Raw genomic sequence first — 59,571 nt, 5'->3', positions numbered from 1 at the left:
CCTATAGCTGCTGGAAGGACAACACAGCAGGGTATAAGTGTTCCAGGAGGTTTCTGGAATGCATCAGTGACAATTCAGTGACAATTACCTAATACAGGTGATTGAGGAGACAACAATGAGGAGAGGCACTCTTCCAAACCTCATACTTAAAAAAGAGGAAGCAATGATCAGCAGTGTGAAAATTAGGGGCAGCCTTGGCTGCATCCCGATAGAAAGGAGCAGAGCAAAAAAGGTTTAAAACACTGTCCATCAAGAGAGCAGACTTTGGCTCCTTCAGGGATCCAACTGGAAGAATTCAATGGGATGTGAGCCTGGAGAGAAGAGGGGTCCAAGTGATCCAGTTTATATTCAAGAATCACCTACTCAAGGCAGCAGAAAGCCTGTACAGATGAATGAGGAGTTCCTGACAAAACTACAAAGAAAAAATTTATAAAGTGGAAGCAGGGATATGTGACCCCAGACAATATAAATATAGTGTCCAAACACATAACGATCCAGGGGTCCTAGTGATAAAAGACATGGAAAAGGCCGAGGTATTCAACACCTTCTTTACCTCAGTCTTTACTGGTAAGACTGACTTTTAAGAATCCCAGGCCCCTAAAATGAGAGGGAAAGTCTTGAGCAAGGAAGACTTCAACCCTTAGTGGACAAGGATCAAGTTAGAGAATATTTAAACAAACGGGACATACAAGACCATGGGACACAATGGGATACACCCACAAATGTTGAGAGATGAGTGAACACATTTAAATGTGAGGCCACTCTCAATTATATTTGAGAGGTCATAGCATTTAGAAGAGGTTTCTGAGGACTGGAATAAAGCAAATGTCATACATTTTCAAGGAGGATCTAGGAAACTACGGGTCAGTCAGTCTTACCTCAATCCCTGGAAAGGTCATAGAATCATAGAATCATAGAATCATTTAGGTTAGAAAGACCTCTGAGATCATCTAGTCCAACCTTTAACATAGCAGTGCCAAGTCCACCATTAAACCATGTCACTAAGCTCTACATCTACACCATTTTTGAAGATGTCAAAGAATGGTGACTCAACTACTTACCTGGGCAGCCTGTTCCAATACTTAACAACCCTTTCAGTGAAGATTTTTTTCCTAATATCCTACCTAAACTGCCCCTGGTACAACTTGAGGCCATTTCCTCTTGGTTTATCAGTTGGTGCTTGGGAGAAGAGACCAATCCCCACCTTGCTATAGAATCATAGAGTATCCCAAGTTGGAAGGGACCCACAAGGATTACTGAGTCCAACTCATGGGTCCCCAAAGGACCACCCAAAAAATCAGACCGTGCATCTGAGAGCATTGTTCAAATGCTTTTTGAACTCCAGCAGGCTCAGTGCTGTGACCACTTCCTTGGGGAGACTGTTCCAGTACCCAGCCACCTTCCTGGTGAAGAACCTTTTCCTGATATTGAGACTGAACCACCCCTGTCATAGCCTCCTTTAAACTAATTGTAAAGTACAATAAGGTCTTCCCTGTGCCTTCTCTTCTCCAGCTAAACAACCCAACTCCCTTAGCTGCTCATCATAAGACTTCTTCTCTAGATTCTTCACCAACTTCATTGACCTTCTTTGGAAACAGGCCAGAACCTCGATGTCTTTCTTGTAGTGAGGAGCCCAAAACTGGACACAGTATTCAAAGTGCAGCCTCACCAGAGTCAAGTACAGAGGGACAATCACTTCCCTAGTCCTGCTGGCAATGCAGTTTCTGATACAAGCCAGGATGTCGTTGGTCTTCTTGGCCACCTGAGCACACTGCTGGCTCATATTCAGCCAGCTATTGACCAATACCCCCAGGTCCCTTTCTGCCAGACAGCTTTCCAGCCACTCTTACCCCAGTCTGAAGTGCTGCTTGGGGTTGTTGTGCCCCAAGTGCAGGACCCAGCACTTGGCCTTGTTGAACATCATATAGTTGGCCTTGGCCACCCTACCCAGGTCCCTCTACAGAGCCTCCCTACCCTCAGGCAGGTCAACATTCGTGCCCAACTTGGTGTCGTCCATCATTTTAGGAAGGTGTACTAAATCTCCTCATCCAGATCATTGATAAAGATATTGAAGAGAACTGACCCCAGTACTGAGCCCTAGGGGACACCACTAGTGACCTGCCTCCAACTGGATTTAATTCCATTTACCATGACTTTTAGTTATGTGGAATTAGTTGTGGAATTAGTTATTACATGCCATGGTGATGGAATAACTAATCCTGGGATCATTTCCAGGCACATGAAGAACAAGAAGATGAACAGGACTAGTCAGCATGGATTTAAGAAGAGGAAATCATGCTTAAGCAACCTAATAGCCTTCCACAATGAGGATGAGTTGCTTTACAGATGGAGGCAATATAGTAGGTGTTATTTATCTTGACTTCAGGAAGGTGTTCTTCATAGCTAATGAATCCCAAGGTGTGTAATTAGGCAATGAGTTGGATTGAAAACTGGCTGAATGGACAGGCTCAGAGAGTTGTCATCAACAGCACAAGTCCAGCTAAAGAGCAGTCACTAGTGGTATACTGCAGGGTTTAACACTGTTTAAGACCTTTGTTAATGACCTGGATGATGAGAAAGAGAACACCTTCAACAAGTTTGCAGAACTGGGAGGAGATGATGATACATCATACGTACAGCAATTGCCCTTGCTACCAAGAAGGTTAACAGCATTCTTGGCTGCACTATGTGAAGTATTGCCAGCAGGTCAAGAGAGGTGATCCTCCACTCTACTCAGCATTGGTGAGGCCACACCTGGAGCACTGTACCCAGTTCTAGGTCCCTCAGTACAAGAGAGACCTCGACGTACAGGGAAGAGTCTAACAGATGCCTACCAAGATGATAAAAGGGGTGGAGCACCTCTCCTATGAAGAGAGGCTGAGAGACCTGGGACTGTTCAGCCTGGAGAAGAAGAGGCTCGGGGTTGATCTTATCATTGCCTATAAACACCTGAAGGAATAATGCAAAGAGGATGGAGCCAGGCTTTTTTCAGTGGTGCCCAGTGCCAGGACAAGAGGCAATGGGCACAAAATGTAACACAAGAGGTTCTGTCAAAACATCAGGAAGCACTTCTGCATTGTGTGAGTGATGGAGCACTGGCACAAGTTGCCCAGAGTGGTTGTGGAGTCTCTCTCCTTGGAGATCTTCAATAACCACTTGGACATAGTCCTGGGCAATCTGCTTTAGGTGTCCTTGCTTTAGTAGGTGCATTGGACCAGACAATCTTGTGGAGTAATTGCCTAAAGTAACTAGGAAAATAAAACTAATATTCACATTTTAAAGAAAATATACAGCATTGAAGAGGTTTTCAGGCTAGGGCGTAGCTGCATTACCTGAGTGTTCCCTAGGCTTCCAACCTTAGATGCTATTGCACTAGGGGAACCTGGTGTGCTGACTCTAAGGAACAGTACGGAGCGTAGAGCAGAGCAGACACACTGTGACTAGGCTCTGTGACAAGAGGAGGACTCGACTGTTCTTGTGCACACCAAGACTGATAAATTGAACATTTGCTACCCTGAGACAACGACCTGTCATGTTTTTGACAAAATTTTGTACTCTAGTGAACTTTTGCTCATTATAATATCATTATAATACCAAAACACACCTCCATCCCAAAAGCTACTCGCCTCCAAGGTGCAACCACCCCTCACTGAGCACACACTCCAAATTTCTCAGAGCCTATACCTTTAAACGAAGGTGAGAAAACTTTTAACCAATCATAACCAAGATATGCTTGACTAGAGTCACTCAAGCTCCACCTAAAAGATAGAAAATAATATAAATTGGCTTAAAAGAAAGGGGATGTCAGGGAAGATACCATCATGAGGGAAGATACCATCACGAGGGAAGATACCATCACGAGGGAAGATACCATCCTGACTTCTGGGATCAGTTGACGGGCTGAACCTCTCTTCCCCCCTCATTGGGACACCTTTGGGTGAGATTTGAACACTTGGTTATACTGGGTGTCTCTGCGGAAGCCTAGAAATCTCTGTAGAGTCTTTGTGCCTTTTAACGTGTTAATAGCCAGGCTGTGTATATGTGTATCTCATGCATGCTAACTTGATTTTGCAGACAGTGAATTTATCGCCAGCAATCCAAAAAACCTGTGTACCTGTTGCTGTAATAAATTGCACTTAATTGCATTGTTCCTAGCCATGGTAGTTCTAATTGAATGTGACTAGAGTGAGGGCATGCTATGTTGTTGGTGAGTCTGCAACCGTGATAGTTCAGTACCCTGAATCCGACCAGACCCATAACAGTTAATCAGCTACGCCCCTTAACGCGACAAACCTCCAGAGGTCCCTGCCAACCTCAACCGTTCTGTGATTCTGTTCTGTTCTGAATCCCTGCTGGTGATGTGGCAGAGCAAACAGTCTAAGAAACAAAAGGATGTATTCCTGTCAGGACCACACAGTTTCTGGAGAGGTACAGAGCTGGTCTCAGACACACTGCCCCATGAAATGTTTGCCATCCAACTTCGGTGTTTCTGTGGATACAACCTGGAAAGAGATAGAAAAGCTCAATGTTTCAGTCTCAATGTTTCCTTTCTGGATAGGTCACACTTTAGATGTCCCTTAGTGCATCACAAAACAAGGATGGTTTGAACGGTCAGGGAACTGAAGCTTTTAGAAAGCTGTGGGAGATATTGTCACAGAACAATGCAGGAACAAGCCATGATCCATTGCATGAAAGGAGCATCAAAGCATTTGCAGAGATCAAGAGCACCACAAAGAAATGAGCTGTTTTATGTGCCACCAATCACCCTAAAGCAGCATAAAGGGTAATTTGGGACAGTCTGTCCAGGGAGAAGAGTCAGACTGAGAGATGAAAGAAGTAGTTGCTGAAGCAAAGTGATAAAACAAATACCTTCAAGCTGAAAGGATTTAAGGATTAAGTGTCTACACTGTTAATGAAAGCAAGTAAATCTCATTAAAACTATTGGCACTGCTATAAAACAGGGGATATCAAACAATGTATTAATATTTCCAGTAAGGCAAAACATGCCCTGAACTACGATGATTAAGAGTTACATTTTAAATAACTATTACAGTGTTAACTGTTAAAATTTTATCTTAATTCCCTGAAAGGATTTTAATGTCTCTGACTAAATAGCCCTCATTTCTTCAGCTGTCTGAACTGAATGGTTTAACTGCATCAGTAATAACTGTATGAGACACCAGAATACAGCCTAAATGTCCAACAAATGCCCAGCAAGTTCTACAAACCAAAGGTGTGTAAAGTGACAGAAACACTTCCCACTTCTTCATCTCCAGAGCTACACCCATATTCCATGCACAATGGAGAAGTATCACCACCTCTTTCCTGTGCCAGAAAACAAAACAAAACAAACAAAAAGAACAAACAAAATGAAACAAACAAACAAACAAAAACCAACAACAACAAACCAGCATTTTTTGTGACCTTCTAATTAGCCATGCTTGGCATACTGGTAGAGGAGAAGAATTGCCCATCTTCACAGGGAAGAGACAGAACCCTGCTTCAAACTCTCTTTTCCATCTGCAATGCAGCAATGCAACAAAGCAGTCCCTTTCCCCAGCACAGGTCTGAACTTGAATGTTGAGGTCTCAAGTGTCAAGACAGAAGTCAGCAGACCCACCATAAGCATACCATGGAAATGGAATTTTATGACAACACCCCAGTGCCTACAGTAACTGAGAATTAGTGAGGGGGGACAAAAAGTTGAGCAGATGAAGGGTTCAATGTCTTTCTTTTTTTTTGTCTTTTTTTCTTTTTTTTAAGCACACTGGTGATTCACATGCTTGGGATTCAGACAGAGTGATGACGACTTGACCTCTGAAAGCAGGTGGCAAAGAGAAAACTAGGTGGAAACTGCCAGCATTTCCATAAAGAAAAGAGGGAAAAATACTCTGTAGGAAACCCTTTGGAGATTTTCCCACAGATTAGAAAGGAGGGGCAAAAAGGAGTGACAGATATCTCTGAAAGTGCAATAAGGCATTCATATGACACCAGAACATCTTAGAATGGCAGGATACTGATAACTCAACCAGGCAGCTGAGATGAAGTGTAAAGCAATAAGAAATGAAACAGCTCCCATCAAACCTCTTCTGAAGAACATAATAATGCCTTCTGCATTCCCCTATAAAAGACAAAAATTAAGAGCAAAGGACATTTCACCATCATCACTAATGATAATTCTTTTCGTTCCATAGGTGACATGCCTGGGGCATGATGTTGTTCTGCAACACTGGCAGCCTGACCATTACACAATCTCACACACCATAGGAGTGCCACTTCCCCTATTCTAGATCTGCTGTCATGGCCTAATGCAACTGTGCAGTAGAAAATCATTGTTTTGTTTGCTTGTATGGGAGATTCAGATATGGAGTGCATGCATGTCTTTGCAAACAGGCCATGCTCTGCAGTAAGAAAGAAGCCCTCTGAGTTGAAGTACAAAATTTGGAGACAAATGCAGGAAGGAAGTGAATATAACCACTACAAAAAATGTTTGCAGACTTTTTATAGGATTTATTGTGTGGGAGACAGACCAGTTTTAAACATTACACTATGACTAAGGACAGGTACATTTCCTAACCTTATTTTATGTTCTTGAAGGACAGAGGATACAACTGAAATGCAGTAATAGTGTGCAGAAAAAATATGATATTTCATGTTTTTATATAATGTCTTCATGATGTTATACAATAGCTTTATGTTTTTTAACAAAGGACTTGCAAATCCCTTATGGTCTTCAGGCCTTCAGAGTCAAAGTCCACTCCTCTTGCTTCAACAGAAAAGAATTCAAAGCCTGTGATACTCCAATTTCAGTACTGACAAGCTTTTGCTATGTCACAAAAATATCACTGATTTAATGGTGCAGTGTACAGAAATATATATATACATATATACATGCTTCCTGTTCCTGAATATGCCCCTGAAGATCATATTTTGGTTTTCTTCCTCTCTTAGGCATACCTGCAAAAGATTAGATTTTTAAGTCAGCTTTCCTGCAATCTGCTTAATGCTTTATTTAATGTTTTGTTTGTTTGTTTGTTTTAATTTTTTCATTAATGATTTTTTTCATTTCCTTGTAACTCTACTTTGCTCAGAATAAACCCAGGCAAGAAAACAAATATGAAACGGTCCCTAAAGAATTATGGAGGGTTGCCTGAGGTGTTGGGATGACCCTAGAGTAAATTGCCTTTATCTGTCAAGATAATGTTAATGTGTGGGCAGGTCTGATGTTGAATTAAGGTCCCTCTTTCTTTTGTGCCATGCTTTGTTCCTTCCATTAAAGAAAAAAAAACATGCTTTGCTCTGAAGACCCCATTCCAAGCCATTGCTTTCTCACACAGATCACTGACTGTGGATGAAAGTCATGTATGGGAAAAACATGGCATCCTGATGAGTTACTGCAGTCAGGAAATAGCAACTGCCTTTCAGTCCTGATGTGCCAAGATTTTACAGGGCTTATGACCACCAAATGTTCCTTGTACAGCTCCTCCTTTTGTCCCACCTTCCACAGAGAGAAAGAGAGAAAGGGAGCAAGACAAAGTCAATACATAAAAGCAACAGTCAACTATCCTGAAAGGGAGTACAGGAGCAGGAAAAGGGTCACATGGAAAGTGTACAAACAAGTTAAAAAAAATAGAGAATGCCAGAGAAAAGAATAATAGCCCCTTCTTGCACATATTAACTCTCCTGATATCAATAAATAATAAATAATAAAAAATTGCAAATAGCAAAAGTATGGTTTGATCATAGAGGCAGGTGTGAACACGTATATTTGTGTATCAGGTCCATTACTGTTAACACTTTATTTTGGGTTACATCTAGCAAACCATAAGGGCAGGATTTCCAAAGACACCTAAGTTAAGACTTTCAAAAACAAGAAGCTGTCTCCATGGCAATAAGAAATATTTTCATAGGACCAAGGTATATGTTTCATTCTACAGACGTGTTTAACTACATGATACAAAATAAACCTGTTTGAATTAACCCTGTACAGAAAGCATGAGCAATAGCAAATGTCAAGTTTAATAATGCATTCATCATATATTGTAAAGCAAGACAATTGACTGACAAGTGCTCAGGAAGAATAACGTGGGGGAGTCTCTATGACAGTATCTTACACACTTAAATGAAGAATACGTAAATGGTTTATGTTCCACGTATACAACAAATATAACTCAATTCACAGCACTGTCGGAACAAGAACTGGGACTACACTTCAATCCTCAGAAACAAAAATCTCAGGCTAATGATAAATTATTATTCACCAAACCATTGAATTAATTTTGAGGGGAAAAAAATTAACATTTACATATGCTCATTTTTTCCTTAAATTCAAAACAAATCTTCCTAATTAAACAAGCCCTTTTAAACTTTGCCCAAAGCTCGAACCTCCAGCTCCCAAGTGTTTGGTGTTCTCACTGCCCTTGTGTTACCTTCTTTGGGAACATGAAGGTTTTGCAATTGTTATAGATGGTACAGAACCAGAGAGACTTCTTTGCCACATCACAGCTTTCTGTCTAGTTCTCCACATGCACTGAAGTGCATCATAGTTTATATTAGACAACATATCTTGGCAAGGGGAAAAAAAAAAAAAGGAAAATTAATGATTTCTAGATAGAACAAGCAACAACCTTCTCTACTAGTGGCTCTTTCATTCAGGCAAATTTGACTCTGCGAGCTGAATACACAAAACTTAAGACTATAAAACAATCAATATTTGGCACAATAGATAACTAGGCTCCTAGGTGAGCATCAGTATGTTCACTGTACCCAAGAAAACAACTTTTATTAGTAAAACTGAGCCAAGGTCAGTGCTGCAAGATCTGTGCTACACTGCACAAGACTTTGGATCACAGACAGATGAACTCTGGAGATGTGTGATTTCAGCACGCATGAAAGCAGAGCTGTGGCTCTGGAGGTGGTGAGGAAGGAACATGACTGAATTACTTCTGAGCTAGCAGAGAACAACTGAACACACCAGAGGATCTGACATTAGCTTTTGTACCCATCCAAACACTCTTGCATAGGAAGCAAAGGAGACTCTGGAAAGAGCAACAACAACAAAACAGACATAAAATTTAGATCTATTCTATTTGAGAATGAATACACTCAACTCTTCGCAACATAAACAGTGGTTTTGCCATCAGGTGAACTAAGACAGAAGAACATGATGACAGCAGGATTGAAACCTTTTTTTTGTTGTTGTTGTTGAAGAAAGCATCTTTTTCTCCAGAACAGGAGATTTTCCAATAGAGTATCCAGTCCTGTGACAGTGTCACATCTTCAAAACCAAAGCTATAAAGTGAACATTGGCAAACGGTATGCCTCAACATTAACACTTATCAATAGCTATGTAGTAGGATTAGTCTAAAATTTGCATGTGTGAAGCATTTAAAATATATTAGACATTTCTCAAATATAGAAACAAAGAGGCAATTGGTAACTTGAACCTTGAACATGTGTTTACTTCACATCATCTCATAGCTTTTTGATTGTTTTATTCTAGCCATGCTGGCCCCCAAAATTCTCTCATCTCTTTGCAAAAGCATAATACACAAAGTAAAAAGAATGAACTGGCAATTTTTCTATCTTCTGCTATAAAACTTGCACCCCACCCTCCAAAAATTACCTTGTCAGGAAGAAGTCCCGGTGTTCCTGCAAGGAACAAAATCCTTCTTTCATCTCTACTACAGAGAAGGTTGCAAAACTGAAAGATAATATTACAGAAAATCCACATGGACAATGAGGCAAATATGACACATACTAAAAAAGGGAAAGGGAGAGGTGTACTGAAAGTATCTAACTTGTTCTTTAGCCTTAAACAGATGCCCCTGCACTTCTCAGCAATCCTAGTAGGACTGCTGGAAGACCAAGGGAAATACAGAGCACTTGCACAATGTCAGGAGGCCACAACTTGGTCTGGTGCTTTATCACCTCATTTATTTTATAGAATCATAGAATGGTTTGGGTTGGAAGGGGCCTTAAAGATCATCTAGTTCCAACCCCCTGGCCATGGGCAGGGACACCTCCCACTAGACCAGGTTGCTCAAAGCCCCATCCAGCCTGGCCTTGAACACTTCCAGGGATGGGGCATCCACAGCTTCTCTGGGCGACCTGTTCCAGTGCTTCACCATGTTCATAGGAAAGAATTCCTTCCTAATATGCAATCTAAATCTACCATTTTTAGTTTAAAGCCATTACCTCTTGTCCTATCACTACACTTACTGACACAGAGTCAAGTCTCCTGACTCTGCCCTCCCCAGCTCTCCTGTAGGCCCCCTTTTGGTACTGGAAGGCCTCTATAAGGTCTTCCTGAAGCCTTCTCTTCTCCAGGCTGAACAACTCCAACTCCCTCTGCCTTTCTCCACAGGAGAGGTCCTCCAGCCCCTTGATAATCTTTGTAGCCCTTCCCTGGACTCCTTCTAATACTTCCATGTCCTTCTTCTGCTGTGCACCCCAGAGCTGAATGCAGTGCTCCAAGTGGTGTCTCACAAGAGCACAGCAGAGGGGGGAGAACCACCTCCCTCGCCCTGCTGGCCACGCTGCTTTTGATGCAGCCTGGGATACCGCCAGCTTTCTGGGCTGCAAGCGCACATTGCTGGCTCATACTGAGCTTCTCAACAACCAACACCCCCAAGTCCTTCTCAGGGTTGTTCTCAATCCATTCTCTTCCCAGCCTGTATTTGTGCTGGGGATTGCTCCAGATGCAGGACCTTGCACTTGGCCTTGTTGAACTTCATGAGGTTCACCCAGGCCCACCTCTCAAGCCCGGCCAGATCCCTCTGGATGGCTTCCTCTCTCTCCAGTGTGTTGACTACACCACACAGCTTGGTGTCATCGGCAAACTTGCTGAGAGTGCATTCAATCCCACTGTCCATGTCACTGACAAAGATATTAAACAGTGTCAGTCCCAATACTGACCCCTGTAGAACACCACTCATCACTGGTCTCCTCCTGGACATTGAGCCTTCAATTGAGGCACATCTCTCCCCTGTTCTCTACCTGACTGCTTTCACATGAATTGAAGGCTCTTCACTACAAGACCTCTGTTCCTCTATGTTATGTCTGTTGCAGGACCAATAAACAATGAGTAACAAAAGCACTTACAGACTGATTTTATTAGCCCTCTGCATGGGAAGCAAGGAAAATTGCATGGATTGACTGAAAATTTGTTTCTCTCCTACAGGTATATTTACTTTTTAGGTAAATAATTATTTTATTTCTTTGAAAATATTTTGTGCTTTCCTGAGGAGAAAAAAAAAAAAAAAAAAAAAAAAAAAAAGACATTCTGATTGGAGTGGGTACAGGAATTCCCTGCATTCACATGCACACATACAGATTTTGGGGAAAAAAAATCTCTGTAATTTTGTTCTGGGGACAGGGAATGAAGGAGAAGGAAGCATTTCAATTACAGTTTGGAGAAGAGGTGTATACATTTGTGATAGGTTGTCCCACATCATCACCCTCAAAACAGAAGTACCTGAATCTATAGCATGAAACAATGGCTACCATCTCTCGTCATCTTATATATTCTCTTCTCAGATGTCTCTGCTACAGTTGGACTGTCTGTTATGTTAACAGTGAACTCTGTTTTCATAGGATCAGTCAGCTCCTACACTGGGATGATATAGCAAAAGAGAAAGTTCATATCAAGAAGATTCCTTACACCTTTTTCCTCCCTGTGTTTGTCATCCAAGGAACACATTTCACTTGTCTGAAAGCAATGGATAGCACTTTCTTAGTAACCTGGCCCTGTTTTAAGCCAGAAAACACTCCTCCACAAGGCTGGCAGAACAGTCCTATTGCCAGGGCAAGACCACAACCTGCCTGAAATGTTCATAATTGCTGCCCATTAGAAAAATGATACCAGCAGCAACCAGGCCTGGATGTACACAGCCTCTCAAAATAAAGTTATCACACAATCAAGGGTCAGCATCGGTTAAACAGGCTTCTGCTAATAGATTATGCCTTTCCTTTAGCAACATTCATAAAGGCATTCTTTACAGCAAGAAACATTGGTTTATGTTTCAGATATGCTTAATACTCTGGAGAATTTGTCATGGTCCTTGAAAGATTGTTCATTACAGCACCATGCTTTGGGAAACACCTCATCTGTGGAGGCTTCAAGCAGACAGACACTTTTACAGTTTCTATATAGGAAGAAAGTAGAAGCACGATATGAGAGAGATAATTTCTATCCCCAGTTGTTCACCCTGTTTCAAAGAGGAAGCTACTAAAAGATTTCTCTATGAAGGACCAAATGACAAAAGAATAGCAGACACTATTCCACTGGATGTTGGCTTGTGCCCTGCATCTCAGAGCACTACCCACTGCCCTGGTTGGAGTAATAAGAACAGCAGTAGAACAGGTAGAGCATTATCTGCTATGGACATGAGGGTTGGATGCTAGAGACAGTGGATGGCAAAGGCAATCTCTACATGCGGACTGGCCTCTTTTCTTTCACAACATGCACATGCTACTGGGTAGCCAAAGAAGCCACCTCAAAAACCAGTGGTTAACCCCTGCACAATGCTAGCTCTCTGAGAAATTTTAAGCTTGACTCCCCTCTGTTCACCTTGTGCTACTTTTTGGTATTGTTCTCCCTTTTGGTAACTCAGCTCTTGGGACTTGCAGATGAGTTGGAAAAAGCATGAAATTCACCGTGGAGGGTCTCAGTATTACAGAGCTCAAAACCAAAGGGAAAATGCTAAGTAGCTTCTGCTTCTACTGTTCCACACATTCAAAACTGCACACTACAAGGCTGTGTCCACAAGGTGTAAAACGTGCCAAATTAAGTGAGGCCTTCTCTTCATGTCCCTCACTAGAGATCAAAGTGTCCACATAAAGACAACAAAAATGTTTTTACAAATATATTAATGGTAAGAGGAAGGCCAAGGAGAATCTCCAACTTTTACTGGATGTGGTGGGGAACATAACTGCTGAGGATAAGAAAAATGCTGAGATTCTCAATACTTTCTTTACATCTGTCTTTAATAGTCAGACCAGTTATCCTTGGGGTCCTCAGCCTCCTGACCTGGAAGTCTGCAATAGGGAGCAGAATAAACCCCCAACGATTCAGGTGGAAAGAGATAGAGACCTGCTGCTCCACCTGGACTGCCACAAGTCCATGGGGCCAGATGGGATCCACCCAAGGGTGCTGAGGGAGCTGACCAGGTAACCCACCTGGTGGATGAGGGAAAGGCTGTTGACGCAGTCTACCTAGACTTCAGCAAGGCTTTTGACACAGTCTCCCACAGTATTTTCCTGGAGAAGCTGGCAGCCCACAGCTTGGACAGGTACATTCTTTGCTGGGTTAAAAACTGGCTGGGCGGCCAGACCCAGAGAGTGGTGGTGAATGGAGTGAAATCCATCAGGAGACTGGTCAAGAGTGGTGTTCCGCAGGGGTCAGTGTTGGGGCCCTTCCTCTTTAATATCTTTATTGATGATTTGGATGAGGGAATTGAGTGCACCCTCAGTAAGTTTGCAGACAACACCAAGTTCGGGGGAAGTGTTGATCTGCCGGAGGGTAGGAATGCCCTGCAGAGGGACCTGGACAGGATGGGTCAACAGGCAGAAGCCAATGGGATGAGGTTCAATATGGCTAAGTGCTGGATCGTGCACTTTGGCCACAACAACCCCCTGCAGCACTAAAGGCTTGGGGTAGAGTGACTCAAAAGCTATGCAGAGGAAAAGGGTCTTGGGGGTGCTGATTGATGCTTGCCTGAACATGAGCCAGCAGTGTGCCCAGGTGCCAAGAAGGCATTCTGGCATTCAGAAACAGTGTGGCCAGCAGGGCTAGGGTAGGGATTGCCCTTCTGTGCTCAGCACTGGTGAGACTACACCTCAAGTACTGTGTTCAGTTTTGGGCCCCTCACTACAAAGAAGACATCGAGGCCCTGAAGCATGTCCAGAGAAGGGACATGGTTTAGTGGGTGACATTGGTAGTAGAGGGACGGTTGGACCAGATGATCTTGGAGGTCTTTTCCAACCTTAATGATTCTATGATATTTCAGAATTTCAGTTCACTATCTTCCCAACCATTGAGAAGGAAAATAGAAACACTTGCTGTTCAGTTACCTTCCATTTGCCTTGGATCTTTGCAGTACTTCACCAGAGCAAATAAGATTCATTTAGATGAATCTTGATAATCCCATTGCAGCCAACACACTCATCTGATGATAATAGCTGAAGATTGATACAGCGGGGCTGGGCCATGCCAGGCCTTTGTCAGCAAGCCTGCTAATTTTCAATCTCTGAATCACGGCTGCTAACAATTGTATCACTTATCCAAAATACTACTATGATTTTGTATGTGGAGAGATCTCTGTTTAAAGCAAATGGTTTGATTTGGTGTTTTGTTTTCTCTAGAAAATAATGTATTTTCAGATGTATCACAAAATCATCAGCTCCCTTACTGCCAAAGTATGTGAACACAAACTTACTTGAATTTCAAGCTGCAGGAAATTGCCAAATTATAAAATAATTGTTCATCTTTTGTCCAAAATTACCAGACAAATTATGGCAATGAACATTCACATTTACTTCCTTAAAATTCTACCTATAGCTGCCAGAATAAGGTAAATGAAGTAGACTAACTCTTGTTCTCTTGCTTTAGAAAGGTCTGCCATCCTTTGCACTCCCCTCAAAGGCTTGAAAGACCATCCAAGAAGCAGTGGTGAAAATCATTTTAAGGTTGCAGAAAATCAATCCTTTCATTCCAAAATAAACTGTTTTACAAGAACAGTGATAAATTAAGGCTATTACATGTTTGCCTACACATTACACACCCATTGTACACACAGTTTTAAGGCAGATTAAAAGGAAGGAAGATTACACAAGGAAGATACCTTGAAGTAAGATACACTTTAGATTAGTGAGTGACCACATATTTGCCCAAGGTGAAGTAGGAGGCAAATCATCCCTTGGATACAGAGATGTAGGTTCCTTCACAGTGTAGTTCAGGATCTCACAGACAGACGTCCCAGAACTGGCACACTGAAACTTCCTTCTTTGCTTATCTCACAGCAGAAAGTGTGCATGTCATTATCAGCTTGTTTAAAGGGCTTTTTCCTTGCAACCCCAAGGCATGCTATTGATTGGGCGTGGAGTGGGCAGGATGTTTAACCACAGATATTCAATAAACACTGATTACTGCAGTTTTAATCTGTTCTGTAGCTTCTTCTGAAGGGCAGCAGCAGTCTCAGTGTGCTGAGAAGCATGCAAGGCTTGTGAGGTCCCAGGAGGTGTCTGAGGGGGTTCCTGAGCCCCAACACTCTTGTACTGTGTGTGCCTCGATGGTCTCTCTGGCATGTTGCAGTCTGTGCAAACCTACCGAGAAGCTCAAGATCTTCAGGAAATAATCAGTGCTTATAGGCAGTGCTTTGAGATTCTTGGTAGAATGGTAGTTAACACCAGACGTGCTGTGCTCTGCAGCAGCCAGGAACCTAGCCAGGCCAGCCATGGACAACTGGAGGAGGCCATCCAGACAGAGCTTCCCCTCAGGGAGGCTGCTGTCCAGGTGGAGATTTTGCAGCCCACACTCTTGTGTGGAGGAGTGTGGGGTGCTCCACCCATGCAAGGTGTGATCTGGTGGAGTTATGTAGGCAGCAGGTGGAGTAGCTGCTGGAGGAAGTCAGCAGGTTATGTTGCTTTAGGAAAGGGAAACAAGAAATAGAGTAATACTTGTAGCAATGCATGGATAATTGCTAGGGCCCTGTCTCACTGATCTCCAAGGACTAGAAGACAAAGAACATCAATGAGACAGGCAGCACCTTGGAAGAGAAGGTGTGGTGTGGTCAGACACACAGAAATTCAAGTCCAAAGGAGATGCAGAGGCAAACTTGGATGGTTCCGGTGTGTGATAGCTATCAGATGAAATTTCCTTGCATCATAGGTTTGCACATATTTATCTCAGTCTTTTTCGATATGGCTGTCAGTGTAGCACTCTAATATTGCACCTCTTTTCCTTGAAATATGCTGAATTGACAATGTCTTCGCAAAGTTACCTGTATAAGACGAGTATTTTCCCTTTATCAAACTACTGTCTTCCCTCAAGATAATGTTTGCCATTAAACCATATGTTGCTAGTTTTAAATACTGATGACACTTGCTTAAATAACACTTAAGCAAAGCCCTAGTGCCATACTTACCAGGTGTGAGGGACAGGACATTATCCTCTTCTACCCTGTGTAGTTGACGAACTCCTTATCTTGTTGGCAATCTTCAGGCTTGTGCTTTGGTTACTGAGGGATTCTGGGTGGCTGTCTGTGAGCAGCTCTGCCTCTCTGTGCTGGCAATTATTCATATCCCCCGATACCTGTCAAACTGGTGGATGTCCTCAACTCATCTGCCTCTCTCAGCAGAAGGAAAAGCTCAGACTCACAGTCTGCTGAAGATTTCAAAGAACATGCATTCACAGGATACTTAGCAGAGGAAAAAAAAAGGGAGGGGGAACAGAAAACACAATGTGCTGGAAGATATGTGCAGGAAAACAAATAGATGTATGGCAGCTTAAATAGGATGAATAAAGCTCAGGAATATCAAATCAAACCAACAAAGTGAGCTATTTCTGTCTTGTGCAGGAATGGAAAAATTGTGTTCTGACTGGGACGTGCATAGTGGTGACCTAGTGAAATGTGTAGTAAATTACCTTTCTGAAAATACAAATTCTTTTGCTAAAGTTTCTTATACCTAATGAGGCTACTTTTTCTTTTGACAGATACATTTCTCACAGATAAAATTTAATCTGTCATCTAGTTAAAGATTTCCCACTGATTCTGACTGGATTGCTCTTGATGCAAGAAGAGTATTATACTGCAATGGTAACACATGTGCTTAACGTTTCAAAAGGACTAGTTCTGCAGTAAGAGTGGAAAAGGGAAGAAATAAATTTAGGTGGGAAAAATCAGGCAAAAAATATAAATGAAAACAAATATAAATGTTATTTTCACAGTTCCCCACAACATTGTTGGTCAGAACTAAACAAATCCCCTGGTGCAAGCTGAAAGGATGTTCTGTTCTCTGATTTATTTTCCCCTTAAAGAGATTGACGGTTAGTAGTCCCTTAAATAGCTCCTGCCTCTAGACTGACTCTTCTCCCCATTCCACCAAATATTACAGAAAAACTTCTTATCCCTTTCTAGTTCTTCCTCCTAAGCTGTATTTATTTTACAATATGCAGTTAGGCCAAGATTGCTTGAGCACAAAACCAAGGAGAAAAGCTTTACTCTGTACATGCTGCTATGGCTTACTTCACAGTGGTATGAATCTCAGTCATTTTGTTGATATTTGCTTTGAATTAAAGTTTCCCTTTCCTGTGCATATGAACACTCATTAAAAACTTCTATTATGTTATTATTTATTACTTGTTTTCCTCTGTTTAACACATGACTCACATGTCATTCTGCAGGAGCTGAGGTGATTTTCTGCGTTTCTGAACGTTCAGCTAATGACTGGTTACCAGATCAAGAAGAGATCCTATTCATTTACTCATTAGACTTGTGTGGCAAAGTTTTGGTAGCAGGGGGGACTGCAGGAGGGGTCTCTGTAAGAAGAGCCGAGAAGCTGCCCCATGTTAGAGAACAGCCAGTTCCAGCTGGCTCCAAAAGGGACCCACTATTGGCCAAAGCTGAGCCAATGTGACACTTATGCTTCTGTGAGACCATGTTTAAGTAAGGGAAAAACTGCTGTTCAACAGCAGCTTGGAGAGAGGAGTGAGAACATGTGAGAAAACCAGCCCCGCAGGCACCAAGGTCAGTGCAGCAGGAGGGCAGGAGGTGCTCCAGGCACTGAGCAGCAGTTCCCCTGTGGCCTGTGGAGAGGCCCCTGGCGGAGCAGGCTGTCCCCCTGCAGCCCATGGATCCCACATGGAGCAGATCTCCACACTGCAGCCCGTGAGGAGCCCCCGGTGGAGCAGGTGGATGTGGCCTGGAGGAGGCTGCAGCGCATGGAGAGCCCCTGCCAGAGCAGACTCTGGGCCAGCCTGTGCAGAGGAGTCCATGCAAGAGCAGGGGGTCTGGTGGGAGCTTAGCTAGCCATTGGTGTTAAACCACCACAGCTACAGTCATAGGTTCCTTCTCGTGACACACCATGACATACAGTTTCTACCCCTACTCTTGACTTGCTGAGAAATCATGCGCTAGTTCCCCCCTCATGCAGTGAATTTCCAATTTAAAAAGTGTTATTACTGAGAGCAATGTATTACTGCTGTAGCACCAAAAAAAAACAACAAAAAAAACCACTAAGTTGTTCTTTATGTCTCACCAAGCATCACCAGAAAGCACTACTCAGAAAATTGAGTTATTCTCTTATGGCTACTGTCTTTCCTGTCTACTAAATTAGCCAAACAGTTGCATTTGTGGATGGGCTTCAAAAAAATAAGACAATGCATACTTGAGAGAAACCAATATATTAGTACATTTGAAGTGTTTTGTTTTGTTGTTGATCCTTGTGTATAACTGTTGGCCATACATTAAGAAACAGAAAATCCAGACTTTCTGGAATATTTTGATGTTTTCCAAACTCTAATTTCAAAACAAAATTGTTCAAATGCCTATTACATTTTGGTTGTATTAAAGTGGCATATTAAGATGAAGAAATGGTTAAGTGAACACTTTTTATTTACCATCACCAGCAGCAGCAAACCAGATTATATTCTCAGTAGTGCTGGCAAAATTTCCACAATCTTCACTGTGCTTTCCAAATTGCTAAATCCTTTGGCTTTGGTCAGACGCACTGTTGAAGATGCAGAAAACCAGCAGAGTGCATATAAAACATTTTCTTTGGTGTCTGGCTTTGACACAAAACATGGGAATAAGAGTTAATTTTCGTAGGTTAAATCCAATCTGGATAAAATGTAGCACTTTTAAAAATCAATTTTCAGGGAAAAAAAAAAAAAAAAAAGCCCCCAAAGATTTTCTTTTGAGAAGAGTTTGTCCAATTCCAGACCTGAATATCAGGGATAGATGGTTCACACCAAGTTTACAGAGAAATCAGAAAACAAAACAGAAGTCATATCAGTTCATGAGATTATATTCAAACAAACTCTGAACACATTTTCTAATCAAATAAAATGCTTGGCACTTTTTTGATAATGAAATTACTTCAGGCTGAAACTCTGTGTAGTTTCAGTGAGTTTGTTTTGCAGGAGTTCCCTTTAACAAATAAGCGTAGGTCCTAGGAGTGGTTACTCTAAGAAGTAGGACAGCCAGTTCCTCCTACCCCTATTTCTATACTAGAGAAGAGGAATTCATATTGAGTCTACCTGGAGTTTGCCTCTTATTAGCAACTCTGACTGTATTTTACTTGGTTTCTTCAACAGACATACACTACTGTACTGGCCTTATATTAGTTTGCAGAAACTACTGAATTAAATCCCCCTTAATTCACGCTGTTAGCTGGCTCACACAAATCAGCTTCATGAAGGTATTCATAAAACAGCCTTAGTGTAGCACACTGCTGAATCTAATAAGCTTTACTGAGAAACTGATTCATGTCCAGGTAAATTATACAGAAAGAAAATGCACTTCATTTCACCCACTAGCATGAACACATCATGCCAAGAAGTATTGCATTATCTGCATCACCCAAGAAAAATTGTCCAATTTAGCCTAAGATAAACTCATAAACTGTGATTAAGCAAGAAGCCTTAGACCCATATTTGTTATTTCTGAACATTCATAAGTTACGAAGTGAGAGACCTTGCACCTGCTCTGTCATTAATGTGCAGAGGTAAGCACTTCCAAATGACATCATAAATAACTCAGGTGGGCTGAAACACTTTTAGGAGTAACTGCTTCTCTCCAGCAATGACGAAACAGAGCAAAGACAATTCCACTCCTAACCAAAGAAACTCAAGGTTAAGAGTGGGATTGGCAAGGGCACTTGGCAAGGGATGCCAAGAGCACAGAGAGATGAATGTGTACCTTTGCATTAGTAGATGACAGCTATTGTAGTAAGTAACACATTGTAAAAACCCTTGCAAAACCCGTGTAAAAACCCTATCAAACTTCAGTTCACTGCTTTCAGTGCTGTGTTATGAACATAGCAATTTTCAAAGAAAAAGATCCTCAATTAAACGCTTTCACTGCTGTATCCTGTGTTCCAGATCTTTGGTCTTTCCCCAGTCCTTTACTGTGTGTTGAATATTCCACCTTTGTCCCGTGCAGGTCTGCATTACAAGTCTGTATGTACCTGTATTGTCTGCTGTGATTTCAAGGCATCTTTTAGTGTTTCTGTTGATTACAGCTGATCCCTACAAAAGGAAAAAAAAAATATGAGAGAAGATGTGGGCATTTAAATTTAGTGCTTAGTCAGAAAGTAATTGTCTTGGCCTCTACAAATGAGTCTGACAAACACTACTAGGTGACAGATAGAAAAATTTTGCACTTGCCTCATGCTAATGAAGCATGACAGTTTTTGGTACCCTTCAATGCCTATTAAATATATTTAGAGATTTATTTTGTGTCTGCTTTTCAGAGTTTTTCATTCTTGTTTGTTTCCTTTTACACTTCAAATAAACATTTTATTACATCATAAAATAATAGAATCATAATCATAGAATCACTTAATCACAGAATGGCTTGGATTGGAAGGGGCCTTAAAAAACAACCAGTTCCAACCCCCCTGCCATGGGCAGGGACACCTCCCACTAGACCAGGTTGCCCAAAGCCCCATCCAGCCTGGCCTTGAACACTTCCAGGGATGGGGCATCCACAGCTTCTCTCTTCCCCTATCCACCAATGCTGTAACCCCACTGCAAAAGGCCACAAGATTTGTCAAGCACAATCTTCCCTTAATGAGGCCATGTCGGCTATTACCAATCACCTCCTTATTTTCCATGTGCCTTAGCATAGTTTCCAGGAGGATCTGCTCCATGATCTTGCCAGGCACAGAGGTGGGACTGACTGGCCTGTAGTTCTCTGGATCTTCCCTTTTTCTCTTTTTAAAAATGGGGGTTATGAAGTTCCCTCTTCCAGTCAGCAGGAACTTCAACAGACTGCCAATTCTTAACACTTTATCCTGTTTCTAAATAAATCTTAACATATCTTAACACTGCATCCTATTTCTCAATAAAACTAATAACAGATAAAAGAACAGTCATCCCTTATCTCTAAGTTAATATTTCAGTCTTAAATATTGCGAATGGAGTGGGGTGTGATTAAGTCATCTCATTACACTGGAAATGAGGATGTTGACAAGTAGCTGGGCTCCAGACCAACAGGATCTTAACTGGCTCCTGTTTGCCAGTTGTTTCATTATAATAATGCTCGACACATATGAGGAACTGAAAGTTTACTTTTAAGGTGGATCTAAATCTTCCAGAAACACACCTGCACTTTTTTCTAAGTTTTATGGTTACAGCCCAGACTAAAGATAAAAGAAATTCTGTATTAGAATTTCTGGAGACCATGTAGATCTATACTATTTGTTATACTTCACTGAAACCTTTGGCTTTCACCAGTTCAACTCTATTCTCTACCACTTACTGGATTTTTCTCCTGTTTAGTTTTTCACTGAGAGGGATATATAGTAGACATTGCCCATACATCATATGTAAAATTAATTAACTACTACTTACATAAGCTAATAAGGTTTGAACTGCCTGACAAGGGTGAAGATGCATGGCTTCCTTTCCCACCTCTCCCTCCATCATTGCTGTTGCTGCCGGTTTATCCTCCCCCAGCACCATGATACACCATGGCTGTATCTCTCCTAGACTAGTTGACTAAGCAGAAGAAAGAGGTACTGAATACAGAAGATGAAAGTATCACTGAGGCTCTTAAGCATGTCATCAGCATCAGCTAGCATAAATACTGCACAAATGGAGACAACTGAACTTTTCATAGCATGAAGACTGTAATGGCCAGCTGTAACCAGAGCACTGAAAGGATGAACCTAGCCTGATCTCTGGCTAGGACTTCCATGCTCAGACACTGTTACAGATGAAAGTACCAGAGAGGGAGTAGGATGTGGTGTTGGCCTGTTACTTTTTCCCTTAAGACCAACAGGTCCCATAAGAAGACTGGGAAGGCAGACGGTGGACAGTGGAGAGGGTTCACGATGCACAGTCAGACCAAAAGCAATAGAGACACTTGGGCTTACATATTTCCTACCTTTCAGCTGAGATGTGAGCAAGTGAATGTTTTTAGTCTTCACAGCTAAAAAATAAAAGACCTTTATTCTTTAACTTTTGTGTAACAGGCTTAAGCCAGCTGATTCCACCCAGACAGACAAGACAGATGGACAAATCTAAGTGGCTATGGTTCAGATAACAAGTGAGGACTGGTTAAATTCTGGTAACTCAGTCAGCTTCTGTTGTGTGACCATTCCCCATATCACACACCCCTGAGGACTCAATCAACTTCACTTTAGCTCTTGTAGTGACTCCTGCAAGTCTTGAAATTGAGGCAACACTATTCAGAGGCAAACTGCTTTGCAAGGAAAGTGTTTAAGGGTTCCTCATAATGGGAAAGCTTATCAAAATGTGGGGGCATAGAAATGCACCTACCTGCTTAAAATCCCAGTGCAAGTTCAGGCCTTTACTCACAGCTATGTCACATTGCTCTAAAATTGGCAGGTCCCTGCTCCCAGGGTCTGTTACACATCGATCAACTGCATTTAGTCGGGCACGTAAACCTCCTATGTACATTTCTCCTGTGCTGTGATAAAACACGTGCTGAAAGGCAAGGTGACACCACTGACAGTGAATTAAAGTACTAAGGAAATCTCATCAGCAGATTGATAGAATACAGTTCCCAAACTGATATTGAGCGGTATCAGCTGTACAGTACCAGTACTCACTGATCTCTCAGTAATTAAACTAGGACGAATGTGACACCATACAACATCTTTCTCCTGTGGTAATGAAAAAAAGCAGGATGCTTACTCCTGAACGGTAACCCTCAGCTTCCTACCTATGAAGAGAATAGGCAGTGAGGTGTGTGGAAGAGGTCCATCTCTCTCCCTTTTAATGCGCTGATCTTCTGTCAATCAACAGGATCAGTATCAACATATGGTTCCACATTTTTCAACAAGGCTAAATCAAAAACCTTAGTTTAATGCACTTAGATATCTACAGGAGCCTGCTCTGCTACCAGTTGGATTGGGGATCAGAATTTAATGAAATAAAGTTTAATATTTCCCTTTCAAAAGCATAGTGATAATAGTCTTGAAGTACCTTTTTCATGTCCCTTTGAGAGCTTAAAAGGAACAGTTAGCAATACCTCATATGTGAATATCTGTTCACTTGTTTGCGTTACCTGTGGTGAGTATGCATGACAGGGATACATAATTGGTGTGTTTCCAGGGACTGGACCTTGATCAATACAGATGTCTTCTTTCAATGCATTTTTCATCTACAGAATAAAATACAAAATTTACCATGAGGAACAGCAATTCTATTTTTGACCTCATCACTAATTTTAGAAACTGTCCTGAGAGTAATGTTACTTTATTCAGAGCTCAGTATTGAATCCTGAAGTGGGAAATGCAATATGGTTTTAGAAAAAAAATAAGAAAAAAACTTGAATTACTATTGTAGAAATTATTCATCACAGTAAAAATCAAAAGCAAATCTAAGGTACTTCAAAGGCTCATCAACATTGTGTAACGTTGCTCCATCTCAGAAGTCACCAGGCAGCTCCAAACAGGTGGGTATCACTGCCCAGCTCCAGCAAGGTATGTAAGCCTGGGTCTAGAAACTGTCTAGCTATATTAAGAAGCCACTGCAGCCTGGATGATTAGTTCTCCCTTTTGCAAACAGGGAGAATTATTGCAATTATATATATTGCTATTCTCTAGAACTATTGCTAAACTATTTGCTATCTCGATTCATACTTTCATGTTTTCCAAATTATCCTGCTAACTGCTGCAGAAAAAATCCATACAATCCAATCCTTACTGTTCTACTCCATGGAAAAATGCAGGTACTTACAAGAAGTTGTTGATCTATTCTTGTTGATCAGTTGGTACATTTTGCATATAGTAAAACAATGCATATTAAGCACTTTCCCAAATTACTTTTGTGCTCCCATCAGTACATATACAATAACCACAGTTCAGAAATTCAAGTTTGACAACTAATATGAAAAAAGATGTTTGAAAGCTTTAGTGTCTAGAAAGACATGTTAAAAGACTTTTTAAAGTCTCTAGGGAAATATATTACAATCAGAAAAACAGTGTTTGCAACATTTCTTCCTAACACTAGAGTTAATGAGTTGTTCCATATTTGAAATAGACTCAGTACTTACTGTTCCATAGCCAACAATGTTGGGAAGAAATCTTAAATTAGGGTAAACATTTTTTATGTACCAGTCAAAGCCTTTACAGTTCAGTTTTTTCCTTAGCTCTTTTCTGGAAGAAACATCTCCATAGTCTATTCCAGAATTCTGCAAGAACACCATACTTAATTTCAGAACAGAAAAGTCATCTGAGACATCTAAAAGTCATCTGAGACATCTGAGACATCTAATGACATACAAATTATATTCAAAAGGTCATTTAAAAAAATCATGCACGTTTTTAAGCTTCAGAAATTCAGAACTTGTTTTGACTAGAAGTACCAATACATTGATGAAAAACGAACATGTCATGATTTCATAAATATAAAGAATATCAAAGTAGGAAAGTTTGACAGAGATAAGTCCTACAAGAATTTACATTCCAGTCTTTAAGCAGTTTTCTAAAATGCAGTCTGAGGCCTGAATCAGTTAGCTTAGGAATTTCAACTGCATTTGTACATCCCAGAGAAAAGTGGTCATTAAAAATGAACAATTTTCACACAGGTTTCATTCATTGTGAAAACTGTTACGTATGTTACAACTAAAAGCTCAGTTTTTGATGACTACCATATTCAGATGAAAAAATCCATATATTTACTATAAAGGCTAATTAATGGGAAAGGGAAATGAATAATTCTGAAGCTTTAATTTATAGTATATGACTATATATTTTGATTTGTTTATTTAATACAAGGAAAATACAAGTAGATGGGAAGCTATTCTTCCTTTGTTAAAGATTCATAAACCCACTAAGGGCAGACTGGGAAAATTCATACAGTTTTTGTTATTAACCAAAGATATACCTACTCAAATGACTTGACAATTCCATATCTTCAACAGTTTGTACAGGTTAAAATCATATTCAGAAGTACTGAAGTTAATTAAATATATACGTATATATATATAAAATAAATAAATGAAACATAATTAAAGGACAGATTATTATTAAAGGAAAAATAGCAGTGTAAAAATGTTTTTCATGAACAGGAGTGAAAAAACTTGAACAGTAAATGACTTCACAAAGTGAGAGAGAACCAGAAAGTTCCAACAAAGAATCAAACAGGGACCTAATTTTATAAGACTTACTTCATAGATCTCAGTGAGTGTTAAGAACATCAAGCCAAATGAGAAGTCAATATACTGTGATTAACATGAAAGAACCACTTTATGAGTGGTGCCTGATGTAATTCACACTGCTTTCTTAGCCAAAGAGGAACAAGTCTATGAGCATGGCTCTTAGATGTCATCCATACCAATAATTAACACCATATCAATATTAATAACTTTTTTTTTTTTAATAACCACTCTTATAACCATGATAGCTTGCATCTTTTCCTGTGGCCATATGCTCGTATTTGACCACTTTTAAACCCTGGTTATCAGTTTGAAACATAGGAAAACATTGCCACCTCAATTGGAAGATTCCATGCAAAGTAGACCATGTACTTGTAGTCATCCATCCATACTTCTGCTACTCGCAAGGCATTGCGTTTCACTGCAATACTCAAGTCCGGCAAGTAAGGCTTGTGGGCTCTTTCCAAATGAGCAATTCTCGAACAGGGCAGTACTTCTATTTTACCTCCACACTGCCAGGCCTGGATCAAGAAGAGAGAACGTCAAGTGAAGTTGCCTATTTCTTCAAGCTCTATGCATTTTTGTTAAAATGTTCCTATTTTTGATCTCCCTAGTCTTTCACCAGATGAACTGCCATGCCCTCAACATTCCAAGTTATATTTCCCAGCTTGAGTGAATGAGAATTTTTCAATACCTCTCATTTCTACTGTGTGTAGCCCTATCACGAGTCCAGGAGAGCAAAGGAATATTCTTTCTTCGTTTTCTTTGCCATCATCATCAACAGAACTGCTCACCAGTTTCCTGCTGCAAGGCACTCAGAACCACTTCGATACTCTAAGGCAAACTGGTATATGCCTCCAAACAGTCTCACTAGAAGCTAGACTGCTAAATACTGTGGTGAATGTGGGTGTGAATTAGGAACTGTCAGGAGCAGTGACATTGCCTGGAACATCCTGAGAACAAAATTCATCCTGCAAAATCTTATATGTTAGGAAGAATTCAAGAGGAAGAAAAAAATCCAGTGGGTTCCTGGAAAATATGTACATGGCATTCAAAGAGATACCTAAACAGGCTACAGCCAACACTTCAAAAGTACCAAAGATCCAGCGCAAACATACCCAGCCTTACTATATATGAACCAGTGCAAGTGTGGAAGCTACTCAAGAGGCCAGAAGCTATGCTAATCTAAACTCAAGCTTACTAATTCAGAACTAAAAATAAAAAGAGCTGTAAGAACATGAGAAAATGTCCATACTGACCAAAGGTCCATCTAACCTGTATTCTGTATACAGAACAAACTACAAACTTATTCCTGGAAAAGGGTAAGAACAAGCCAAATACATATGTTACCTCTCACAGTCCTCACTTATTTTCAGGCCAGGGGACTTTCTGCTTATTCCTGTGATTCACTGGTGTTTAATAACTCTGACTAGGTTTTTCCTCAATAACTCTTCAGTCCTCCCATGAATGACTGCAAATTTTTAAGACCCACCATACTGTTTGCAAGGAGATCCACAAATCTGCAGCTGGAAGAGTGAAGTTACTCCTCCCTCTTGTTCATTTTGAACCTGGTTACTACTGTCTTTCAAAGCCCCCTAGCTTTCATATTTCTTTAGAAAGATAAGCATTACGTTCTTTTTTTTTTTTTCTTTTCTTTTTTTAATCTTCTCAGGTCTTCTAGAATATCTCCATCCACTATTACTTTTCAAAAATACTTGCTAATGGAATTTTTAGTTCCGTAACATGTTCCCTAATAGCTGAAGACACTCCAGATAACAATGTTGGGGAGCGGGGGGAAGTCATCCATTCTTGATTTGAAGACATCTGAAGTTGAAGAATACATTACTTTCTAGGGGACATGGACCTTTCTGTTGTTGTTTTAAGGATTAAAGTTGTGCTTTTGCAGTGGAAAATTCCACTAACCTTGCATATTCAAAAGTGATTGCACAGACATAGCAGTGGGGAGTATGTTAAGCAGAGAAGTGGACAGTGGAAGGTCCCACTGTCCCGAAATAAGGAGGATGACTAAGAAAAACAAGACAAGCAGTTGCAGAATCATCAAGAACAAGAAGCTACAAAATCATGGGCCCCTCCAGTTCAAAAAAAAAAAAAAAAAAAAAGAGAAAAAAAAAAGAAAAGAAAGTAGAAATAGGTGAAATTAAAGGTTGGTCAAATAAAATCGCACATACAGGGCATTGTAACAAGCAGTGCATAGTTCATGAACCTGTAGCACTCAGCCAATGAGGCAACAAGGAAGGAATCAAGCGTCGGGTAATAGGGAATACAGGCCTTTGATACACTTCCGCTGTGCGCTCCTGCTTGCAGAACACCCGCCATTGCAATCATGAATAAAAACGGTACTTCACTGTGATCTTCAGCTGCAGATTGTTTCTCACAAATTGGGGGCTCGCCCAGGATCCAGTTGCCTTCAGAGGAGCCCCATTACCACTGCAGCAGGAAGGCATGCCCCGCTGATTTCAGCGGTCCTGTGCCTTGGTGACGGTGGTTCTGCAGAGAGCTGACAAAGGAACCGAGACTGGTTAAGAAGGCAGGATCGGTGAAGAATTAGGGAAGAAAGGAAGGTAGGCACTCCAGTTTCGAGAATTGACCTGGTAACTCTGTGCACAGACCAAGGTAAGAAATATTAAGTATTGCCTTGGGGGTTGGGTAAGACTCGTGTGAAGTGTGACTGACATGTACTTTTGCATGAAGAAAGTGTGGAGTCCTGATCCGTGGTTCTGTAGCTCCACAAGGGGCATGGCCAGAGACAGACAAAGTGAGAGTTAGAAGAGAGAAAGGAAGAGTCTTGTGGAAATCTGTTATACAGTACCTCTCTGCACAGTAAAGTGCTCAGCAGTACACCCCCATTTTCTCAAACTGGAACTTTCGTGTGTGGTACCCTGCAGGAGGAAAAATTTCTGCAGCAGCACACTGACAAGGGCTAGGAAAAATAGGAAATAAGGGTTCCAGGGGACAGGGAGATGTCCCTAAGGCAGTGCCTACCAGTAGTCCTTCAGGAAGAATGATAAGAAATTGGAAAAGAATAATCCCCAAACTAGAGGAAATGATAAAAAGAAAATGATTAAAAACTGTGTATTAATCTAAACAAAGGAACCAATTGAGGGAACAGCAGTATTTTGGCCAAAATAGGGATCTAATGAAAATTGGGTTTGTCAGGCTTTGAATTTATACATAAACGATAAGACTCCATTTTTGGAGGAGGAGTTGTTATGCTGCTTGCTGCGTGCAGGGGGTAAGTCAGTTTTTATTGAAAAAAAGGCCATGACCAGGAGAAAGAGGAGTCAGAGGGAAATGCAGGTGGATGGAAACCCTTGGATAAATCCCCCCCTTTCCCCCCCTTCCCCCCCCCTCCCCAGTCCTAATATTGCAGCAGTAGCAGCAGCAGCCGCTCTAGTAAGGGAGCCAAGGACTGCAGTTAACCCTGTCCCTAGAGAAAAAGTGCACTCTGGACTCTGGCAAGAATTAGAGCAACATAGAAGAGATATTGAGAATTTCCCCTTCCCTGATACTAACAGTACTAACGCTCCTATGTATCCTCTTAGGGAGGGCCCAGTGGGACAAGGACAAATAGGTTATGTGAACTCTCCCCCCTCCCCCCCCCCAGCAGAGAGGAATGAGGTTAGGAAATTTAAGAAGGAAATGAAGTCTTTAACTGTGGACCCTACAGGACTAGCAGAACAGTTAGATCAGTTTCTAGGGCCTAATTTATATTCAAGGCAGGAGGGACAATATCAATCTTGAGTATGTTATTCACTGGAGAAGGGGGGGGGGAATGATTAGGCAGGCAGCTATGCAAGAATGGGAAAGAACCAACCCCCCAGGACAAAAAATAATTCCAGAAGAGCAGAAATATCCTTTTGCCGACCCCAACTGGGATAATAACCCACAACACAGAAATCATATGGGAGACTTAAGGGATATAATAATAATGGGAATTAAGGAAGCACGAATAAGAGAGTACTTGGGGATGAATCCTGAGGATCCAGTAGCCCAAGGGCTCTTGAAAGTTGATTTTGTGACTAAAGCCTGGCCGGATATACAGAAAAGCTCCAGAAGGTGGAAGGATGGAGCAAACAGTCACTGGAGACCCTCCTGTGGGAGGCCCAGAAGGTGTTTGTCGGGAGGGTAGATGAGAAGGAAAAGCAGAGAGCGAAACTAATGGTCTTCACAGTGGACCAGGTAGTGAGGCAGAGGGTCAGAGACAGAGGAAGAAAAGTTTCAGGGGAAGTCAGACCCAGGATGGAAGGGAGAGGAAGAGAGACAAAAGAATGGCAGGCAAGGAAAGCTACCTGTGTTACAACTTAAATCCTAGCAGGGACAGGCTTTGAGAAGATGTTTTAAATGTGGCCGGGCCAGTCACCTCAAACAGGAGTGTCTGGAATGGAAGACGGAGGAGAGATTGTTTGCTGTTATAAATTCAGAATAGGGGAGTCAGGGCTTCTCAGAAAGCTGGTCCCACTGAGCGCCCCTGATAAATATAGTGGTGGGACCTAATGAAGAAATTGTGTTTAAAATAGATACTGGGTGTTATGGTTTTACCCAGCTGAGCAGCTGAGCTCCACTACAACTGCATCACTGCCCCTTCTCAAAGGCAAAGGGGAAGAAAATACAATGAAAAGGTCTCAAGGACTGAGATAAGGACAGGGAGATCACTCAACAATTACTGTAACGGTTAAAACAGACTCAGAATAGGGAGATTCATAAAATTTGTTACCTATTGCTTATGGGCTGGAGCAGTGTGAAACAAAAAAAGAAACAAGCTGGGAGCGCATTCTCTACATCCACCCTCTTCCACGTCCTCCCCTACCCGGAACTGGCGTGGGAGGGCTGGGAGTGGGGGCTGTGGTTGGTCTGTAACACTTTTTCTCTGCAGCTCACTCACGATTGCTCTCTTCTCTGCTCCGCCGTGGGGTCCCTCCCATCGGGTGCTAGTCTTGTGTGGGCTTCTCCATGGGTGGCAGCTATTTGTGAGCTGCTCCTGGTATGGGTCCATGCTGCAGGGTCCATCCCCCAGAGCAAACTGCTCCAGCACGGGTCCCCCACGAGTGGCAGCTCCCCCCAGACCCCCTGCTCCTGTGTGGGCTCCTCTCCACGGGCTGCAGCTCCAGCCCGGGGCCTGCTCCTGCGGGGGCTCTCCATGGGCCACAGCCTCCTTCAGGCCACATCCACCTGCTCCACCGGGGGCTCCTCCATGGAGGATGTAGCATGGAGATCTGCTCCATGTGGGACCCATGGGCTGCAGGGGGACAGCCTGCTCCAGTAGGGGCCTCTCCACAGGCCGCAAGGGAACTGCTGCTGCGTGCCTGGAGCACCTCCTGCCCTCCTTCTTCACTGACCTTGGGGGCTACAGGGCTGTTTCTCACTCCTATCTCCCAGCTGCTGTTGTGCAGCAGTTTTGTTTGTTTGTTTTTTGTTCCCTCCCCCCCCCCTTCTTAAATCTGCTCTCACAGAAGCACAAACAACATCGCTTGTCAGCTCGGCTCTGGGCAGTGGTTGGTCCCTTTGGAGCCTGCTGAAACTGGCTCTAATCTGACATGGGGCAGCTTTTGGATTCTTCTCACACAGGCCACCCCTGCAGCCCCCCGCTACTAAAACCTTGCTACATAAACCCAGTACGCTGGGGTAGCTAGGTCATCATTGGCCCATAAAGTATCAGGGCTTAATGAAACCCTAAAGGTGACAGGGGCAGAAGGGACTGAGATAACAGTGCCACTTTTTGGGGACACCAAACTGAGACTAAGGTATAAAACGATCACTGCGCAATTATTGTATGTACCCAAGGCAGGGACTAACTTGTTGGGAAAGGATTTGATGATGAAATTGGGCATTCAAATTGTAAGTTGTTAGACTGGAATAACAGTGTCAATGAGGTTATTGACAGAGGTTGATGAAAAAGAGAGAGACCCTGTGGTATGGGTCATGGAAGGAAATAGAGGAGGGCTTAATATCACTCTCCTGAAGACAGGTATGCAGGAAGGATATGAGGCAATAAATCAGAAGCAATACCATATCTCAATTGAAGCACAATTTGGTCTTAAACCAGTAATAAAAGGGCTGATTACAGATGGGTTATTGGAGCCATGCTTGTCTCCCTTTAACACTCCTATCCTGACGGTAAGGAAGGCTGGCGGTACAGATCTAAGAAAGATCAACGAGATAGTGCAGAAGTGGCACCCTGGGATTCCAAATCCATACACTCTGATGAGCAAGATCCCACATGAGTGTAAGTGGTTTAGTGTGATTGATTTAAAAGATGCCTTCTGAGCCTGTCCATTGGACCCCAAGAGTAGAGATATATTTGCCTTCAAGTGGAAAGACCCTGAAATGGGGCAGAAACAAAAATACAGATGGATAGTTTTACTTCAGGGGTTTACAGAGTCACCAAGTTTATTTGGGAAAGTTCTAGAGCAGACTTTGGAGCAATTCCAACCACTGGAAGGGGTGCTAATGTTACAATATGTGGATGATCTTCTATTGTCAGGACAGGAGAAATATTAACTGTTTTACATCGAGGGAGTCATTGCGGAGTTCAAGCAACGTGTGACACTGTGCTATGGAAATATGTATGTGAAGGAATATATACTCTGGCTAACCAAGTATGCAGGGTAAATAAACATGATAATTATCGGCAGCCAGCCTAAAGGGGGGCGAGAAGCAGAAATTCGACCTTCCAAAGTGTACAGGTAGATATTAAAGAACTCCATAGAGCAGGTAGATTTAAATACTTATTAATCTTGGTCGATCATTTGTCAGGGTGGGTGGAAGCTTTCCCTTCAGTATCTGCTACACTGCGAATGCGGTAGCTAAGGTAATTTTAGAACAGATAATTCCCAGGTATGGAATCATTTAAAATATTGACTCTGATCAAGGAAGTCACTTTACATCACAAATATTGCAAGAGCTAATATGGACTCTAGGAATTACAAGGGAATTTCACACTCCTTGGCATCCTTCCTCTTCTGGAAGGGTGGAGCAGATGAATCAGACAGTAAAGAAGCAATTAACTAAGTTAGTACTGGAAACTTGACTCCCCTGGATGAAGTGCTTACCTTTGGCACTTCTCCAAATTCAAATGGCACCAAGAAAAGATGTGGCAGTTTCACCATATGAAATGTTATTTGGATTGCCGTACCTGGGCAAAGGGAATGAGTTATCTCAATTTGAGACAAAAGATGTTTTTCTCAAAAATTATATACTTGGGCTGTCGTCCTCTTTGTCATCTCTTAGGGCCTGTGGATTATTAGCTCAGACTCCATCTCTGGAAGTCCCAATCCAACCATTTCAAGCAAGAGATTGGGTTTTGATACAAACATGAAGGGAATCAAAGCTACAACCTGAGTGGGAGTGACCATTCCAAGTACTCCTGACTACTGAGAATAAGAACAGCTGAGAAAGGGTGGACTCACTACATCCGGGTGGAGGCATCAATAGACCCTGAGACCTGGGAGACCGTTCCTATAGGAGAACCTTTAAAATTAAAATTAGGAGGAAGTGTGGATCATAGTTGTAAACTAACCTCTAACTTCTTTGGAAAAATTAATGAATACCATGTGTAATTGTGGAAAAGGGTTGGATTACGTAGAATTAGAGTGTCCCCATGGTATTCTGGTTTTTATATTAGTATGCATATCATTCTTCAAACTGATGGAAATTCAGGGAGCAATAATACTAACCCTGAGTGTGGGAATGTTACCCGTAAGGTAGGGAATTATCCATATTGTACCAAATATGGTAATTACAGGAGTGCTAATATACATAATGCACACCAAACATGGCGCGGGAATCATTCAGTAACTGGATGGCCAGTCCCAAATGGCAAAGGGTGGTATTGGCAATGTGGTAATAGGGCCAGGAAAGCGTTTCCCCTAGGATGGAAGGGAGCTTGTACCCTGGGTGCAAGCAATAATTCTGAACATAATCATTACTGAGAATATGCAAAACCAAAGCACAGGTCTCCTTGGGACCCACCTATGCAGAATCAAGAGAACTTCGATTAATCCTGTAGTGGAAAGAGGAACAGTGTTTCATAGTTTTGCAGGGTGGTTTATCCCTTGGTTAAGGGTGAGTGAGTTAGGAAAAGCTATTGTGAGTATCTCAGCCATAGTCGAAGAATTAGAAAATAACACTCTAGATGTGAGCTGAGCACTGCAAGAGGAGGTGACAAGTTTGTCAAAGATGGTATTCCAGAATCTAATGGGCATGGGTTTATTACTGGCCTTGCAAGGAGGTGTTTGCACTATAATTAATGCCAGTTGCTGGATTTATGTAGACTGATCTCAAAAATATTTGGAAGAAAACCAAAATCTTACATGAGGTGGCCCAAGACAACACTTCCTGGGGTTTTAGAGACATTTGGGAAAAATTGACTTTGTTGGTGCCTGGTTGGGGTTGGCTCATGCAACTATTTGTTGGTACTATAGTAATAATGGCATTGTGTATTTTGATCTGTTTGCTTATTCCTTGTATTAATCCTTCTATGACACGTATCAAAAATGTATCTTCTTGGCGGAGACTGTCATCCCCCCATGACATTTGAAGGAAAATATTGTGCCCAAATGTTGGAAAAACTCGAGAGTGGAGGATGTGAAGTGGTGCAAAATCAACAATAGGAGTAAGAAATATTTTTTTTTCCCCAAAAAAAATGAATACTAATTTTCACTGCTACTTTCAGGAAAAGGTTAAAAAATGTCTTACCCTCAGGCCAAGTTCAACATTTTCTCCTCCATATATATGCATTCCACCATCCAGTACACCAATCTCACCCAGAAATTTTCTATCTGCAGCAAGAATTCCCATTATAGATGGGCTCCTGTAGTATAAAACAAGCACAATTGGAAATAAGCAACAATGATGAAAACAAAATAGAGTCTACTGGCCATCAATCAAAGCTTGAACTTCCAAAATATCCAAAGGAGAGTAACAGGTTAACTGTAAAACAACATATGGATCAGCAGAGAGGAATCCAGAAGACAACAAATAAATTTGATCAATGGTCTAAAAAGCATGATCTAGTATTGTTCAAAGAATTAGTTCTATTTTGAGAAGAGATGTGGAGGCAGTTTTCAGATATTTAAAACAAGAAGAAATCAAGTTAAACTGGAGCGCGGAAGAGTAAGGTTAGACATCATGCTAAAAAAACTTGCACAGTAAGACACATTGCTAAGGGGGATCATGAAATTGCTATCAACTGAGGTTTTGAAAGAGATGAGACAATTGTGTGACAGGAACAATTTCACTGCAGATGAATCCAGCATAGAGGCTAGGGAAAAGGGGACAGAAGGTGGATTTGGTCCTCTTTTGATATTCCCATCCACTGTGACCAAACCCATTTCCGTTTTCTCCCATATAAAAATTGTGGACCTCCTCCCCAAGCTCCCCAACACCAAACCATTCTTTAAGCTACCAAAGGGGAAATTGTAATTGCTCTGTAGTTGTGACCAGGGAATGATCTGACATGGAGTGCAAGAGGGCCTGACAGTAGAATGAGTTAAGGTGAATGGAAGTAGGAATGACAGGGTCAGAACAACTCTACATAAAGGAGGGAAGATTCCCTTGTCGTTAAGAAAATAAATGATGCTCAGGAACCATTTTTGGCAAACAGAACTGGTACAGGGAGATGAATCAAACACCAGGTTAAGGTGCATGGTGACAGCATTCCTATGGCTGGTGCTGGTGAAGGTATATGTAAGGAATCGTCTTGTGTTGCATCTTTGGAGACTCTTTGTAGATCCATTTAGGGCAGTAGGACTTTTTCCAATGCATTGTTCATGGAATACTTTCATATTTAAATAGAAGCATTCCATTTCCATTCTCCTGTCAAACAATTACTGTTTACTATATAATGTTTTTAACACATTACAGAAACCAGTTTCATATATAGCTTTTTGTCTAGGTATCTGTGAAACTTTATCTCCAACATTTAGTTACAAGGTGTGGCAGCATACAAACATCTGCCATGATTATATCTTATCTGTTACCAGTTTTTTTCTTTTAATATTGTGTGACAGAGGGTTGTTAAGAGCTAAGGGACTGTCAAGATCACCCGAAATCCTTGTGGAACAAGGAGACAGATGTATTCAAGTATATAAGGAATTGGCTGGATGATCACACTCAAAGAGTCGCGGTCAACAGCTCGATGTCCAGGTGGAGATTGGTAATGAATGGTGTTCCACAGGGGTCAGTATTAGGACCGACACTGTTTAACATCTTTGTCAATGACATGGACAGTGGGATTGAGTGCACCCTCAGCAAGTTTGCCGATGACACCAAAGCTGTGTGGTGTGATCAACACACTAGAGGGAAGAGGACCTATCTAGAGGGACCTAACAGACTTGAGAGGTGGGCCTGTGTGAACCTCATGAGGTTCTGCAATGCCAAGTACATGGTCTTGCATCTTGGTCAGGGCGGTGCAGAGCACAAATACAGGCTGGGTGGAGAATGGATTGATGGGATCCACCCAAAGGGTGCTGAGGGAGTTGGAGAATGTAATTGCTGGGCTGCTTTACATCATCTGTCAGTGGTCATGGTCATCCGGAGAGGTCCCACACGACTGGACACTTGCTAATGTGACGCCCATCTATAAGAACAGTCGCAAGGAGGACCTGGGGAACCACAGGCCTGTCAGCCTGACCTCGATGCCAGGAAAGGTGATGGAACAGGTCATCCTGAATGCAATCACACAGCATGTGAAAGACAACTAGGGGATCAGGCCCAGTCAGCATGGGTTCATGAAAGGCAAGTCCTGCCTCACCAACCTCACCTCCTTCTATGACTGGGTGACCTGCCTGGTGGGTGAGGGAAAGGCTGTTGATGTAGTCTACCTAGACTTCAGCAAGGCCTTTGACACAGTCTCCCACAGTATTCTCCTGGAGAAGCTGGCAGCCCATGGCTTGGACAGGTACACTCTTTGATGGGTTAAAAACTGGCTGGACGGCCAGGCCCAGAGAGTTGTGGTGAATGGAGTTAAATCCAGTGTGAGGCTGGTCAAGAGTGGTGTTCCGCAGGGGTCAGTGTTGGGGCCCTTCCTCTTTAATATCTTTATTGATGACTTGGATGGGGGAATTGACTGCACCCTCAGTAAGTCTGCAGATGACACCAAGTTGGGGTGAAGTGTTGATCTGCCGGAAGGTAGGAAGGCCCAGTAGAGGGACCTGAACAGCATGGGTCAATGGGCAGAGGCCAATGGGATGAGGTTCAATATGGCTAAGTGCCGGGTCCTGCACTTTGGTCACAACAACCCCAAGCAATGCTACAGGCTTGGGGGAGAGTGGGTTGAAAGTTGTGCAGAGGAAAAAGATCTTGGTGGTGCTGCTTGATGCTCGCCTGAACATGACCCAGCAGTGTGCCCAGGTGGCCAAGAAGGCCAACAGCATCCTGGCTTCTATCAGGAATAGCGTAGCCAGCAGGACCAGGGAGGTGATTGTCCCCCTGTACTCTGCTCTGGTGAGGCCACACCTCAAGTACCGTGTTCAGTTTTGTGCCCCTCAGTACAAAAAGGACATTGAGGCCCTGGAGCGTGTCCAGGGAAGGGCTATGAAGCTGGTGAAGGGTCTGGAACACAAGTCCTGTGAGGAGCGGCTAAGGGAACTGGGGTTGTTTAGTCTGGAGAAGAGGAGGCTCAGGGGAGACCTCATTGCTCTCTACACCTACCTGAAAGGAAGGTGTGGGGAGCTGGGGGTCAGCCTCTTCTCACAGATAACTAGTGATAGGACTAGAGGGAATTGCCTCAAGTTGTGCCCGGTTTAGGTTGGAAATTAGGAGACATTTGTTCTCAGAAGGAGCAGTCAGGCATTTGAACGGGTTGCCCAGGGAAGTGGTGGCATCACTGTCCCTGGGAGTGTTCAAGGAAAGGTTGGATTTGGTGCTTAGGGACATGGTTTAGTGGGTGACATTGGTGGTAGGGGGATGGATGGACCAGATGATCTTGGAGGTCTTTTCCAACCCTAGTGATTCTATGATTCTATGAAAGTAGCCCTGAGATGGACCTGTGGGTGCTGGCTGCTCAGAAGCTCAACATGAGCCAGAAATGTGTGCTTGCAGCCCAGAAATCCAATCAAAAACTCTGTCCTGCATCAAAAGAAGCGTGGCCAGCTGGTCGAGGGAGGTGATGCTCCCCCTCTACTCTGCTCTTGTGAGACCCCACCCAGTGTACTGCGTTCTGCTCCAGGACCCCCAATGTAAGAAGTACATGGAAGTATTAGAGGAAGTCCAAAGGAGGGCCACAAGTAAGATCACAGGGATGGAGCACCTCTCCTATGACGATAGGCTGAAGGAGTTAGGGTTGTCCATCCCAGAGAAGAGAAGGCTCCAGGGAGACCTTATAGCAGCCTTCCAGTACCTAAAGGGGGCCTAAAGGGAAGATGGGGAGGGACTCTTTGTCAAGGAGTGTGGTGATAGTACAAGGAGTAATGGCTTTAAACTAAAAGAAGGGAGATTTAGATTACATATTAGGATTACATTCTTTTCTCACTGAGTGGTGAGGGACTGGAACAGGTTGCCCAGGGAAGCTGTGGATGCCCCATCCCTGGAAGTGTTCAAGGCCAGGCTGGATGGGGCTTTGAGCAACCTGGTCTAGGGGAAGGTGTTCCTGCCCATGGTAGGAGGGTTGGAATTAGATGATGTTTAAGGTCCCTTCCAGCCCAAACCATTCTACAATTCTGTTATTCATCACAAGCTGGTTGCTGATACCACAGTACTAGTGACCATCTTCTGTTGAATAAACTAATCTGAGTGTTTAAGGAAGTTGTGAGAAACACAAGGAAATAGACTGGAGCCTAGCAGTAAGAGTAGTTATAACAGCTATATGCATTGTGTTCATGTTTTTTTCTTGGTTTTGTGTGATGCATGAACAATAAGGGTTGAAAAATGTTGCTGAAGATTATTGTTATAGTGCATCACTCCAACATCTCCAAAGAAAGAAACAAATTGAATCTATATGAGTCTTCACAGCTCAGATATGTGCTTGTCCAGCAACCTTTTAAGATCCACTGCAGATTCTTGGATAGGCATAGGCAGGGGCCACAGTTCATCTTGCACAGTTAAATACTGCTACCACGCTCTTTGTTCATGAATATTGGACAGAAAAAACAACAACTTCTCTGCGAATGCCTGGAAGTCCAATGGCAGGATCAGCACAGGAAGATTTTGGAATACAACTCTGCAACTGGTATACCGAGATTTTTAGGTCTGTTGAAGAATCCTCAGTTCCAAACCAACTATCTAGTTACAATGTGCTTTGTAAGTTTCTATCCCACCACCTCTGAAACAACCCTCTCAAATGCTGTTTATACTTACCGGACTGGAGCTGTTTCATCTTTAAGAGCATACCATTCATCCGGTAAAGGTTCATAAAGGCACCAGAGTGCCCAGTCAAATCCATCTGCAGCCACTGAATACTGAAGAAGCTCAAAGTCATCAAAACGAATATTGTCAAATACCGGTGATATTATAACAGTGCGATCTTCTTTTATTCGAGACAAAATAGGTTCAGCCCTACCAAAATGAATGAACAGTCTATTCAGCTTGAAAAAGATGAAATCTGTTGAACAAAACCACATTTTACAACTTGTTTCAATAAAACTGGGTTAAATAATTTGTTTAAGCCACTGACTTTGGCCTCCAAGAAAAGTTATGTACCAGTCTTGGAGCACTAGTAACATGATTTTCTAATGCCATGGTTCAATTCTTCCTTATATTAGGCAACTTCTGAATTTGGCTGTCACTAACTATAATAAACATAAGTTCCACACAACTTGCTGGGTTTACTGCTATCCTGGACTGCTTCCTACAGGTTCTAGAGAGTCTTCACAATCTGCATAAAGAAACAAGAAAGAAGAGAAAAAGAAGGGAAAAAGACCCTGAGAGGTGCTGTAAACCACTGATCATTCCCCCTCCTTCTCTGTGCCTTGATGGCACAGCTGCTGTATGATGGAAGGGTTGACCAATCAATGAACCACTACAGTGGAAGAAATCTCAGAGAAGATAGGCAAGGACTGACATAAAGCTCAGAGAAGAATGTAGGGAGTGACCACAGTGATTGTAAAGGAAATTAAACTTATCTCAACACCAAGGACCTTTGTATGGATGTCTTTTGTTGTAGATAAATAGCAGTACCAGTAGAGTGGGGCAACTGGTTATGTACATGTCCTTCCTAAAATAATAGTAGAAAGTATTATCTTCCCGAGCCAGGCTCAGCCCAGCCCAACATCGAAGGTGAAAATTAAACACCTAGCGAAATTAACTTTGAAGAGAGTAACTGACTTGAGTTGGCTTCAACACATCCATTCTTTCCAAGCGGATGGGGACATCTAGCATCTTGATGGTGGGCATATAGGGATCAGTAATGTGAATCATGTTCATATTGTGATTCAACTGAAAATGAATTTGAAGTTCAATTGAAATTGCTATATTATGCTTGTGTTGTGACTTCAGTATAGTGCAGTATCACTTTTCTAAACAAAATTCTCTGTAAGGCCAAAAATGTTCAAATAAGTAAATTTAGAATTAAAACATTAAACACATCTCATGTGTAGTATCTAAAAGAACCTTGTCAGAGACTGTTGTAATCTGACAAAGAGACAGTCTTTTTGCTGGGCCCCAATTACTGCTAGACCTGGAAGAACTGACCTTATCTTTCCTTCCATACTCTTACACCCCAACTTGTCCAAAAGAGTTCTTAAAGCCATGACTACAGGCCTTCAATATTACCTTTAAGACTGTAAGAAATAGAGAATGTCAGTTAGCATGTTATCAAGGGAGAAACAAAGATCTGGACCAGAGTCATTTTGGCCCATGAAGGACTGAGAGAAAAACCTTTTTACCAGGAAATGAGGCAACATGGACAAGAGTCAGCCAGTAAATTCAACAACCCAGAGTGGAGAGAATACAAAGAGATTTGACACAAAAGAGCACCATATAATTCATTACCTAACAGAATGTAAATATCCATCATCAGCCACCTGTTCTGTCTCTCATTGCAGAAGCAGACCTATAGAACTGTGATGCACTATTAAATTTACAGGCAACAGTAAACAAACTATCTAAAAAGCTGGAATAGGAATCAAACCAATTTAAAGTCACTAGGTATTATGGTTCTCTAATATGCTTCTAAAATGCCAAAGCTACTGGCACTGGAACAAAATAACCTGCATCAGACTTAGATTATTTCACTGAATTAAGTCTTTTGTCCTAGAAATGTAATGAATATACACAGAAAGTAAGCATTTCTGTCTTGCTTTTCGCTAGACAAATTACAGATATGTTAGATATCTGTTTTGCTATTTAATTCAAACAATTATATTTCTCTCCCTCTCAAAAATAAATGACTTGTTGGCTGTTAATTAACATGTGGCAGACCAGAAAAGAGAGCCATATACAGACGTTTAGCCCAGCTGCACACTTGAACTCTTTGTCCACCTCTATCTCCCCATGTCAGAAACCCCTCACTCTTAGTAGTCTTACCAAGCCATGTTCACTTCAATATGGGCATCCAAAATTGCAACAACATCTGCTGTTGATGCCTCCCAGCCAGAAATCCGGGCTTGTGTTAGTCCTTGTCTTTTCTCATGTCTGACAATTTTCAGCAGTCCAGGATGTTTTGCATTGTAATTTTTAATCTGTGTTTCCAAAGGTCCTTTCAGATCATCTAAAAACATCTCACACATTTTAATGATTTTTAAAAATAATAATAGAGGTCATCAATATTTAGAAATGGAGAAGATCATGTATGTAACAGCTTTTTAGCTTCTCACAGTTCTAGATGGAAAACTGATTTGTTCTTTACAGTAGAACAGGTAGAATTATTCAGGTACTAATAATTTCAAGAGGCTCATTTGAAAATGCAGCTTTCATTCCAGGAGTATGATTATATACCTAAATTTAATTTACATATAGTCGTATTGTATGGTTTCTAAATTTTACACAAATGCATCAGTATGTACAAACTTTACTTTAGACACATGCTATAAAAGCAAGTAATTAGCTGTCTTGGTGCAGTAACTTATGTGTGTATCGTATTGCTTGTGGAAAGGAAAAGAGAAAATAAACAAGTCCTGAAAATGTGAAATGGTCCTACAAGAGCTGTAGGCATGCCAACTCCTTTACCAAAAGGAAAAAAAAATAGCGTTAGAGAAAAGGGATGAAAAATTTGGAACCTCTTAGCATTGTTTTTGAAATTCATTTGAATTCTTGCTACACCCAAACTGATGTTTTTCTAGCAGTTACAAATCTTAAAATTGAGAAATTACACACAACTCATTAGGCAAGGAAGAAAAAGTACCCCTAAGACAAGGGGCATAACCATTTCTTACAGATAATCTTACAATGTTTTGCTCAAATCAATTTTAAGAGCAATGATGCATCTTCTGCTTCCCTTAGGACTATTTTCCACAACTCAGTATACCACTCTTCAAGGAGTTATTTCAGATGCCTACAGAATTAGCTTTTTTAGCATATTCCTAGTTTCGTAATTTGTCTTATGAGCCCACGATAATAAATTTTTAACTTCAATTTTTAACCTTTTTCAAACACTTGCAGAGCATCATGCTGTTCCTTATTAGTTGACATTTTCCAGGCTACTAAGGAGGTATGTTTTTTCTCACATACTCAATTTGTGTCTTAATTTTGAGCAGTCTACCCCGTGTGTATACTAACAGCCACCAACATTCATTTGACACAATAGATTTGCAAGACTCCTGCCTTCCCTGGGTCACTTACCATTTGAACTGTAATCATCCACCAGGATGATTTCTTTCAATAAATGAGCAGGTGTTCGATTAATTATACTGGTAATTGCACGTAAGATGATTGACAGTGCTTCATTCATAAATATAAGTACAACACTAATTGTTGGAAGATCTTTGGGATATATCTTCTTTTTACAGCTGTAATAGAAGAACAATTTTAACACAGTTTCTGAAGAAAATCAGAGAAAGACAGCTGCAAAAAGTCAGACCTGCGATATTGGACTTAAACCATAAGAGTGAAAAAAGGAAGGCCCAAATCCAAGATTCATTATTTGTTTCAGCCACATAGTGCTAACTGCTCATTCCCTCTAGAGCGGACAATAGAGCATATCTGCATTCTCAAGCTGATTGTTCCATCCCCTTAAAAACATGTTCATGAGAGTAACACAAAGTCCTTTTAAGACGATGGAGGGGAAAACACAGTCTGCATGATCTGTGTAGTTATGTAATACAGTCCTTTGAGAGTCAGGTTCGTGCTCTAACGAGACCTCTGAAGTGGTAATCATGCATTTTTGTTGCAGTTTCTTTAGCTTTACTATCCATTAGTACAAGAACCTGGGTGAAAAACATCTTCAAAAGGAGGTCTTCACAAGTATGTCTTCCTAGCTAAACAGAAGAGTACCAGACACTGCACCTGATTTTAGGACCGCACAGACCAATCATGAGCTTGCAGCTCATGGACAGCTTTCCAGTGGTTGCTCCAGCTAGTTCTCCCCAGAACAATCCCCAAGCAGGGTGAGCATTGTTCAGCTTGGGGCTGCCTCAAAAAGATCTGTGGTTGGCACAACATTGAATGAGGCCTGGCTCCCTTGTCCTTCTCTCCACCACTTACATGGCAGCTTTTTTCCCTTATGCAATTCCACACATCCACAACCTGAGTACTCCAAGAGACACTGCACAGAAAGTCCCCCAAAACTCACTTTAGAAGCTACCACACAATCCTCACATTACTTCAACCACTATTAAGTGAAAAACACATGTAAAACTGACATTATGCATCAGAGTTAAGGCTTGATGCAAGACTCAGAGGACACCCACAATCAAGGGCAACAGTCCGCCCTAGATGGAACCAGCTCCAAGCAACAGAATCAGGAACCAGTGGCACTATTCACCTTGAGAAAATGGATTTGTCCTTCTCTTACACAGGAGCTTAGAGGGGAACCCCGTTTACCTCCTGACAGGATCATTCCTGTCTATGTCATTACTGGTGGCTGTTAGGCTAACCTGCTCTTGAAATTTTCCAGAGGGCTGCCAGTAAGACAACTCCCTTTTAACCAACAACATGACATGGTTAACTCAGGCCCAGTTTGCAACCCATTTTACATGCCACATTATTTGAAATTCTCTGTCAGATTTCATACAAGGATCTATAGGCACTAAGATGTAGGCTTTCAGTATATTTGTGACATTCTTCCATATTTATACCAGTTAACTCCAGTAAAGTTTAATATTATATTTTGCAACAAATCATGTATCTTATCATACGATGCAGAAAAATGTGTTTCCTTTTTGAACAGATACTCATGCCTAATAGGGTTTCCAATGGTTACTTACACCAGCTCCCATAGTACCACTGGTCTGCTTAAAATATATACTATTTATTGAGTTCAAGAACCAACTAACTTCTAGAAAAATACCTTATAATAACTTATACCAAAGCAATGCAGATTCTTTTCTCCTTAATTTCGTGTCACCTTGTGAATGTTGAGAGGGCTTCTACTGTACCTGGGAGATCTGGTGTCTGTGATAGGTCGGTCCAGAGGCAGATGATCACTGATATATACATTATACCCATATTTTAAGAACAGCTCCTGTGCAACAGTTTGCTCCTCTTCACTTAAATCTGCACCCCAGCGTTTGAACAGAGCTGAGTCTGGGTACAGCAAATGATGTACTATCTTCTTTTCCTCTTTCATATTATCAGCTTGGCGTACTTTAGTCCTGGAGATATTTTGCAGCTTCTGATCATGTTCTATTTGTTTTACTTTTTCATGGACCTCCTCCAATGATTTAGCTGATAGAAAATGAAAGAGGATTGATTATAACAGCAGTTGAGAACACTGTCCATTTGTATTGAGTTTACATGGCAAGGTTTTGGTAGCAGTGTTAAACCAGTTAAACCTACTGGTGATAAAGCAGCACAGCCCCTTCTGGCTACCAACAACATGTAGTTTATAAGGAACTTGAGGTAAGGACAGTAACTGGGAGAGTTTAACAGGCAAACCATAGAGAGGACATTGCCAAAGAGTGTAATAACTGTGGTGAATTTGTGTTGTAATATGGTAAAGGGATAAGAGGTAGACTGTGTGTACTTGTCCACCTCTGTTGGTGTTGTGATGATGTTATGTTCACTTTGGTGTGGAGAATTATTTTTGTTGATTTCTGTGAAGAGTGTGTGATGAATGCATATATTAATCACAATTTTTAAATATGTTTTTTACAGATGCAAGAGGTAAAATGTACTGTGCTTACATGGCAAGGTTTTGGTAGTGGAGGGCTACTGGGTTGTCTTCTGTGAGAAGAGTCCAGAAGCTGCCCCATGTTAGATAAAAGCAAGTTCCAGCTGGCTACAAAAGAGACGCGCCACTGGCCAGAGCTGAATCAGTGAGCTCAGCTCACTGATGGTTGCACCTCAGTGAGATCAAATTTAAGAAAGGGAAAAAACTGCTGCACAACAGCAGCTGGGAGAGAGGAGTGAGAAAATGCAAGAGAAACAACCCTGAAGACACAAAGGTCAGTGAAGAAGGAGGGAAGTCCATAACACTTTCCATACAAAGCGTTATGGACTGACTGCAGACCCCATTCCCCATTCCCCTGCCTTGCTCTGGGAGAGGTTGTAGAAGAGGGTGGATGGGGTGGAAGGTGTTTGTAGTTTGGTTTTAGTTATCCCTGCTCTGTTATTAATAGGCAATACATTGCATTAATTTCCTTTTTGCTGAGTGTGTTTTGCTCATGCCGGTAATCAGTGACTTATCTCTGTGTCCATATCACAACCCACGAGGGTCTTTTTTGATCATATTTTCTCCCCTTGTCCTTCTGAGGAGGTGGAGTGAGAGTGAGCTGCATGGTGGTGCTGAGCTTCCTACCAATGTGAAACCACCACCCCATTATAAGTAAGCCAAATTCTACTCACGGTGCTATAGGTGAAGTGATCCATGAAGTTACGGCTAAAATGATATTCACATGAGAGTAGCATCAGACCCTCCCTTCTACATGAGATCATTTTTGAAACGTTACATTCTACATATCCTGCATCAGATTCTGCACAAACACAGAGCAAGATACACTGAAGTGGTAGTGTTTGAGAAATCTGGAAGTAGGGAAAATGCATAATTTTTTTAATGAGGCCCAAACCATTTTTATGAAATTATGCTTGGCTTATATTAATGTATTAAGAATCCATAACAAGGTTCTTATCTAAGTCCAGTTGTTTATACCATACTGATTTTGAAGACAAAGACTGTAAATGAACTGTAAATGAAACCTTTGTCATCTCCTTTAATCAGCTTACCCAAAGACATTGCCTTCTGCTCTGTCAGAAACCTTTGAACTGAGCAGATCCTTCTCTTTCATGGTTTCTCTAGGTTTACAATATAGGGCTGTGCCATAAAGATAAGGCACAGATAACCTGTGTGTCAGGTTACTTAGAAAACAGTGGTCTTGAAGACAAATACAATCAACAAGCCATTTGCTGTTTCTTTTGAAAAGGATACTGAAAGCTTTGACCTCTGCTCCATCAGAAACCTTTGAACTGAGTGGATCCCTAATCTCTCAAGGTTTTTTTTTTTGTTTTGTTTTTGTTTGTTTGCTTGTTTGTTTTTTAGGTTTATAATATTGCACTGTGACATAAGGAAAAGGCACAAATGACCTGTGTGATTTGAAGCTTTTTACAGTGGGATGACTGTTTTGATGAATGAGAGGTGAGGAGTGAATGTTGTTTAAACTCAGGTAAGGCTTTTGACAACACGTCTTTAAAAACACCCTCATGCACAAGCTGAGGACATATGCACTAGATAAGTGGATAGCAATGGGGGTTGAACTGACAGGCTCAGAAGGTTGTGTTCAGTGGCACGAAGTCAAAATGGATGCCAGTCTAGTACTGTCTAACATGGTCATAAATTACCTTGATGGTGGGGCGGATTGCACACCAGTAAAGACTGCACATGATACCAAAGTGGAAGGAGGGGCTGGTACATAAGAGAGCCATCCTGCCAGCCAGAGTGATCTGAACAGGATGGAGAAATGAGCCAAGAATAACATCATAAAATTCAACAAAGCCAAGTACAAAGAGAATAACCCCATATACCAGTACTAGCTGAGAAGCAGCTTTGTAGAAAAGAGCCTAGGGGTCCTGGTGGACAAGTTGAACATGAGCCAGCAAAGTGCCACTGCAGCAGAGAATGTCAATGGTATCCTGGGCTACATTAGGAAAAGCAGTGACAGCAGGTCAAAGGAGGTGATTTTTCCCTCTACTCAGGACTGATGAGACCACATGTGTAGGGCTGTGTTCAGTACTGGGATTCCCAAAACAAGAGAGACATGGACACACTGGAACAAATCCTACAAGGAACCACTAAGATGACTAAAAGACTAGAGCATCTGTATTACAAGGAGAAGCTGGAGAAGAGGAGGCTTGGCTGACTTGATGAATATAAATATTTGATGCAAGGGACTAACAAAGACAAAGTCAATCTTCTCTTAGTATACAGTGAAAGGACAAGAGGAAGTGGGCACAAACTGAAATACATGGAATTCCATTTAAACATTTTTGAAATACTTTTTTTGCCTGCTAGAGTGACTGAAAATGAGAATGGGTAATCTAGACAGGTTTACAAGTCTCCTTCCTTGGAAATTTCAAACCTTGACTGGACAATGTCCTGGGCAGCCTGCTTTAGCTAATCATGCTTTGAGCATGGGAATTAAACTAGACCATCTCCAGAGGTGCATTCCAACTTCAATTAATCTGTGGTTCTGTGGCTAAGTGTTGTAGTGAAGGCTTCAGTTCAATTCTTTCAAATGGCTCTAAAATCATCTAAAAAAATATATACGTAACTATTGATGTCCATAAGAACAGCTGCAAGATGTGTCAACAATAACATGGCATTATGGGATATTAATGTTTGGGATATGGGATATTAAAGCTGACCAAGCTGTACGTGACACTTTCCTCACTAAGTTCAAAGGTGCCCCATATACCATTTGAAACAGCTAGTTTCAGGCTTGATGACTGGGACATTCTAAGTTTCTTTTAATTACATAGTTAATTAAATAATTCTGCAGAATCAGGTGCTTGGTGATATTCTGCAAAGCAAGCACACCTCTGACTTGAATCACTGTTATTTATGCACAGACAACTTGTGAAACTGTATTTCTGGCTACTTTTGATACTTTTTTTTTTTTTTTTGGGGGGGGGGTGTTGAGGACAATGACACCAAATTCCACATTTCCATATATTTGCATTTTGATGTGTGGTTTTGAATATGTTAATAACCATTAATCGCAGAATGTTAGGGATTGGAAGGGACCTTGAAAGATCATCTAGTCCAATCCCCCTGCCGGAATGGGAACACCTAAATCACATCACACAGGAACACGTCCAGGTGGGTTTTGAAAGTCTCCAGAGAAGGAAACTCCACAACCCCCCTGGGCAGCATTTTCCAGTGTTCTGTCACCCTCACCGTAAAAAAGTTTTGGCTCATATTTAAGCAGAACTTACTATGTTCCAGCTTGCATCCATTGCCCCTTGTCCTATCATTGGGTGTCACCAAGAAGAGCCCAGCTCCATCCTCCTGACACTTGCCCTTTACATATTTGTAAATGTTAATAAGGTCACCCCTCAGTCTCCTCTCTCCAAGCTAGAGACCCAGCTCCCTCAGCCTTTCCTCGTAAGGGAGATGCTCCACTCCCTTAATTGTCCTTGTGGCTCTGCACTGGACTCTCTCAAGCAGTTCCCTGTCCTTCCTGAACTGAGGGGCCCAGAACTGTACACAGTATTCTAGATGTGGTCTCACTAGGGCAGAGTAGAGGGGGAGGAGAACCTCTCGACCTACTAACCGCAACAGTCCTGATACACCCCAGGATGCCATTGGCCTTTTTGGCCACAAGGGCACAGTGCTGGCTCATGGTCATCCCACTGTCCACCAGGACCCCCAGGTCCCTCTCCCCTTCACTGCTTTCCAGCAGGGCAGTCCCCAACTTATACTGCTGTCTGGGGTTGTTCTTGACCAGATGCAAGACTCTACACTTGCCCTCGTTATATTTCATTAAATTTCTCCCCTACCAGTTCTCCAACATGTCAATGTCCCACTGGATGGCAGCACAGCCTTCTGGCGTGTCAGCCACTCCTCCCAGTTTAGTGTCATCAGCAAACTTGCAGGCAGCGCACTCCATTCTCTCATCCAAGTCATTGATGAATATACTGAACAACACTGGTCCCAGTACTGACCCTTGAGAGACTCCACTAGATACAGGACTCCAACTCAACTCCGTCCCATTAACCACAACCCTCTGGCTTCCTCCCTCCAGACAGTTTACAGTCCACCTCACTACCTGACCATCCACACCACACTTCCTCAGTTTAGCTGCGAGGATGCTGTGGGAGACGGTGTCAAAGGCTTTACTGAAATCAAGATACACCGCGTCCACTGCCTTTTCATCATCTATCCACCCAGTTATATCCTCATAAAAGGCTATCAGGTTGGTCAAGCACAACTTCCCCTTGGTGAAGCCATGTTGACTGCCCCTAATGACCCTTTTACCCTTGATATGACTAGAGACAACGCCATGGATAAGTTGTTCCATCCCTTTTCCAGGGATGAAGGTGAGGCTGACCGGTCTATGGTTACTCGGGTCCTCTTTCTTGCCCTTTTTGAAGACTGGAGTGACATTTGCTTTCCTCCAGTCCTCAGGCACCTCTCCTGATGCCCATGAGTTACCAAAGATGATGGAGAGTGGTCTAGCAAAGACTTCCACTAGGTCCCTCAGCACCTGCAGATGCATCCCATCAGGATCCATGGACTTATGGATGTCGAGCTTGCTTAATTGGTCCTTAATCCAGCCCTCATCAACCAAGGCAAACTCCTCCTTTATTCCGGCATCTGGGGCCTCAGGGGTATGGGGCTCCTCAGGAGAGCCTCTGGCATTATAGACAAAGAAGGCATTCAGTAACTCCACCTTCTCTTTATCTGCTGTCACCAGGGTACCCACCTCATTCATTAGTGGGCCTAAATTGCCTCTAGTATTAGTTTTATCCGCAATGTATTTGAAGAAGCCCTTTCTGTTGTCCCTGACCCCTCTTGCACGGTTTAATTCTAAGGAGGCCTTAGCTTTCCTAGTTGCCTCCTCATGTTCTCTGACAACAGCCTTATATTCCTCCCAAGTGGCCAGCCCCTCCTTCCATGATCTGTAGACTCTCCTCTTCCACTTGAGTTTGCCGAGCAATTCCCTGTTTAACCATGCAGGTCTCCTGGTTCTCTTTCCTACCTGTTGGGATGCTCTGTTCTTGAGCTCAGAAGAAGCAGTCCTTGAACGCTAACCAGCTATCTTGGGCTCCTTTTCCTTCAAGTACCTTGTCCCATGGGATTTCCCCTAGCAAATGCTTGAAAAGGCCAAAGTCAGACCTACTGAAGTCCAGGGTTGCAATTCTGCTTGGTACTCTGTTCCTGCCACATGAGATACTAAACTCCACCATCTCATGGTTGCTGCAACCAAGGCTGCCCTCAACCTTCACCGCTTCCACCAGTCCCTTCTTGTTAGTGAGGACAAGATCCAGCAGCACTCCTCTTCTAATTGGCATATCCCCCATTTGCTTCAGGAAGTTATCAATACAGTGAAGGAACCTCCTGGACTGCGGACGGCTGGCTGAGTAGGCCTTCCAGCAAATGTCAGGGTAGTTGAAACCCCCCACAACAACCAGGACCTGTGATCGTGAGGCTGCTATCAGCTGCCCGTACAAGGCCTTGTCAACTTCCTCATCCTGATCTGGTGGCCTGTAACAGACACCCACAACAGTATCACCCATGCCAGCCTGCCCCTTAATTCTCACCCGCAGACTCTCAGCTTGCTCCTCATCCCCCAGTGGACATCCCCCCTTTCACGTAAAGAGCAACTCTGCCACCTCGCCTTGCTGGCCTGTCTTTCTTGAGAAGGACATACCCATAATGACCACATTCCAGTCATGTGAGCTGTCCCACCTTGTCTGTAATTGCCACTAGATCATAGTCTCCTGACCGAACACGGATTTCTAATCCCATTTGCTTATTCTCCATGCTACGTGCATTGGTGTACAGGCACTTCAGGGAGTGAGCTGAGCATGCCGATTTCACCCTAGGGGTATGGGAGGTTTCCAGGTCTTTACCACTGCTAGAGCGCTGCCGCACTGGTGCAAGCCCAGCTACAACCCTCTCCCCCTTCAGATCTAGTTTAAAGCTTTCCAAATGAGCCCTGCTAATTCCTGTCCTGGAACCCTTTTGCCCCTGTGAGATAAACCTTTCCCACGTATTATTGCCAGGCCTAGTGTCTTATAAAACCAGCCATTATCAAAGAACCCAAAGCCCTGCCTGTAGCACCAGTCACATAGCCAACCATTTATGGACTGGATCCTTCTATTCCATCCCATGTTATCACCTCAGAAAGGAAGGAGGGAAGGGAAAATGACTTGTGCTCCAGACTCTTTCACCAACTGTCCCAAGGCCTTGAAATCTTTCTTCATTCCCCTCAGACAATGGGACGCAGCTTCCTCCCCACCTATCTGGAAGATCAGCAGCGGGTAGTAGTCTGTTGAGCACACCAGGCTGGGGAGTGTCCTGGTGATATCCCAGATCTGGGCTCCAGCGAGACTACAGACTTCACTTCGATGACGGTCAACTCTGCATATTGGGCCCTCTGTTTCTCTCAGAAGGGAATCTCCTACTACAATTACCCTCTTTCTTTCTTTTCGGATGCAGTCTTGAGGCGCGGTGTCAACTGCCTCTTCCTGTGCGACCTCGTAGGCAGGCCTTCCACCACATCTTCGCCTACCTCTCCTTCAAGATCCAGGGCCTCAAACCTATTACAGAGGTGCACCTGGGGAAGTGAGGTAGGTAGGGAGGGGGATTGCCTGCAGTGCTGAACTGGGACTTGCTTCCAACCCTCATCATCTTTTTGGTCCCCTCCCTCTGCCTGACTGCAACAGGGCAGGGGCTGTCCTGGGCCACCCCTGGTGAAGCAAGGGCCCAAGATCCCCCCATAACTTATGGTCGGGTGCTGCGGCTGCTCTGGCTCCGAGGCAGCCGTCCTTGACTACTCAAATAATGTATGGCATTTATTAATGTATGCCCTGTAATGGGCAAAAGGTTACCATGCATCAGTCTGGAGTCTTCCTTTAGTTGTTTTCCTCCTTCCTGTTTTCTAGCTTTCATCTCTTCTCTCTCTTGCTTCTGCTTACTAAAGGCTACCAGTTTCCCTGTATTCTTCAAGGTTTCGTTGTTTTCTTCAGCTTAAGACTACAATGAGGTTCAAATTAAATCAAAAAAGTAGGAAATCAAAAGTAGTCCAAACAAAATAGAGATCCGAAATCTTCAGCCCTGAATTGGGTGAACTTGACAAGGTTTTAGTAGTGGAGGAGGCTGTAAAGGAAGCTTCTGTGACAAGAGACCAGGAGCTGGCGCCATGTCTGCTGGTTCTAGCTGGCTCTGAAAGGAGCCTGCTGCTGGCCAAAGCTCAGCAAATAAGTGCTGGTTGCACTTCTGTGAAAGCATAGTTAAGAAAGGGAAAAATGCTGCAGAGCAGCAGCTGGGAGAGAGGAGTGAGAAAATGCAGGAGAAACAACCCTGGAGACCCCCAAGGTCAGTGAAGAAGGAGGGGGAGGAGGTGCCTGGAGAAGATGCTTCTGGTTCGAATTTCCCCTGTGGCCTGTGGAGAGGCCCCTGGTGGAGCAGGCTGTCTCCCTGCAGCCCATGGGTCCCACATGGAGCAGATCTCCATGCTGCAGCCCATGGAGGAGCCCCCGGTGGAGCAGGTGGATGTGGCCTGGAGGAGGCTGTGGCCCATGGAGAGCCCCCGCAGGAGCAGGCCCCGGGCCGGAGCTGCAGCCCGTGGAGACGAGCCCACGCAGGAGCAGGGGATCTGGGGGGAGCTGCCACTTGTGGGGGACCCATGCTGGAGCAGTTTGGTCCTGGGGGATGGACCCTGTGGTACGGAGCCATGTGGGAGCAGTTCTTGAAGAGCTGCTGCCTGTGGGCAGCCCCCGCAGGATCAGTTTGAGATAGATGGCCTCCCATGGGACCCCATGTTGGAGCAGAAGAGAGTGACCATGAAGGAGCAGTGGATACGAAGTGTCAGGGCAGCCCCTATTCCCCATTTCCCTGCACCACCCGAGGGATGAGGGAGAAGAGGATGGATGAAAGAGTTGTTTTTTAGTTTGCTTTTAGTTTCTCACTGTTGTTAGTAGGCAATACATTACATTAATTTCCCTTTTGCTGAGTGTGTTTTGCCCATGATGGTAATTAGTGAGTTATCTCACTGTTCTTGTCTTGATTCATGAGATTTTTCCTTCCTATTGCCTCCCTGTTTTGCTGAGGTAGAGTGAGAGCAGCTGAGTGGGCACATAGAAGCCAGACAAACTTAACCTACTACAAGCTGTCATTCAGATGGCTCTGTTGTGCCCACCTCCCTACAGTCCAACAACAAATATCTGAAAACACATTTCTTCAAAATTCACAAACCCTGCTGTGAGAAAGAAGAGGCCATCATCAATTAATATCCCTCGTGTATAAGTACATCAGCTGGGATGCTGTTGGTCTTGCACTGTAATACTATAAGTGAGAAATAAATTTTAGCAAATGCTGCTTTGAAATACAACTACAAATTTTAGCAAATGCTGCTTTGAAATACACTCCAATTGACCAGGTGATGTAAAGTTCATCTACCTATTTTCCTCACAGCAACTCTACTGTGTATATGCTAAAGCTGGATGGAGGAAAAAGACAGTGCTGGTCACAAGTACCTTTGTTTCTCACCCACACAGCAGAGGCTGAGGAAATGGAGCAGTTCATATTTTTCTTGAAACTAAATTTTTATGGCAAACAAAATAATGAATGGCTTAATAACCACTTGAGATTAGTATACTGGTACAATTGCCTTAAAACTGCTTAATACTTCAGGACAAGAAACTGTCTAATATGCAAAAATGAAGAACACAGTGATGACTGTGAAAGACTTTAATGTGTTGCATGTAAGTTGAGAAACTATCACATCTTTTTCAAGATTGCAAGAAAGAAAAATTTTAATGTCCAGGGAAATCCAAGTAAATATTAGCACTGTTAACTATTATTCTGTCCTTCAGAAAATCTAGATACCTAACTCTAAAAAAGTTAAGCAGCATAGCATTTTACTTACATAGGTTATAAATGTTCCAGTCCAAACGATCCAGTCTCTCAAGGATAAGATTTCCATTTAGAGATTGAGGATTAACTTCCAAGGAATCATGCTTTCCCTTTCTTTGATCTTGCAGTAAGTGCACAAGATAACACACAAAACCTGCATTCATGATTAACAGTGCAACTTTATGCGGTCTTCTCCACGGTGCCATTGTAAGTGTAGAGAAACTCTGCGTTCTGCTGGCAGAAGTTTGTACCTGGTTCTAGGTCTGCACTGAGTCTTCCTCTTAGATTTCCTGTTTCAAATGCCTCTCAGTCAAATAGAAACAAGGACTGCTCAGAGGTAATTAACCGAGTATAATGAGTCACAGAACTGATGTAAAGTACAGCTTAAAGGTGTTCTCTCGTTCATGCTCTTATGCAACTGTACACATTATCACTGTCAGAGAAAGAATGCAGTTCACTGAGTGCTTACCAGGAAGGATGCTGTCTGAACAGGGCTGTTGCATATATGTCAAAGTCTGTCGTGCAACAAAGCACATGATCACACAAGGAACTCTGGAATAAAATATGAGCCACTTCAATATTTCCTGGTCATTATCAGCTAGAAATGTTATATATTATATATAATTAAAGAACACTATGAGATTAGCATGTGTACACCTGGATGGCATACAAATTCTCCAGTTGAATTTTTTCATATGTAGCCAATTCACCAGAAAAGAGATGTTTTTCAGCAGAGGAATCAATTCAGGACATTAGCCCTAGCTTGCTCTCTTCTTTACAGAAAAAGCAATAATCCTCTGAGATCCATCAGAAATGCAAGCAGCTGCTTTTGTGACTATCTTCCAAGCAAGGAGAGGTGACCGACTCCATGTGAAAAGAGCAGGCAAACAGGGTGTGGTGTGGCAGTTGGCACAGCAGCTGGCACAGGCAGGGTGAGCAGGGAAGGTGCTGAAGCTTGGCCAGCCCAACCAGGGAGAGATGATATCCACCCAGCAGAAGGCAACGGCCTCTTGGAGTTTGGCACCCACCACATCCAATGCAGCCTCCTAGACAGAGCTGGGGGGGAAACAGGCTGCCACCCAGGTGTCAGGCTGCCAAGTGTGCCTTTCTCTTATGTCAGTACAGGATGGCAGCAGTGAGCACATCTGTGGGAGGTGTGGCCAGGTTGAAGAACTGCTTTGCCAGGTGGCAGAGCTTCGGGAGGAGGTGGGCAGGCTGAGGAGCATCATGAAGTCAGAGAAGGAGATTGACTAGTAGGGTAGAGCTCTGCCATCCCTGAGACAGGCTCCTCAGCCAGTCACTACACAAGAAATTAAGTTTCCCATACCCCTTCGACACCAGGCAGAGGAAGGGGATCTAAGAGACAGGGGGAGGTCAAAAGCAGGTTCCTGTTCAGCACAGCAGGCGAATCCCCCTGCTGCATATGTCACATTCCCAGGTGCCCCTACGCAACAGTTATGAGGCTCTGGAAGTGGGAACTGCATGGGCAGGCAAGTGATGTGGACAAAGGGCCATCCACGTTAGGGAAGTTGCCCAGGGCAAGTCAACATATGCCCTACACCACAACAACCCCCACAAAGAAAAAAAAAAAAAAAGGGTTATAGTCATAGGGGACTGTCTTCTGAAGGTAACAGAAGGCCCAATTTGTTGTCCAGACCCCAACCCATAGGGATAGGGAACTCTGCTGTCTCTCTGGGGCTCGGGTAAGAGACATCACTCGGAAAGTCACTCACTTGGTACAGCCCTCTGATTATTACTCCTTATTGTTTATTTCACGTTGGCAGATATGAGATAGCAAAGAAAAGTCCAACAGTGATCAAAAGGGACTTCAGGGCTTTGGGTCTATTGGTTGAAATAAAAGATACACAGGTAGTATTTTCCTCCATCCTTCCAGTAGTGGGGATCGATACTGAAAGGAACAGGCAGACCCAGAAGATGTGGTTCTGAGGCTGGTGCCACCGATGCAGTTTTGGGTTTCTTGATCATGGGAAGGTCTACATGACACCGAGCATACTGGCTCCTGATAGGGAGCACCTTTCTCAGAGGGGGAAAACGGATTTTTGCCCAGGAGTTAACATGGCTGATTGATAGGGCTTTAAACTAGATTTGAAGGGGGAAAGGGACAAAAACAGGCCCCACCAGTTATAAACTGTGGGACTGCATGCCAAAAATTGAGGGACTGTGTGATAGTAAGACCCTTCAGTCTGCCCCATGAGGAGCTGGGTCCAGTGAAGCAGATCTTAAATGTTTCTATACAAACGCACAAAGCATGAGAAAAAAAGCAAGAGGAGCTAGAAGCCTTGGCCCAGTCCCAGAGCTACAAGATCGTTGGCACAAGCAAAACACAGTGGGAAGAAGCCTGTGGCTGGTGTGTTTTTATGGATGGTTACAGGCTCTTCAGAAGGGACAGGCGGGGCAGGTGAAGCAGGGGGATGGCACTCAATATAACGTAGGCACTGGACTGTACGGAGCTTGCAGTTGGCGACAATGGGGTTGAGAGCCTCTGGATAAGGATCAAGGGACGTGAAAATAAAGGGGTGCATCAGTGCTGGTTGTTTTTTAAGCACCACCTCCTAAGAGCATAGGAACAGGCAATTCCAAGATGTCGGAAGTCAAGCTGGAAAGACAGAAGGCTGGTTTGGCTGAGTGGAGATCTTCATGACCTTAGGCAGAAAAAAAAAGTGATGGCCACTGGAAGCGAGTTTGGACAACATGGTGTACTGGGTCTGGCTGGGATGTTAACTTTCCCTGCAGCAGCCCATACAGTGTTGTGCTCCGCACTTGTAGCTAGAACAGCACTGGTATCACACCAGTGTTTTGTCTGCTACTGAGCAGTGCTGGCACAGCATCAGGACTCTCTCTAACCCTCCCGGGGGCTGGGCAAAAAGTGAGAAAGGAACATCACCAGGATAGCTGACCTAAACCAACCAAAGGGATATTTCATCCCATATGATGTTACACTCAGCAATAAAAGGTGGGAAAAGGAAGAAGAGGGGAGGGGTGGGCTCTCATTGCGAAAATGTCTGTCCTTCCGAACAACAGCTACGTGCATTGAGGCTCTGCTTCAAGGATGTGGTCTAGCATCGCTCATTAGTGGGAAGTAGAGAGTAATTTCTTTCCTCTGCACTTCAATAGAGCCTTTTTTTTTTTTTTCCTTTTTCCCCTCCCTTTTCCCCTTTCCCTTTTTTCCCTTTAGTTAAATTGTTTAATTAATATTAATCTCCTTAATAATTATTTTTCCCTTTAATTAAATTATCCTTATCTCATCCCATGAGTTGTTCTTTCCTTTACTTCTTCCCCTCCTCTTCTAAGGAGGGGGAGTGAGAGAGTGGTTGTGGTGGAGTTCAGCTGCCTAGCAAGGTAAAACCACCACACATGGGAGGACTACAGGGATGCTGCTCACCTTTGTAGAGAGAGAGAATCCAGGCAGCCAAAGCTCAATTAGAGCTGAAGCTGGCCAGCAGTGTGGGGGACAATAAAAAAAGCTTTTTAAAGTATGTTAGTGGGAAAAGGAAGACCAGAGCAAACATTGGTCCGATACTTGATGAGGATGGTCACCTAAACAACAGGGCCATATACAAAGCAGAGACATTTAATGCATTTTTCACCTCTGTCTTCAACAGGAGTGATGGGCCCTGGGACCCCAGCTGCCCTGAGTTGGAGGACCATGACTGTGAAAATGGTAAACTCCCAGTTAACCCCAGACTTGTGTGGGATTTGCTGCTCCACCTGGATGCATATAAGTCCATGGGGCCTGATGGAATTCATCTCAGAGTACTCAGAGAGCTGTCTGATGTCATCACAGGACTCCTCTCCATTATTTTTCAATGGTCTTGGGAATCCAGAGAGGTCCCAGTTGACTGGAAGCTGGCAAATGCGGTCCCAGTTTTCAAGAAGGGCAAGAAAGAAGATCCTGGCAATTATAGGCCTGTCAGTCTCACTTCAGTGCCTAGTAAAACTATGGAGAAGATTATTCTGGGAGTTACTGAAAAACACCTGAAGGACAACGCAGTCATTGGTCAGAGCCAACATGGGTTCACTAGGGGAAGGTTATGTCTGACAAACTTAATTTCCTTTTACAAGATTACCCGACTAGTTGACCAAAGGAAGCCAATCGATGTAATCTTTCTGGTTTTCAGTAAAGCTTTCAATACTGTCTCTCACAGTGTCCTTCAGGACAAAATGACCAGAATACAGTTAGATAAAAGCATAATAAGATGGGTGAACAATTGGCTGACAGGTCAGGCCCAGAGGGTTCTTGTAGATGGGGTTACATGAGGCTGGCAGCCAGTCACTAATGGGGTTCCCACTTCAGTCCTCTTCAGTGTTTTCATAAACAATTTGGATGAAGGACTTGAAGTTTTTTTGAGCAAGTTCGTGGATGATACCAAATTGGGTGGAGCTGTTGACTCCATCAAGGATGATGAGGCCTTGCAGAGAGATCTGGACAAACTTGAGAGCTTGGCAATCAGCAACAATATGGAGTTTAACAAGAGCAAGTGCTGGATTCTGCACCTGGGAAGTGGCAACCCTGGCTATACGTACAGACTTTGGGAACCCAGGAGTTGGACTCAATGATCCTTGTAGGTCCCTTCCAACTCAGATATTATATAATTCTATGAGTTACTTTGAGTCCATCCATTGGCTGAAAACAGCTTCTTTCAGGTCTAGAAAACTTCCCACAAGTCTCTCAATGTCCTGGAGCAGTGAGCTGTCATAGTTTCTAAGAGCTGATGTAATGGTGTGGGACAGGAGAGATTTTTCCATATGTCTTCGGAAAGCCATCAATAACTACTGCTTTTCTACAAGAACTTTGCTACCACTAGACAGCCTCTGCAGCCTCAGAGAGCACCATTTTGCATGTTGCATTTGAATTACATGGCTGAATTAGCTGGAGAATGCCTAACTAGTAAGCTCACCTTCATATTCAGACTGCATAATGATAACATTCATAACAGCAAATTGTATCTTTCCATATAAATGTTAGTGTGTGCTAATATATTTCTATTGGTTGGTTTATTTGATTTTCCTTATTTAATTTCAAACAGTGTAATGACACTTTACAAACCTACTCCCTTTAAATTAGGCACTGAAATTGTTTTCAATTGGATTAGAGGTTGCTATCACATAATAGCATATTATTTACCTATTTGCACTGCATACATAGCATTATTTCATCTTTTATATCATTCTACACACTCTCTACATATATATGTGCTATACAGCACTCTTATCTATATGAACTGCACATTCCATTCCCCAGACTACTTACCAGTGAGTTTTTCTTCAGCAAAACCACCAGAATTTCTCTCCAGTACAACAGAGTAGAAATCCCACCACAGTTTTTTACAGGTCCCATACCAATAAGGTGTTCAAAAATTCCTTATTTACCTGTGCTTGCATCAACCACTTCCTTCTTTTAAAGTTTATCATAAAACATAAGAACTGAGTCGTACATCCTTCTGTGTACTTCAGACATAAGAAGGTAATTCTGTATCATGGGGCTTTAGTCTGCTTTCATTCAATAAATATAATTTAAATACTATGTAGGAAAACACTTTGTACCTTTTCTATATTTTTCAGCTCTTCAAAGACAATATCTTTGCACTACTTCAAGAGCCTCTACAAAATAAGCAAAGTTCCTATTGGAACTGGGTTCTCGCACCACTTGGGCATGTCTGGAAATATTAAAATTCTGTTAAAAGGAAGAAGTCATAAGCATCTGACTTATATAAGGCTTTAGGATACATACAACAGCACAGTAATGCTGGAATGTGAAACTGGGGAAGAAAAAGCAGGGCCATTTCAAAAGTCCTGAACAAGTTGAGTCTCACTTTGTCAAAGGAGTTCTATTTTGATTCTTCTGTTGCCTCTGAACTATCAATGGGGAATTGCTGTTAAAAATGCAACTGCTCACATGTAGAATGTAATCACTTTCAAACTCACAAAACTCTGGGGAAGAAAAAAGTGAGGGATAAAGGACAAACAGTTCCAAGAAGCTATGGAGTTTGTTTCCTGGTTGAGGTTTTTGACTCTTTACAGTTCTGCCACAAAGGGCACAGTTCAGCACTAATTACCATTGTCCATCAAATGGTC

The 59,571-nt window shown here is 42.6% G+C and overlaps 1 protein-coding gene across 1 annotated transcript; it reads right to left on the bottom strand.

The window, feature by feature from the left end:
• Window positions 1-19,948: 19,948 nt before the first annotated feature.
• On the bottom strand, window positions 19,949-49,327 carry GALNT8 (polypeptide N-acetylgalactosaminyltransferase 8). The gene is made up of 11 exons (XM_040564851.1): window positions 49,048-49,327; window positions 43,838-44,126; window positions 42,084-42,250; window positions 40,830-41,013; window positions 38,664-38,861; window positions 34,065-34,179; window positions 25,685-25,870; window positions 24,246-24,383; window positions 23,256-23,351; window positions 22,505-22,672; window positions 19,949-20,248 (listed from the first exon to the last, which is right to left on the bottom strand). Exons 1-11 carry the CDS (start codon window positions 49,325-49,327, stop codon window positions 20,078-20,080), a joined length of 1,992 nt encoding a protein of 663 aa, XP_040420785.1. The 3' UTR covers window positions 19,949-20,077.
• Window positions 49,328-59,571: the final 10,244 nt, after the last annotated feature.

This window comes from Cygnus olor, chromosome 1, assembly GCF_009769625.2.
Source record: "Cygnus olor isolate bCygOlo1 chromosome 1, bCygOlo1.pri.v2, whole genome shotgun sequence".
Taxonomy (NCBI): domain Eukaryota; kingdom Metazoa; phylum Chordata; class Aves; order Anseriformes; family Anatidae; genus Cygnus; species Cygnus olor.
The sequence above is the reverse complement of the archived record's forward strand: the minus strand, read 5'-3'. Positions and strand labels throughout refer to the sequence as shown.

What these genes read in the sequence shown, in the direction of transcription:
- GALNT8 (XM_040564851.1), bottom strand. Translation starts at nt 49,327, where the DNA reads ATGAATGAGGTGGGTACCCTGGTGACAGCAGATAAAGAGAAGGTGGAG. An exon ending in ATTGAAGTGAACATGGCTTG is followed by an intron (nt 38,862 to 40,829) that starts GTAAGACTACTA and finishes TCATTTTGGTAG; the next exon opens with GGCTGAACCTATTTTGTCTC. An exon ending in CATGGAATCTTCCAATTGAG is followed by an intron (nt 24,384 to 25,684) that starts GTGGCAATGTTT and finishes GTGTTCTTGCAG; the next exon opens with AATTCTGGAATAGACTATGG.